Genomic DNA, 72089 nt, shown 5'->3' with positions numbered 1-72089 from the left:
GGCAGCCGGATTTTGTACTCCATGCTTCATATATGATAGGTACGGTCATGAGGGGGGATTCAACAATCCAATCAACAAACTGTGCAGCAAAGGTGTTCGTCAGAAGTGGGACAAGCACAGACGGGTAGCGTTCATAATGATGTTCCTGGGCCTTCTGGTATTTCCAAGGAAAGACGGAAACATTGATTTGAAGATATCCGGGGTCGTCAGCACTTTACTCACGCAAAGTGACAGTACTCTCGCACCTATGGTGGTATCTGACATCTTTCGAGCTCTTACAGCTTGTAAAGCTGGGGGAAATTTCTTCGAAGGTTGTAACTTGCTCCTACAAATATGGATGACCGAGCACCTCTGCCATCATTCCGAGATTTTGAGCCATGGTTCCCCGGAAAAGACTTGCATAGAAGAATCTTACACGAGAACCAAAGAGATCAGTTTGCCCAAAGGAGTCCTGGCATGGACCTCGTTCTTTCAAGCTCTTACTGCCAGCCAAATACAATGGACGCTAGGATGGTTGCCTGTTGATGAGATCCTATATATGTCGGCAGCTAAAACTTATTTCTTACTGATGGGGCTTAAGAGCATTCAACCTTACGCACCCTGCCGAGTTTTGAGACAGTTCGGAAGATGCCAGACAGTACCTCATGAGGAAGATCTTAGCACTCAAGCAATTGAGATAAGTCCTAACGGACAATTCCCAGAAGCAAAGATTCGCCAAATCTGGAGTGAGTGTCAATATTTGAAATCAGATACTTGCGTGCGGGATCGAGCCAAAGGAGAGACAGCGCCAGGTTACCTTGCATGGTATAGAAGGGAATTTGAGCATGAAAGGCCGGCTAAGAGACCCCACATCCGGAATTTCACCGAATCATCGCAAAGGCAGTGGGATTGGTTAGCAAAGGAAAGAGGCTATTGCGCCGAAATCAGCAGGTTAAAGCAACAAGTAGAAGGCTTGAAATATGAGCACAACGTGCAAGCTGCTACCAATCTGGGAGAGCGGAACAGGTTAATTCAGGAAAACGAAATGCTCAGAGCCCAGATCAAACAGATAAGGGTGGATGCAGATAAACAGCCAAGGCGTCGATCAGACGAGCAGCTGATAAAAAGGTTAAAAAGTGAAATCAGGGAATGGCAAGATGGTTTGGAGAAATCTGAAAACGTCATAGCGGAGCTCAGGGCACAGTGGGATACAAGAACAGATAAGCATCGCCGATATTTGAATCAATTGGAAGGCGACCACGAGAAAACTGTTGCTAAAATAAAGAGAGAGATGGCTGCACTTGAGATCAAAGCAGCTAATCAGGCCAAGGATTTCCAAATTGAGAGCAGATACTGGTACGACTCAATAGCCCAGATGAAGTTGGAAGTACGGCGACTGAAGCATCAGCATATACAGGATACTCAAGTATTCAAGATATGTAGCGATCAGATAAAACGCCTACTCGTAGAGAAGAAGCAAACCAGAGATAGGATCAAGGCCATTGCCCATGCCATCACCAGACGATGTCTACGATGTGAGAACATGTCCAGCGTTACCGTCCTCTCGGCAGTAATGGGTTATGTCAAGCAGACTATGCATGAGCTGGAGCAACTTGAGAGGGATATCACGCCTAGGACCGCGGCGAGGCCGAACGATGCCCCGCGGACACCAATTTTCAAAACCATAATGCACTCATAAGTCAAGCCTGTATCTTAGCATCTTCTGCCTGTTTTTCCATCAGGGTGATTTTTAGTCTATTTTGAGTCTAGGTTTATTTTCAAAGTTTGCTCTTTCTTTTGCAAAATGTAGTTTGTAATAGAACATTTCAACAATAAAGAGGTTGCTTCTTTTACGCTCATTTGTGTTTTTCGAACTACGTAATGATCTGATTCACGTAGGCATCGTGATACGTAGGCAATCCTCATCGGATCCGGTCGCATTTTTTTTACTGCAAAATAAAAAATAAAAAAAAAGAAAAAAAAAAAGAAAAAGAAAAATATAATAAAAAAGGGGAAAAACTAATAAGAAGAAAATGCCGGAATGACGCATGCTCTCGTAGCAAACATGTAGTAATCCACTTAACTGTATAGGTGCATCATGCCCAACGTGAGATTGACTATATGTTATTTGCTGCAAATTAACAGTGCGTTTGTCGTTGAGTATTCCCAGGGTTTTGAAAAGACGGTTGGTTTGGTGAAAGTCTGGCCTCGCACTCATACTTCACGAGGTCAAGGAGAAGTGTTCAACTACCTGTTGTTAGGACCAGAAGCAGTACTCACACTTACTTCACCAGGTCAAAAGGAAGTGTGGAAATGTCTTCAGAAATTCCATTGCAAACAATCCCTGTTTCCGAGGAGAGCTCGATCTCAGCCGTCCTCACACCTGAATCCGCAACTGCGGAGGAAAATAGAATCCTACGGCTCCGCATGTTGGAAATGCTGGACGATTGGAATAATGGGAAAGAGCCGCCAAGTGTCGTCCCCGGATTCCCTGAATTATTCTCCAGGTCAAGTGGGACTTCTAATGTCCCCATAAATTATCCTGCTACCCCATTCGGGTACCCAGCCACCTCAGCCTTCTCTGCTGGATCGCCTTCTGAGCCTCATCCCCGAATGTCAGCCACCGATGCAAGCGTGAACATCTTTACTGCATCGCCTTGCCCGATTACGGCACAACCTGCCACGTACAAGCCAAGCTTTGACTCATCCTCTTTTACATTCCAAGCACCATCATTCTCAATGGAACCAACTAGGTTCGCTACCAGCACTAATCCTCTACCGCCTCAGTGCGAGCTTGCACCCGGGCAGGATCAGAACCCCAGAATTGCAGAACAAAATGAGATTGCCAAGAGAATGAGAAGCCTTGAACAAAGTTTGAAGAATATGCAAGGATTGAGCGGGCAGAAGAGCGTCTCTTACGCCGACCTATGCATGTTCCCTCACGTGCACCTGCCAGCGGGTTTCAAGACCCCAAAGTTCGAGAAATACGATGGGCATGGTAACCCCATTGCACATCTTAAGAAATACTGCAACCAATTGCGGGGAGCCGGCGGAAAAGAAGAACTGCTAATGGCATATTTTGGGGAAAGTCTAGTAGGGATAGGCTCGGAATGGTATATGGACCAGGAAATGTCCCGATGGCATATATGGGATGATCTCGCCAGAGATTTTGTGAAACAATTCCAATATAACATCGACATTGCGCCAGACCGAAATTCTCTGTCGAATTTGAAGAAGAAACCTTCAGAAAGCTTCAGAGAATATGCTATTAAGTGGCGTGAACAGGCGTCAAGAGTAAAGCCTCCCATGGATGAAGTGGAAATGGTCACTACTTTTCTCCAGGCTTAAGAGTCTAACTATTTCCAAAACATGATGTCAGCCATGGGTAAGCCATTCGCGGAAGCGATCAAGATTGGAGAGATGGTAGAAAGTGGTCTGAAAACAGGTAGGATTCTGAGTCAAGCAGCCATAAGGGTAACCTCCCAGGCCGTCCAAAGCGGGTCCGGAGGAATGACCAGAGGGAAGAAGAAAGAAGAGACGACTATGGCAGCCTCGGAAGCAAGGGAGTATCGTCATCCCAGGCCCCATTTTCCGGAAAGAACCCCACAACACTACTACCCCCACTCCAATTTGGCATATGCTCATCAACCTTATATGGTCATGAATGCCCAACCTTATGCCCATCCACCACAACAAGCCAACCGAGGCCCAGCTCCACCTCCCAGAAATCAGCCTCCTTACCGCAACCACTATAACCCACAACCCCCGCAGAATAACTTTCGCCCTCAAGAGCCACCTCGACGGTGAACTTTCACGCCCATCGGTGAACAATACTCTACTTTGTTCCCGAATCTAGTCCAATTGGGTTTCTTGCAACCAATCCCTCAAACAAGGCAAAACCCGACGTCACCTTCTTACAAAGCTGGAGTCAGATGCGCCTATCATTCAGGGGCCGAGGGACATGATACAAATGACTGCTGGTCGTTGAAAAGAGTGGTCGAGAATTTGATAGAGCAAGGGAAAATAGTGCTAAGGGACGAAGAGATCCCAAATGTGACTAACAATCCATTGCCTGCTCACAATAATGGGCCGCTGATCGGAATGATTTGCGAAGACAAAGAATTCGACCCTGCTCTGAAAGCCATAATTGCCATTGTCGACATGGGGAAGAGGCCCGAAACAGACCAGAAACCAGGAAAGGGGGAGGAGGCCAAGGCTATAAAGAAAGAGCTTGAAAAGAAGGTGGAGAAGAAAGTGGTACCAGCAAAGGGTGGAGTTCTTTACATACCACGAGGTCAAGCCAAGAAGACGCAGAACTTCGGGATCAAAAAGACAAAACCTATGTATGTGCCAAAAGGGGCCTATGTGGTCCGGGGGACGATTCAACCACCTCGGCTGAATGAGCCAGTGGTTATCGGACGCGTGCCACAAAAGCCAATGACCAACCCGTCCACAGTGCCGTGGAATTATCAAAAGACTTTGGTAATGTACAAAGGTAAAGAGGTCATGGGAGAACTTCCAGAAAATACTTTCATTGGAAGGTATTCAAATACCCAAGAACTGAACAACGCCACACAAAGGCGCTTCCCGCCAAAGAAGCCCGTAAGTGTTGAAGAAGCGGAAGTGTTCTTCCAACAAATGAAAATGCCGGATTACGAAGTGATAGATCAACTGCGCAAGTACCCCGAGCAAGTGTCCATGCTGTCATTGTTAATGAGGTCGACCGAGCATCAAAAGATCTTACTGAAGACTCTGAATGAAGCATATGTGCCAGTTGAAACCTCGGTAGAACAATTAGAGCGGATGACAGAAAGATTCTTCGCCGTCAACCAAATCTCTTTCAGCAAGAACGATCTACCCCCGGAAGGAGCGGCACACAACAAGGCTTTGCATCTAACAGTTAAATGCGAAGACTATTATGTCAAGCGGGTAATGTTGGATGGGGGCTCAGGCGTTGACATTTGCCCGCTCTCCACGCTACAAAGAATGGAAATTGGGACCGGAAGAATCCGACCCAACAATGTCTGCGTAAGGGCTTTCGACGGCATCAAGAGAGATACCATGGGAGAAATAGACCTGTTGTTGGTCATAGGACCAGTCGAATTTCAAGTAACCTTCCAGGTGCTCGACATGGATACATCCTACAATTTTCTCCTTGGCAGACCTTGGATCCATGCGGCAGGAGCCGTGCCTTCCACTCTTCACCAGATGGTGAAGTTCGAGTACGAAGACAGAGAGATCGTGGTCCATGGGGAAGATGAGCATGCTATTTATCGGGACCCATCCACCCCATATCTGGAACCGAGAGAAGGGAGCGAACATACGGTCTATCAAGCTTTTGAGATTGTACTGGCAGAGCAGCACGAAGAGGGAATACCCTGCCCCCAGCCTTTCTTGTCTAACGCCTCGGTTATGGTGGCCAAAGAGATGATCCGGCACGGATTTAGGCCAGGGAAGGGGCTTGGACGAACCCTTCAGGGAATAACAGAACCCATTACCTTGCCAGTCACCAAGAAACCTTTTGGACTAGGTTTCAAACCTACTCCAGGCAGACGAAGAGTGGGCAAAGAAAAGGAAAAACGAGGGTTGGAAGTTACCTCGACCATTGCCGGATTTATATGCAACTTTCATCAGGCCAAGGTACGCTGAAGAAGAAGATGATGAGGTCTTCACAGCTGAGGAAATCGAGGAGATATGTGGGGCGATGAGGGAAATGCTCTATGAGGTCCACATGGTTTAACCAGGTGAAAGCACAAGCACTGCTGAGATGCTATACATGGGGCCGAACGCCAAACTTCAAAACTGGGAGGCTACGCCATTCCCGACTAGACGGAAGTCCGGGTAGACCTGTCGTGCCACCTTTCCTGTATCACAAGTTATCTCCAGGACATAACTTGAACGTTTTCTTCTTTTCAATTGTTGTTTTGAATTCCTAAGTTGTAAACATTGTTGTCTTCCAACTTTCCAAAGAAAAATAAAAAAAATCATCATTGCTTTCCCATTCTTTCTTTTGTTCTGATTTTTGTTATTTTTCCTTTTATCTTTCTTTTCAGTCATAATAATGCGGCTTTAAATATGACATGCTTGCGGACTTCACGCCCAGATCACAATGAGCTATTTAACTGCGAATTAATGAACCCAGAACCAGAATATGATGCGGAAGAAGCTTTTAGGGAGATAAACCGAGAGTTGGAATACTTCGAGAATAAACCTAAGCCAAATCTGAATGACACTGAACCGGTAAATTTAGGAACCCCGGAAGAAATCCGGGAGACCAAGATAAGCATTCACACGGACAAGAAAACGCGAGAGGCGATAATTCAACTTCTTTTTGAATTTAAAGACGTGTTTGCTTGGTCATATGATGACATGCCGGGACTAGGTGTTGATCTAGTGGTTCATAAATTGCCGATTCATCCTGATTGTCCTCCAGTTCAACAAAAGCAACGAAAGTTCAAAACTGAGGTTAGTGACAAGATTAAAGAGGAGATCACCAAACAACTGAAAACGGGAGTGATTCGGGTAGTCCAATATACAACATGGTTGGCGAATGTGGTTCTAGTACCAAAAAAGGACGGGAAAACTAGGGTATGTGTAGATTACCGAGATCTGAATAAAGCAAGTCCTAAAGACAATTTCCCACTACCCAACATCCACATCCTCGTTGATAATTGCGCCAAACACGAGATACAGTCTTTCGTGGATTGTTACGCTGGGTATCATCAGGTATTGATGGATGAAGAGGACGCCGAGAAAACTGCCTTCACCATGCCTTGGGGCACCTACTGTTATCGGGTCATGCCATTTGGTTTGAAGAATGCTGGGGCTACTTACATGAGGGCCATGACTGCCATTTTTCATGACATGATGCATCAGGAAATAGAGGTGTACGTGGACGATGTGATAGTCAAGTCCAGGACGCAGGATAATCACATCCAAGACTTGAGGAAATTCTTCGAGAGATTAAGGAAGTATGACTTGAAGCTGAACCCAGCCAAATGCGCTTTCGGAGTTCCGTCAGGCAAACTTTTGGGCTTCATCGTAAGCAGGAGAGGTATCGAGCTAGATCCAACTAAGATAAAATCCATCAGAGATCTGCCTCCCCCGAGAACAAAGAAAGACGTGATGAGTCTGTTGGGCAGGTTGAACTACATCAGTCGGTTTATTGCCCAGCTGACAAGCACGTGTGAGCCCATATTCAAGCTGTTAAGGAAAGATGCGGCGATTAAATGGACAACTGAGTGTCAAGAAGCCTTTGATAAAGTCAAAGAATACCTTTCGAATCCCCCAGTCTTGGTCCCTCCAGAACCGGGAAGGCCACTTTTCTTGTATCTGACAGTCTTGGAGAACTCTTTCGGTTGCGTCCTCGGGCAACACGACGTAACCGGAAAGAAGGAGCAAGCAATCTACTACTTGAGCAAGAAATTCACCGGCTACGAGGCCAAATACACTCTGCTGGAAAGGACATGCTGCGCTCTCACATGGGTTGCTCAAAAGCTGAGACATTATCTCCAAGCCCACACTACGTTCCTCATAAGCAGGTTGGATCCTTTGAAGTATATATTTCAGAAACCAATGCCTACTGGGAGACTGGCTAAATGGCAAATCTTGCTTACGGAATTCGACATAGTCTATGTCACTCGCACGACAATGAAAGCCCAGGCGTTAGCAGATCATTTGGCCGAAAATCCGGTCGATGAGGAATACCAGCCATTGGATACCTACTTTCCAGATGAAGAAGTAAACACCGTAGAAGTGGTCTCGGAGGAAGCTCATGTTTGGAAGATGTTCTTTGATGGAGCCGTGAACGCCAAGGGTGTAGGGATTGGGGCAATTTTGATCTCGCCTTCTGGTCAGCATTATCCCTCCACAGCTAGACTTCGTTTTTTTTGCACAAATAATACAGCTGAATATGAAGCCTGCATCATGGGCATGCACATGGCAATCGATCAGGATGTCAAAGACTTACTGATTATGGGAGATTCTGACCTGATTATCCGGCAAGCCCAAGGCGAATGGGAAACTCGGGATGTCAAACTTATCCCTTACCGACAGCATGTGGAGGACCTCAGCAAGCGCTTTACCTCAATAGAGTTCAGGTATATCCCGAGGTGTCACAATGAACTGGCAGATGCACTTGCTACTTTGGCTTCAATGCTACCCTACCCGGGCAACGCCCACGTCGATCCTTTGGAAATCCAAATCAAGGAAAGACACGGTTACTGCAATGTAATCGAGGCAGGATCAAATACGCAGCCGTGGTACCATGACATCAAGAGGTTCCTTAAAGACACAAGAATACCCCGAGCACGCTACTGGAGATCAAAAGAGGACCATTAGGCGACATGCAAGTGGTTTCTTTCTAAGCGGTGAATTGTTGTATAAGAGGACCCCGGACCTCAATCTTCTAAGATGTGTCGATATCGAGGAGGCAAGAAAGATCATGCACGAAGTACACGCAGGTGTGTGCGGACCTCACATGAACGGTTATGTCTTAGCAAAGAAAATCCTTCGAGCAGGTTATTACTGGATGACCATGGAAAAGGATTGCTTTAGCTTCGTTCGGAAGTGTCATCAGTGTCAGGTGCACGGTGATTTGATTCATGCACCTCCCACGGAGCTTGCATCCCATGTCTGCACCTTGGCCATTTGTCGCCTGGGGCATGGACGTCATTGGACCAATCGAACCGAAGGCTTCGAATGGACACAGGTTTATACTGGTTGCCATCGATTACTTCACAAAATGGGTAGAAGCTGTCACTCTCAAGTCGGTCACTAAAAAAGCTGTAGTGGATTTTGTACACTCAAATCTTATCTATCGTTTCGGTATTCCTGCGACTATCATTACAGATAACGCAACAAAATTGAACAGTCACTTGATGGGAGATGTATGCGAGCAATTCAAGATAACGCATAGGAATTCTACTCCTTATCGGCCGAAAGCCAATGGCACTGTGGAAGCGGCGAACAAAAACATCAAGAAGATTTTGAGGAAAACGATCCAAAGTTCCCGACAGTGGCATGAGCAGTTACCATTTGCATTGTTGGGGTATCGCACTACGGTACGCACATCAGTAGGAGCGACTCCTTATCTTTTGGTTTATGGGACCGAGGCTGTAATACCGGCAGAGGTAGAAATTCCTTCGCTTCGAATCATTGTCGAAGCAGAAATCGAAGACAGCGAGTGGGTCAAGACTCGGTTAGAGCAATTGACTTTGATTGATGAAAAGCGAATGGCCGCAGTTTGTCACGGACAGTTATACCAACGAAGGATGGCCCGTGCTTACAACAAGAAAGTCCGACCCAGGAATTTCGAAGTAGGTCAGCTGGTACTGAGGCGTATTCTGCCGCATCATGAGGAAGCAAAAGGTAAGTTTGCCCCAAATTGGAAAGGCCCATACATCATAAGGAAGATATTGCCGAGAGGAGCATTGTATTTAGGTGATATCGAAGGAAATGACCCCGACACAGCAGTAAATGCGGATGCAGTCAAGAGATACTACGTCTGAATTATACTCCAGTAATCTTGACGCATTCGAAATGACAAAGGTTTTATTCCCCACTACTCCCCAAACACTACCCAATTCTCTCTACAAACCTTTGAGCCGCTTAATCAAAAAAAAAAAAAAACATTGGTTGAGGCCTGAACTACGTTTGACTTGATTCCGAAAGGATACGTAGGCAGCCTCTCCATGAGGTTCAGTCACACCAACAATAAAATCCCATTCGCCCTGAAATGGAAACCGGGGCACGTCGAGCGGTTGAGAAGTTAGTATCATCTACCTCTCTTTACCAAGCACAAGCCTTCAAATCAATTACCAAAGATAGTGGGGAACCAATAAGCGTCACAAATGGAGACCGGCACACGCTGAATTGAGAGAGATAAAAAGAGAGAGTCTCGTCGGTGAAAACCTTCGGGCACCACGAGGCGACGGGAGCAGAGAAACGAAAATGAGAGAGCTTGTTTAGTAAAAACTCACAAAGAGTGCTATCAAGCGATGACAGGAAGAGAAATGAGAGAGGTCAGCCAGCGAAAACCCGCAAAGGGCGCTGTTGGCCGAAAAGAATGACTCCACTCCCAAAGAGGTCTCGGCAAAGTTTCACCGGTTTGGAATCACAGATTCGTTCTGGTTCAGGGAAACGCGAGTTCATGGAAGGTCAGGCGTCCAGGCCAAAGAGCATGTCATGTCATTTAAAGCCAGCGTTATCTTCCTCAGATAAGTCTTTTTCGTCCCGAAAGGGACATTCCCTTCCTGAAATTGTTTTCTCCTTTCTTTGTTTCTCTTCGAATCCTTTTTATGTTTTAACCCCAAGTTCAGGATACACCGGAAAGGGCAGGTGGCAGGTTTGTTTTCACGGAATTCCGTTTCATGAAGGAAAACACCCCGTTTCATCGGTACGTCTGTCCAAACTTGATAAATCATGATATTTGATGGCGTTCAAAGTAAAGAGGAAAAAAAGAAATCTCCCCCAGCAAGTCCACCTTCGGACGAATCCCCACAGAGTCTCCCCCTGTACAATCCTCCCACAGAGTCTCCCCAATATAAAAAAAAAAAAAAAAAAATCCCGTTGGAATTTCCCCAGCACATCCCCAGCGAGTCCCTTTGTAAAAATTCTCCAACAAGCTTACCCCAACAAATCCTAGAAAGACCCGTTTTGAAACAAATATCCAGCATGCTCCATTGTACAAAAATCCACACAAAGAATCCACTTTGTAAATATTCCCCCACAGAGCTTCCTTTTGTACAAATCCCCACAGAATACCTCCAATAAAATCCCCGTTGAGAGCCTCCAAGCAAAACGGGACACAAAAAAAGAGAGAGAAAAGAAAAAGAGCCTTACGAGGCAAATCATCACAGAATCTGGAAATACAAAGCCTGAGAAGTCAAAAGAGTTTCGCCATTTGAATCAAATCAATGGCAGGATTTCGCAACAGGAATGAGGAGGCAACAAAGCAATTGGGAACGACCAAGGTCACCGAACCGACCGTCATTTCCAAACTAACAATTGTTCTTTGTCTGAAAAGTTGAAACAGGTATAATCCAAGACAACCGTGCAAGAAGCAGGTGTCGCCCAAAAAAGAAGGTACATGGGTACAAGAAATATCTTGGCAATAAGGAACTCACTCGAAAGGTAAGTTTCCACGAAACTCTCTTTTGTTTTTTACTAAAACAAGAAACTTCAAAAAAAGAGGTCAGTTGTTGTTCTCGAATTTTGCCCCCAGCTAGTCAGCATTAGGGTTTTAAACCCTAAACTGAACTTTTTTCCATTCAGCCAGCATTAGGGTTTTAAACCCTAAACTGAGCTTTTCCATGCAATCAGCATTAGGGTTTTAAACCCTAAACTGAATTTTTCCTTTAGTCAGCATTAGGGTTTTAAACCCTAAACTGAACTTTTTTCCATTCAGCCAGCATTAGGGTTTTAAACCCTAAACTGAGCTTTTCCATGCAATCAGCATTAGGGTTTTGAACCCTAAACTGAATTTTTCCTTTAGTCAGCATTAGGGTTTTAAACCCTAAACTGAACTTTTTTCCATTCAGCCAGCATTAGGGTTTTAAACCCTAAACTGAGCTTTTTCATGCAATCAGCATTAGGGTTTTAAACCCTAAACTGAATTTTTCCTTTAGTCAGCATTAGGGTTTTAAACCCTAAACTGAACTTTTTCCATTCAGCCAGCATTAGGGTTTTAAACCCTAAACTGAGCTTTTCCATGCAATCAACATTAGGGTTTTAAACCCTAAACTGAATTTTTCCTTTAGTCAGCATTAGGGTTTTAAACCCTAAACTGAACTTTTTCCATTCAGCCAACATTAGGGTTTTAAACCCTAAACTGAGCTTTTCCATGCAATCAGCATTAGGGTTTTAAACCCTAAACTGAATTTTTTCTTTAGTCAGCATTAGGGTTTTAAACCCTAAACTGAACTTTTTCCATTCAGCCAGCATTAGGGTTTTAAACCCCAAACTAAGCTTTTCCATGCAATCAGCATTAGGGTTTTAAACCCTAAACTGAATCTTTCCTTTAGTCAGCATTAGGGTTTTAAACCCTAAACTGAACTTTTTTCCATTCAGCCAGCATTAGGGTTTTAAACCCTAAACTGAGCTTTTCCATGCAATCAGCATTAGGGTTTTGAACCCTAAACTGAATTTTTCCTTTAGTCAGCATTAGGGTTTTAAACCCTAAACTGAACTTTTTCCATTCAGCCAGCATTAGGGTTTTAAACCCTAAACTGAGCTTTTCCATGCAATCAGCATTAGGGTTTTAAACCCTAAACTGAATTTTTCCTTTAGTCAGCATTAGGGTTTTAAACCCTAAACTGAACTTTTTCCATTCAGCCAGCATTAGGGTTTTAAACCCTAAACTGAGCTTTTCCATGCAATCAGCATTAGGGTTTTAAACCCTAAACTGAATTTTTCCTTTAGTCAGCATTAGGGTTTTAAACCCTAAACTGAACTTTTTCCATTCAGCCAGCATTAGGGTTTTAAACCCTAAACTAAGCTTTTCCATGCAATCAACATTTGGGTTTTAAACCCTAATCTGAATTTTCCTTTAGTCAGCATTAGGGTTTTAAACTCTAAACTGAACTTTTTTCATTCAACCAGCATCAGGGTTTTAACCCTAAACTAAGCTTTTCCATGCAGTCAGCGTTAGGGTTTTAAACCCTAAACTGACCTTTTTCCTTTAATCAGCATTAGGATTTTAAACCCTAAACTGAACTTTTTCCATTCAGCCAGCATTAGGGTTTTAAACCCTAAACTGAGCTTTTCCATGCAGTCAGCATTAGGGTTTTAAACCCTAAACTGACCTTTTTCCTTTAATCAGCATTAGGGTTTTAAACCCTAAACTGACCTTTTTCCTTTAATTAGCATTAGGGCTTTAAACCCTAAACTGACCTTTTTCCTTTAATCAACATTAGGGTTTTAAAACCTAAACTGAACTTTTTTTGATTCAGCCAGCATTAGGGTTTTAAACCCTAAACTGAGCTTTTCCATGCAGTCAGCATTAGGGTTTTAAACCCTAAACTGACCTTTTTCCTTTAATCAACATTAGGGTTTTAAACCCTAAACTGACCTTTTTCCTTTAATCAGCATTAGGGCTTTAAACCCTAAACTGACCTTTTTCCTTTAATCAGCATTAGGGTTTTAAACCCTAAACTGAATTTTTCCTTTAGTCAACATTAGGGTTTTAAACCCTAAACTGAATTTTTCCTTTTAGTCAGCATTAGGGTTTTAAACCCTAAACTGAACTTTTTCTCTTAATCAGCATCAGGGTTTTTAAAACCCTAAACTAAACTTTCCCCCAGTTGGTCAGTATCAGAATTTCGACTCTAAAACCGAACTTCTCCCCAGCTAGTCGGTATTAGGGCTCCAACCCTGAACTGAGCATTTTTATCTTCCTTCATCAATTTTATGAACTTCCTGGCGAATAATTCACGAAATTTTCCTAGTGAAACTGGGGCAGAAAATTTCGTTCGTTTGTTTTTCTCCCGCAGGTCTAACCTCGAGCCACACGGATCGAAATGACCCACGAGATGAGTCTCAACTTAGAATCAAAGAAGAAAAAGACAAAAAGAAGATGTCCCGAGATATCAGAGTAAATGGAAGGCGGATCGACTCCAACATTTGATTAAGGTCCTGAACTCTGCCAGTCGCGTTTCACTCAGTATCCCAAAGATTGAACAAGTCGCCGCAACTCGCAAGCATCAAGATTCGGATCAAAGTCTCCAAGCACAATCAGCTAAGACCCAAGATCAAGTCGCAAAAGAATCATAGATAGGAATCTTGTAACTCGCAGTTGACATGCATATAAGTAGTCAGTTCAGTCCAATTTTCCTTTGGTTGTAATAAGGCGGTCAGTGACGCAGCAATGACAACAACAACGGCAGTAACAACAAGCATTGCAATCCCATGGTAGTCCCAGCTACTAAAGCTTCCCGAACTACATTGACCTGATTCCTGTTTAGCCCAGGATATGTAGGAAATCTTTGAAGCAAGATTCGGTCAGATCTTTCAAAAACATGCTTCACACGGAGTAGTCCATAGGCAAAAATCGCTCATACACGCTCACTTTATCTTTGCACGAAAACTCTTCGTGTTTCCGAACAAAGAGGGGCAGCTGTGAGCACGTGATTTTTGTTTCGCGCGACAATCGCTCCAAAAGAAATAAAAAAATAACAATTGGTCTTGCTGTACAATTTTTGGATTTTTACATGGCACTTTGTTAATTATTTATGATTTTTGCCCATTTTTATTTTTATTAAAAACAAAATACAAAAAATGTATGTGTCATGCATAATTTGAACCGTAACCCGGTTGTTAAATAGAAAATCATAAATAGGCATCTTTGTCCGTGATTTTGTTTTGTTTGATTTTACCTGTTTTAAAATATTTTTATGCGTGTGCAAATAATTGTATTAAGTGTTTATGAAATTTTATTTTTTATTTACTTAGGTTTTGTTTTAAAAATAAAAAAAATATAAAATAAAAAATAATAATAAAAAAGGGAGATGCAGAATTGGGTTTAAAAATCGGTTGGGCTTACTTTTATTGTTAATTCAAAGCCCAAAACAACCCAACCCAAAACCCCATGTAAACCCGGTCCAGACCAGCTGGCCTCAAGGGGCGTTCTAAACGACACCGTTCTGATCTGGTCTGATCTGGGCCGTTGATCTCAGATTGATCAACGGCCAAGATCTCTCACCCCGAACCCACTAACAGACCCGACCAGTCTCACCCGGACCGACTCCAACCCTTTACCCTTGAAACGACGCCGTTCCCTGTTAGTCGAAGGATCCTGGCCCTTCATCACATCTCATCCAACGGCCAGGATCCACCTACCCACTAACTATATAAACTCATAACCTTACCCTGCCCCCCTATCCGAACCCCAGCCTTTATCGTCTTCACAAGAACCCCAAACCCTAGAGCCGCCTCTGTACACCTTCACCATGAAAACCGGCGGCATGAACGCCGGTGGCCTTCACCTTAACACCATAGAACCCCCTCACCGCCCTGAACATTAATCTGTTGGCCGTTTAGTTCGAATCCCTTCCCACCTTCTCGAATTTTCATTTGAAGATTCGAGTCGGAACCCGATTTACACCAATCGACCTCAACTTCACACCAGACAGTCCCCAGACCCCCTCGTGACCAAACCATGCTTGGTTTGGTCCGAATCTAACCAGGGAAACACGAATCCCAGATCTAATTTTTTGAACCCTAGTTTTCTCCGTGCATGTTCCGTATTTGTTCAAGCCGAAGAGATTAAGGTCTAATGGACCTTAATCGAAGTGTTTCTCATTTGAGAAACACTTCGATTAAAGTCCGTTCAGCCTTAAGAAAGGTCTGTCCGAATCCAAATTAAGGCTTTTGATTTTTCGAGTTTTAAGGTGAATTTTGCTTTTCTTTTCTTATTTCTGTTAGTCCATGTTCGTTTTCAAGATCTGTTCATATTTTGTGTAATTCATTTCGAATTTTATCAACTGTGTCCTGTCCACTTTGCCGGAACCTCGGTGTTTTGAGTCCTTCTTCTGTTTTGTTCTGATAATGTGTATGTATGTATTTGTTGTGCAATTAACTGAATCTCAAATTTGAACCGATTAACTGACTCCTCAAGTACAATTCTGTTTGGTCAGTACAATTCAAATCATGTGTCGATACTGTTAAATGTCTGATTTTTGGCTACGATTGTATGTGTTATAACTAATATAGTCGAGTCGACATGTGTCGTCAATTAGTTTCAGATGTTGAACAATAACAAATTGATCTGCTTCTGTTAAGCATTGTATGAATCAGTTAGGAATTGAATTTAGCTACTTATAGTTGTTAATCTGAATCAGAAATATAAAAAAGATTGGTTTTGTTTAGTTGCAGTCAGAATTGGAGGGCATGTGCACTTGTGCACAACATGGGCATAAAGGCCTTTGTTACATTTAAAATAGTTTGACAGCATATGCTGTCAGATTATACCATGCTGCCCAATACCCTGCTTTAGTTTAAGAAGTATTAAACCTCTTTCAAAAGAGTAAGTCTGCCAGGGAATGTGATGGGGTTCTAATACTTAAAAGTTTGAGTGGAAACTGAAAAGGAGGGAGCACATGGGAGGGTGTTTTGAGATTGATGAACAGGCTGTTAAAGGGCTAAGTTTTAGGCTTATAAAAGGGGGGAAGAGGGAGACAAAAGGGGAGACAAGAGAGAACTGGGAGGGAATTAAGAAGAAGGAGAGCTGAAGTTCTGGGAGATAGATACACATACACAGACAGAGAAAAGGAGAATACACACAGAAAACTTAGTTTGGAGATTGAGAGCTGAAGTTCTGAAAAACAGAAAAACTGGAAAAGAACTCTGTTTGATAACACAGACAGACAAAACTAGAAATTGCATTCTTATTTGCTGTCTTGATTTCACTGGTCTTGATCTGTTTGTTCAACACTGATTTCTTCTAAATCCAACTGAGTCTGCTGGTTGTTTGTTGGTTTACTCTGGGACTTGGTCTAGCTGGGATCTTGATTATACCCCAATTGTTTCATTTGTTGTTGCTGCTGCTATTCTGTTTTTGCTGCTGCTGATTTCCCTATCTTCTTCCTCTTCTCCTTTGCATTTTCAGTATTTCCAGGTACATATTTCGAGTCTCACATTGGTGTAGCTGATTGTAACATTGAAAAGCATGAATTGAAAGATCTGAAGGAGTTATAATCATCCGCTGTTTATTGACTGCCTTTTTCATAAATGTTGCTAAGTCGTGTAAATTTTAGTTTGTAGTTCAATAGAGAAGTACATTAGTAAGTTTGTATCTGATTGAAGCTTATGCTGATTTTAAACCACAATATGCAATTGATTTAATGGTATATAGGATGTAACTACAATTCATGGAATATGCAACCATTAGTATAGTTGTTAATTCAAAATTCGTTCTTCAGCATGCTTCGAATATATAGGTTGGACGGTTCCTTTTAATCCCGCAAAAATACAATACAGTTTTGTTTAGATTCTTGGGTTGCAATTTTATTAGGCATGTTTAAGATAGTTTTTTTACACCATAGGTAGCATCCTTTGGTAAGGAATTCCATTAATCCTGTTTAAGCAATTTAATTTAAATTCGACTCAAGGATGTTTGTTCGGTTTAAGCGTTGTACTTCGTCAGCTCGTATGTGATTTCTTTGACAAATTAAAGCATTTTTCCATGAAGTATAATGTTTTCTCCACTTTGTAAATAATTGATCAGAAATTGATAAGAATCCGGATTGGGCCCAAACATATAATTAAATTAGCATGTACCTTTTTTCTTCTAGTCTTAGAGAAAAACGCATTAGAAATGTAGCCACTTTAAGATATCCTTTCTAAAATAGAGACGAGCCTCGCTAAATGAAAAATACAAATTGCGGGGCCCTCAATAACTAGCCATAACAAATACTTAGAATTCGGGACAGGCCAGTTAGTGAATTTCATGGCCTTCCCCAAGAATTATAACGCGCTAGACTCTTTAGGCGCGGCTTAATAATTTGACCTTCTTAAACACGGGTGCACATTGATGTGACCCAAATCCAAATCTCAACGGAGTCAAAATGTGTCGACGACCACGGGTGCATTGATTGTGACGTGGTTCGAGATGCATTTTCACGACGTTGCAATTCTATAAAAATAAATGATAATAATAAAAGCGGTTTAAACTTAATAAAAGCACGTAAGTCATAACATGTATTTAAATCAGATATTTAGCCATTATAACAATTTAAGCGACCGTGCTAGAACCACGGGATTCGAGGGTGCCTAACACCTTCCCTCGGGTCAACATAATTCCTTACTTAGAATTTCTGGTTCGCAGACTTCATTTGGAAAAGTCGAAAATTTCCTCGATTTGGGATTCAAGATAAACCGGTGACTTGGGACACCAAAAGCCAAACTTTTCCCAAGTGACGACTCTGAATTAAATAAATAATCCCATTTCGAATATTGTCAGTTAAATTGGAAAAACTCCCCTCGCGCATTTAACCCTTCGGGGGCGGGCGCGCAAGAAGGAGGTGTGACAGTAAGAATGTAGTGACTTGGTTCGATGCGCGAGGGTGATAAATCCTGTTGCCTACACAGTGCAAAAATTGGATCGTCCTCTCTTGCTAAATTCAAGTTTATCCCCAAATTCACAGATTGTGGAGCATTGGCACTCAACAGTGATTCCAAATAAATTCTCTCATCGTCTGACATAACTTGACTGATTGTAGCAATTTGCTTCTGTCCAGATATTGGTACTGTGACTTGTCGATGACCTATAAGACTATCAGCTGGAATAAGTTGTTGCTGTCCAGCATATGTCGAAGTCGATGCCAATTTGGACATTGTTGTTGCTTTTCGACCATAAGTATGTATAACAGGTGAATTGTTTGGATCAAGCTGTTGCTGCCCAGATTGATTTGCGTCTAGCACTACAATCGAGTTGGCTTCAGGTACATTTGTGCCATTTCACTGCTGCATCGCGTCGAGCCAAACTCTATCCTTGTGTTGCTGTCCATCTTTTGGCACCTGAATTACTGACTGTGGACTGTTTTCAATTAGCTGTTGTTGTCCCGGATTTGGTGCTGCTTCATGTCGATCACAAATAGCAGTAGGAGTGTTCACAATTTGCTGCTTCTGCCTTCCAGATTTCTTGTTTGCTGCCTTTGCCTTCGAGCTAGTAACCACTGTGCTCGTTTCAATCTGTAGACTGCCTGTAGTCTGCTTTTGCTGTTCAGTCATGAAGCTAGTAGGAAAATGTTGCTGCTGTCCTGCATTTGGATGCAGTAGTGCATCACATTGAGTGCGCGCACGCTGTTGTTGCATTCCAGGAGAATGATCATGAGCATAAGAAGCTTCTTGACTGCGTCGCTGCTGCTGCCCAGATTGTTGTTCAATGGAATCATCAAGCTCATCATGCACACCATTTTCCCAATGCTCCTCTTTTTCATACTCATCTCGATCTGCCCAGGCTTTGCTTCTTGGCATCATTCGATTTGAGCCATTTACTGGAGCATCTGAAACTTCTGATTTCTGCTTTTGTTGTACACTTTGTGGTGTTTTTGGATGGCTGGTTCTTGGTGTTGCCTCACGTTTAAAGCATGTAATATCTAATCCAACACCAGCAGTAGCATTTGCCTGCATAGCTGTTGCACCAACGTTAGCAGATCCATTTGCTGTTGTAGTTCTACTAGCCATTGCACTAGTAGCAATAGAAGTTGCCTTTTGGATATCCTGCTGCAGAGAACCACCATGAGCTGATGCCATACCTGTTGGAGTTAAAATTTACTCATGATCAAAAGCTGCTACTGATGGTGTTATAACACCAGTAGTTGCACATTTCAAGACAACAACATCACTTTGAATCCCAGATGACCCAGTGACTTGTGTAACCACATCAAGGTTGTTTGAGACAGCTCGATCATCGGATGTCTCTAAAGATACAGCAGAAGCTGTATTCATATTAGCGTTCAATGGAACAGTAGCATCCAAAGCTGCATAATACTCAACAGAAGTACTGGACACCATTGTCCATTTTGCAGCCTTGTTATCACTCTTTACACCCTCCTTCAAATCATCAGTAGCTCCAGGCTGTACACCTGCTGTTTTTGTATTTGCAGCAGTATGTTTATCAACCTTAGACACCACTCGATCAACCATTTCATTCAACAGAGGATCATCAGTTTTGTTTTCTATAATTGCACCAGCTTGATCTGCATAAAGAATCACATGTGCACTAGGTGTTCGATGCCCAACTTCATCAAATCTTTGCCTATCCCCTGGTCCTTTAGTAACCCCTGCTGCAGCACGATCAGGCACAGGATCACTGGACAATATAGCATTATCTGCAGTCACAGACTTATGTATTGCCAATGCTGTAGCAGCAGGGACAGCAGCTGCACCATTTACAGCATCAATATCAACATGTTTTTTCAACATTGCAGCAGTCCTGAATTGATCAAAACCTTCAGCACCTTTTACTACTGCTTTCCCCACAGGTGTAACAGGCACAACAGTATTACCTGTGCCAGAGTACCCTGCTCAAATCCCTGCTCCCTTTCAGCTTGTGCGTTTGGAAATTTAGCCTCTACATTGACAGTCTGCTTTGCATGATTAGTAGCATCTTTCAATGCCCCTGTTACAGCTTTCATTACATTAGCTTGGCCATTAATATCTTTTGATCCAACTTGTTTTTCAAAGTCAGTTAGCAGCAGTTGCTGCTCGACTACTTTCATCTTTGCTGCTTCATCGACCAATTGTTCTGCCCTTTTAGCATTGAGAAACTCCCTAGCATCACCTTCTAATTTCTCAATACTGCCCAGCCCTTCAATTTCAACCACTGACGCAACTTCTTCGTTAGTTTTCTCCATCCTCCAACGACACGATTTTACGTCATGTCCTTGATGATTACAGCAGGTGCAATATTTTGGGAGATTATCATACACAATCTCTTAATAATGTTCAACTAACTTCCCAAAATTTTTATCCACAATATTTATCCTAACTCGCTTAGGATGTTTAGCCAGTAAATCAAGTAACACCTTAACTTTAGCCGTACTTGGTCGAGTTCTATCTTGTGTCGCTTTGTCCACTGCTAAAGGTTTGCCAACTGCTGAAGCTATGGACATTAGAGACTTCTTGGCAAAGAAATTTGCAGGTAAATCAGGAAAGGAAATCCAAACAACTGACTTTGGAGTTTCTTCTCGCGGATTTAAACCAATTGTCCGTGGGAACGATCTAAAGAAAAACTCATCGCCCTTCGATTTAACATAACCTATGGATTTTGATAAAACTTGAACAAAATCTTCAAACAAATCAAACCTTACCAGTACATGTCGATATTCCAATTGTCCAACATTACAGTAGCCTTTGACATCAAATTGTTTGGGTATCAATTGTCGCAACTCCTGAAGATCAGGTTTTCCATACGAGAACTTGAGGATGACTGCTTGATGTAAACCTTCTTCGATGGTGAATGTATTTACCTCTTCAATGGTGAATTCCACAGTAGGTTCACCATGTTCAAACATGACTGGACATAGCTCGAGTTTTGACGAATTTGCGGCAGAATGCTTTCCTTGTAGCTGCGTTAAATATGACTGCTTTGTATTGCTTTTTGGACGTGTTTCTGTACTGATTTGGATGGACTCTCCTACATCTTGAAGCTGGGGAGAGACGACAACATCCATGGCTGCTCAAAATAGCTAATTTTCTGGCTTCATTTTAAGCTCCCCCTCCCCTCTATTTTTTGTTTTTTTCCTCCTCCCCGCACCTATTACTAACTTGTTTAATTCTTTTTTTCTTAGAAAAAAAATCATAAAAATGATAGATAACGATGTCAACATCACACACAACTTTCATGCCTAAGGAAATCAGCCTCAACACGAAGATTCGATCAACGATACCCGCAACAAGGGGATGAAGCCACGCCGGTCCATGGCGGGAAATATCCATAACACGTTCGAGAGACAACTTCTGATGATGCTAAAGATGAGCACGTTGCAGAAATAGTAATAATCATGAGGGAACAACAAAAGGCTATTATGGGCCATCTCTTATGACAAGATCAGGTCATGACGCAGTTGAAGCAAGCGTTGTCGGCTGCTTCCAACAATGTGAATGAAAGAGGACCAGTTCCTCCCGATGCTCCCGCAAACCAAACAACACAAAGTGTTGATAACAACACCCTGATGGGTGAGGCCGACTTCGATAGGGCCGAGGGGAACGACAACGGATCTGGAAACAATAACGAGAATGATCCCTTTAAAATCGAACTCATGCGATTTATGAGAGAAACAAATGCCAGAATGGACCAAATCCTGGGCGCACCGCTAGTGTTGGAAGGACCTAACTCAAAGAAATACACCTAGTTTCCGTCACCAAGTCCGACACCGGAGTTAATCCCGAAGTGGTTCAAAATGCCAGACGTGCCAAAATATGATGGGATCTCGGATCCTTAGGAGCACATCACTACCTATACAACGACGATAAAAGAAAATGACTTAGCTACGCATGAGATTGAGTCTACAACGACGGTAAAAGAAAATGGCTTAGCTACGCATGAGATTGAGTCAGTCTTGCTGAAGAAATTTGGGAAGACCGTCACGGAGGGGGCACTAACATGGTATTCACTTTTACCCGAGCAATCAATAGATTTCTTTGAGAAGCTCGCGGATTCTTTTATTAAGGCCCATGCCGGGGCAAGAAAGGTGCAAGCCCAAAAGTCCGACATGAATTGCTCAAGGAGAGTCCAAGTTGTTGCAGGAGTTCGTGACCACATTTCAGAAGGAAAGAATTCTGCTACTGGCCGTGCTAGATGAATGGGCAGTTGAGGCATTCACTAAGGGGCTGAACCCGAGGAGCTCTGAAGCTTCCTGAAAACTAAAAGAAAGTCTTCTTGAGTTCTAGGCAACAACATGGGCGGATGTCCACAACCACTATGAATCAAAGATAAGAATAGATGATGAATAGCTTGGTTTCCCGGCATCGATCAAGGGTCGGGACTGAGAGAAGAATAAGGAAAGTTTGAAGGATGATTTTGACACAGATCAACGGTCTACTAAGGGTTGATTTTTCCCCTAAGAAAGTGGCGAAGGACGCGAGAGAGGTTTTAGGTTTGCAGACAGGTTCTCTACCGATAGGAGAGCCAAACATGGCTGGAACAACATATTGCTGCAGAATAAAGAGATATTAGATTCTCGGGACTCCACCTACCTTAGATTGTCCGAGTATAATTTCAACGTCAGTATGGTGGAATCGGTATCAGCGATGAGGAAAATAAGGAAGCACGGTTCCTGAGGCTGATGAGATCCGACTCTAGTCAGAGTGATCCTAACATATTCTATGAATATCATGGGACAAATGTCCACCGGACTGGGAACTGCCGACATCTGCGCGAGGAGGCAGCGACATTGCTGAAAAAAGGCCATCTCAGAGAGTTTTTAAGTGATCGAACTAAAAATAACTACGGTGGCAACCAAGATAACCTGGAGCCCTCAAAGACGGAAGAAGATCCTCCTCGTCTAACGATCAACATGATTTTTGGAGAGAACGAGATCAATGGTGTAACCTTCTCAACTGCCAAAAAGACAAAGGTATTGGTAATCCACATCAAAAGACTCCAGGAAGCCGCCGAGGATGATATTACCTTTATGGAAGAGGACGTTGATGCACTCCTACTACTGCACAACGATGCCCTAGTAATCTCTCTTAATGTTTAGATTTTAAAGTTAAATGTATTTTGCTGGGCCAAGGGAGTTCAAACAATATTATCCAATGGAGAGTGCTGGAAAAAGCCAAGCTAACTGGAAGCATCATTCCAGCCACAAAGCTCTTCGTCGGGTTCAACTTAGCGAGCATGACAACCCGAGGGGAGATTCTGATGCCCACGAATCCCGAAGGGGTAATTAAGACAACCCTTTTTTGAAGTAGTAGATGCCAATATGTGCTACGAAATTATTCTTGGAAGACTATGATTGCACGAGATAAAAGTTGTGCCGTCAACATACCATCAACTTCTGAAATTCCAAACTCCAAAGGGAATTAAAAAAATAAGAGGAGATCAACAGGTGACAAGGGAGATGAACACGATCTCGGTTTCCAGTAGCAAAGGGAAGGAACATGATACATAGAAATTACAGGAACCGACGCCTGCTCCCGAGCCAAACAAAGTTGACAAAAGGGGGGAGTCGTCAGAATCCCATCAGGTGCCAAGGTATTTCCAAGTACCAGAAGAAACAGACGCAACCAAATACACAACGGAAGAACTTAATCAAGATACATTGTTTGAGATATTCTTTAAGAGAAAATTCCATTTGGGGACAAGACTAAATCCCGAGCTCAGGTCAGGATTTATAGAATTTCTTAAATTTAATATTGATTGTTTTGTGTGACCGCATACGGATATGACAACTATCCCGCTTGAAGTGTTCGTGCACAAATTAACCCTGGATCCCAACATCCCTTCGGTAATGCGGAAGAAATGCCCTATTACCGAGGTTAGAAACAAGTTTCTCAAAGAAAAGGTAACTCGTTTGCTTGATATCAGTTCAATCCAAGAGTTAAAGTATCCTTACTAGCTAGCTAATGTAGTAGTAGTTCCAGAAAAAATAATAAATTTTCCATGTGAATAGATTATAAGGATCTGAATAAGGTGTGCCCAAAAAACTCGTTCCCATTGCCAAACATTGATCAAATGATTGATGCGGCATCCGGGCACGAGTTGATGAGTTTTCTTGATGCTTATTCTGGGTACAACCCTATCAAAATGAACCCGGAGGATCAGGAAAAAACTTTGTTCATAACGAACTTTGGCACATATTACTATAATGTGATGTCGTTCGGGTTTAAGAACTCCGGAGCCACATATCAGAGGCTTGTGAACAAAATGTTTGAAAAACAAATAGGGAAAACAATGGAAATTTACATAGATGATATGTTGGTTAAGTCTTTGAATGCAGGTGATCATCTTAAACACCTCCAAGAAATCTTTGACATCCTAAATAAGCACAACATGAAGATTACTCACGAAAAGTATGCATTTGGAGTTTCAGTAAGTTCTTGGGGTTCCTGGTGTTATAAAGGGGGATCAAAATCAATCCTGATTAAATTAAAGCCATCAAGGACATTACCAACCAACAATAAAATGTGAAATAGGTCCAAAGGTTAACATGAAGACTTGCCGCTTTAAGCAGGTTCATTTCTTGGTTTTCAGAAAATCAAAAGAATCATCTCTTCGCCATACCACCCGAGCACAAATGGCCTAGTGGAATCGACAAACAAAGTGATTATTCATAATCTCAAAAAGAGACTGGAAGCATCCAAAGGCAAATGGCCCAAAGAGTTACCGAGAGTGCTTTGGGCATACCGAACGACGGCAAAGTCAAGCACGGGAGAGACACCTTTCTCTCTCATGTACGGAGCAGAAGCTCTAATCCTAGTGGAAGTGGGAGAACCTACCATGAGATATTTCCGGGCGGACGAAGAAGCAAACAACAAAGCATTATTGGTCAGACTGGACCTTCTCGACAAATGTAGTGACTTGGCACATATAAGGATGGTGGCCCAGAAACAAAGAATTATAAAGATATTACAATAGAAGAGCCAATCTCTGTTATTTCAAGAAGGAGACTTGATTTTAAGGAAAGTAACTCAAAACACTCGAGAGGTCAACGTAGGAAAGTTGGGTCTAAGGTGGGAAAGCCTCTACCAAGTTTTAACTATCGCCGGGAAAGGATCATACGAATTGGAAAATCAAGACTGAGTAAAATTGCCGAGCAATTGGAATATGGCACACCTCAAAAGGTACTATTGCTGATGGGGACCGCTTATATTGAAAGTATATGCTGCACACTTTTTCCTTTCGTCCAGTTTTGGTCCCAATCGGGTTTTTTCTTGCAAGGTTTTTAACGAGGTAGCAATAGAAAGAATTCTACGAAGAAAATGCCATCAGCAGAAATAAGATAAAAAACAACATGGCATCAAAACAACAAGCCGCTACGAGATAGTTAGATAGTCTTTGGCTCGATAGCAAAGTTTCTAACGAGAAACAAAGCTTGCTATCAGAACAAAAGCTACCCATCCGTTCATGAGTCCCTTTTTACTTCAAGCCATTGGGGGTGGTTAGGTAATCTTTATCTCGGTAGCAAAGTCAGTAACTGGAAATGAAGCTTGCTGCCAGTCCAAAGATTATCCAACCATTCACTAGTGTAGTCATCAAAGGAACACGACTTTCAGTGTTCAAATTTGCATTCTTTGCTTTTGAACACTGGGGCCAGGGGGGATAATATTAGAATACAACAACATAACTGCCACATAAACCAGGACTACGAAATCCAATAACAAAGATGTATCATCGGGACCGGGGACTGCGCGGCTAGCCCCGTAGAAACAAGTTGTACAAATTAGCCACAAGTAATGTCAATTTTTTTCCAGCATAACAAAGGCTTATGTACTTTTGAAAATGGCAGGAACAAACTAAAATTATTTTATTTTTATCTTGTTTCTTGTCCAAACAAGTTAATCAAGTACTTCAAATGCTAGTGCCGGAATGAACAGAAGAGGTCCTATTCAAGAGCACCGTAACCATAAGAGGGCCCTCTCTTATGAAACCCTCATAGTAAAGGGTTGGTTCCAGAAGAATATATGCCCGGAATCCGAATGCCATCAGAGAAAAATGCGTTCGAAGCCTTGCATAACTCGCCGTAAAAAAAGAAAATTTGCGCAATGGTTAAATAAAAAAGCACTTTTATATAACAAACGTGCCAAGCAACACAAGTACAAAAGTATGAAAAGGAAAAGCAAAAAACTAAACTACTGCATCCCAGAACTTGGGGGAAGAGAAGCATTTGCGCCCCCAAGAGAAGTAGGTGGATCTGCCGCCGGCTCGGGACCTTGGCCTTTATCATCATCCCTTTTAGGTTCCTCCTCAGTTCCTGAGAATGCAAAACTGGAACCAGAAGAGTCAGTTGCATCAGGTTGGACCCGGAGGCCCCTTTAGGTAGTTGACTCTAGCTCACGGGCCTTGGCGATCTCGGAATCAAAATCAATGACGCCCGCTTTGGCCTCTTCCAACATTTTTCTCCTCATGCTATACATCGAATATGTTATTTAAACAATGAGGGAGTCCACTCGGTTCTAAAGCTCTGACTTAAGCTGATTAACCTCGGCCAAAAGGCTATTCCGCTTGGATCTTACGACCTAAAGGCTGACATCAAGGTCGCAGATAGTGGAGTTATAAACTTTATTGTGCTCCATGACCCTCTTATACTTCTCTTCCATCTAGGCATGCTTCTCCTCAGTAGCAACGACCTCCCCAACTTTGGAGTTCAAGGCTGCCTCCAAATTATTTAGTCTTTCAGTAAAGGCAGCCTCGCACTTGGCAGCAGCAAGAACAACATTTTGGACCTCGGACTATTTTGCCTTGACTCTTGAAATTGTACCTTTAATAGGCGGCCTCTTGACTGAGGGTCATCACCTCTTGTTCACCCTGCTGCAACTGGGCCTCCAACTCAACGGCTTCGGCATCCTGTGCTTCCAGTGTCGGGAGGTGAGCAGCAATTTGCTCTTGCTCGACCAATAGTTGATCCCGCTCGGATGTGATTTTTTATTTATCAAGGATCAGCTTCTGAAGGCCCTTGAAAGCAAGGAAGTTAGCATGCAAAGCAAAGATTCAAATCATAAATCTTGTCATAGCGAAACTGGAAGAAATAGTCAAAGGAACAAATTTTGTACCGCTGCCGCGTTGTGTATGGCACTGTTTATCATACACTCCCCCAGAGAGAGTGTATTTTATTTTTATCCTTCTTTAAGCCAGAGGCTTTAGGTAATTAACAAGTTCCACCGGCTGGGATAGCAGATGGCACTTGGTGGAAACCGAGAGGGAGACACTCCTCCTCCTCCAGGAATCTCCAGAAGGGGGCGAATAGTTGTGCCCCAAATTCCCATGGTATGGGGACTGGGAAGAAAGGAACTCCTCTGCTTCAGTTTCTATGGTCGGTGGGGGTGATATAGCAGTTGCTGGTGATGGAGGTTTGGTTAGTGTAGAAGGAGATGAAGCTGACGACGTTGTATATTAAGAAGCAGTTGTGGCAAAAGCAGTGCTAGTTATTGGTTGCTCATCAACCAAAGACAGAAGAGGCCCGGTACCCAGCCTTACAGTACCAGGAGCAGCGATTAGGGTTCGGAAGTGAGAATTTGCATCTTCCACTATATCACACTCTCCTCATGGCGCTTGGACGTCGTCCTTAGTTAGTGTTATTAGCTCTTCAAATTGAGCATTCTATTGAGTAGATGAAGGTCGTTGTCTCCTCTGTAGGGAAGCCGCTTCATCACTGGCTTCCCCATCATTATCAATCACCACAGTGGTTATGGCTGGCTCAGGCGAGCGTTCTTCACCCTTTTGCCCCAGGACGTAGAGGAACGTCGCCTTTTGTGTTGCTTATTCTCCAGCCGAGGACTCCAAGAGGAAGCACCTGCACTGGAAGCAAGTGCGATGGTGCCCGTTTGGGTGAAAGCCTCTTGCAGCAACCTCGCCGCATCTGTGGGATCAACTAAAATGTCCTCCTCGGGGATGGTAATAGAGCCCTGTGGAAAACCTGAATTCAATGGAAAGTGAAGTTAGCCAATATTCTTATATGTGAGGTAAAAATAAGATTAGGTCGAGAATCAACATACCATTATTTTTGGCCTTCCACCCGTATTTGAGGGTCAGTTCTTTCCACCGACAGGTCTCATGCGTGGTAATATCCAGAATATTCAAGACCCACTAGTCCAAGCCTTCAACCTTTGGTGGTGTCCACTGAGTTGCTGAAATAGTGAAAAGAGAAAGATCAATAACAACATGGAACAACCTTTGATCAAGGAAAGGATAGATATTGAACTTACGTGTACGAATCCATGACTCAGGGAAAACTGGAGTTGTGATCGGGATGATGTCCCTGGTGGAAATTACAACGAACCTCTCCATCCACCGTGGTTGATGTCATCATCCATGCTGGTGAGCAAAGCATGGTGTCCGTGTTTGCTGTAGTTTATTAATCCCTCATGAAAGATTTTGGGGGAATAAATATTCATCATGCGGGCTAAGGAGAGATCTTCCCCCGTCTTCTAGTGTCGTAAACATGCTACCGTCTTCCACATAGATGGGCTTACCTGTGCCAAGCATATTTGATACAGGTAGCAAAACTCCAAAATTATGGTGTCAAGTCCCCCGCTCAATAAGAATGGGCCCAAAGTGAATAGATACATGTAACCGTATGCAAAACCCTTCTTAGGGAAAGTTACTCGCTCTGCCAGATCAGGAGAGATGATGTTCAAATCATGGCAGCCATAGTCTTCCTTCACAACAAGAATGCTAGAATAACAGATGGAAGAAGGGTATACACCCACAACCCATGTGTGGGAGTTAGTAGAAGGAAACTTCTCCCCAAAATCCTTGGTTGTACTAAGCCTTCTAGGGATAATGGTGCTCACCATAGGAGGAGCAGCATCATCGGTACTTACTTTGTTTTTCGAAGAGCTGGAGTTCTTGGAGGAGGATGGCATGGTTAGCAGAAGTAAGTAAGAATTCTTTGAAGAAGAAGATTAAATAGGAGTGAAAGCAAGGAAGAGTTGGATGCAAAGAAGTTGAGAGTGTTTTGAAAAACTGTGAAGTGTAAAAGAAGAAGGATGAGACGTGTAAGTAAAGGAATATGCGGCTAAAATCATGGCCATGATTACCTCGAGAACCGACAAAAGTATTTCTAAATCGTGGAGTGACGCATGTTCGGGGCATTAAATATGGAGAGACGTACATCTAATCAAGCATCAGAAACCTTTCAAAGGAGATCAGAAAATTTCCCGCCAAGAAAAGTATCTTCACCAACTTCCCGATGACACAAAGATGTGACACCAGAAAGCAGGGGGAGCTATCTGTATAGGGTAAAATCAGTTCACATTAATACTTGTATAACAGAGCGACATATGGAATCGGAGACAGAGTCTATTATAGAGAATTTTGGCATTCATAGCTTGCCGTTACATATTCTTCAATAGTCCTCATAATTGTATTTTAAGAGGGGCTTGATCCTATGACCTTGTTCCCTAGGTGCAACTCTAAATAGTGACTTCAACAACCATTGTAAGGGCATGAATTTTCTGACAAACTTATGCTATATATTATTCAAAAGCTCAATAACATATCATTTCTTACTTATTGATATTCATACTACTTCCTTCAGAAGCTCTGCTCCCAAAACAGGTAATTTTATTAATTTATTTATTATTTTGGGATAAAATCGATTTACTTATCTATAAACCACGGTACAGATTTAATTGTACCATTTTACAGGTAAATACCCTCTAGGTAAGCCAACTAATAGTCAACACAATTCAATAGAGAATAATAAGGGATCAATAAATAAAATAACTAAACTTTATACAATAACCCAAGGACTGATAGTACAAGTCATGAGCTTCTAAGACTTAGAATTTACAAAGCTGGTTTAAAATAAGTACATCATCTGTTCGAAATATGCATAAATAGAGTTTATAAATCTAAAGCTACCAAGGACAAGTGGCAGATATGTCTAGAAAGCAAGTACATCTTCAATGCCAGCTTCCACCATACACAGCAACATCACCTCCAAGATCTGCACGCATGGTGCAAAAGTTTAGAATGAGTACAACTGATCCCATGTACTCAATAAGTAACAAACCTAACCTTAAGTTGAAAGCAGTAATGAGCTCGGAAGATAGTCGAAGTCCAAAATCAAAAATCGATAATAACATGAGATATGATAACATAAAACAACTCAGAACAATATTATGCTCAGCTCCCCACAGTTGCGGGAAAATACACATGCTTTTCAAGTATGACAGTCGAAGTCCAAATCTTACCACCGAAATTAACTAAACATGAGTTTATCAAAAGAACTGCATTTTCCAATTCACAACATCAAATAAGAATTACCGTTTACCAATTAGCACGAGAAAAGTACATCTCTATGCCTACATGTCAAGTCATCAATTATCATATATCATCTAGCATTAAGAATATACATCTCTATGTCTATGTGTCAAATGTACATGTTAGATCATCAAATATCATATTATCGTCTAGCATGAGGAATATACATCTCTATGCCTATATGTCAAATATACATGTCAAATCATCAAATGTCATATTACCGTCTCGCATGAAGAAAATACATCTATATGCCTACATGTCAAATATTCATGTCAACTCAATATTATCATAATGAAACCATCAAGAATGGCCACACTTAGTACGCTCACGGTGCCTGGCACAAGGCCCTTACTAACACACACAGTAACACTTGGCGCTGTACGGGTGCCTGGCATAAATGCCCCTCATTGAAGCACTTATATATATAATATTGTGCCTGCGCCCACTGCTGGTATATCAGACTCCAGAGGGTGGATCCTGCCCAAGCGCTAATCATAATTACATAGACCAATCGTGGGGCCTAGTGCATGCATAGCCTTAAAATCAGTAACACTTAGCCCAATGGGGGAGCCTAACGTATGCGTCACCTCAATAACAATATAAATGTTCTAGCATGCAACCCAATCCAACATAACTCACAACACGTCTCTACGGCCCACATCAGTCATCAATCCGCTCAAGTCTCCATATGTCAACATATCACAGAAACATAATCCAATCATAGAACACGGAATACCACAATATGCCTCAAATACAGTTTAAACTCGTGTCACGTACAAAGACACCAATAACATGTGAGATAGCATATCAAGAATACACAGAGATAGAGATATAACATGCAGATATAACTAGTTGAAACAATATGACTATGGCTAAGGCAAATAGCTCAACATGATAAAATAACCCTATCGGGTCTCAAACAATAAATCCAATAGCCTAGACATCTCTATGCCTATATGTTAAATATACATGTCAAATCATCAAATATCATATTACCATCTAGAAAGAGGAAAATGCATCTCTATGATTACATGTCAAATATTCATGTCAACTTAATATCATCAAAGTGAAACCATCAAGAATAACCACACTTAGCATGCTCACGGTGCTTGGAACAAGGCCCTTACCATCACACACAGTAACACTTAGCACTGTACGGGTGCCTGGCATAAATGCCCCTCATCAAAGCATGTATATAACATTGTGCATGCGCCCACAAGTGGTATGTCAAACTCCGAAGGGGGGGGGGGATCTTTCCCAAGTGCTAATCACAATCACATAGCCCAATCGTGGGGCTTGATGCATGCGTAGCCTCAAAATTAGTAACACTTAGCCCAATGCGGGGCCTGATGTATGTATCACCTCAATAACAATATAACTGTTGCGGTGTGCAATCTAACATAACTCACAACACGGCTCTACGGCCCATATCACTCATCAATCCGCTCAAGTCTCCATATGTCAACATATCACAAAAACATAATCCATTCATATAACACGGAATACCACAATGTGCCTCAAATACAATTTAAACTCGTGTCATGTACAAAGGCACCAAAAACATGTGAGATAGCATATCAAGAACGAACAGTTACAAAGATATAACATGCAGATATAACTATCATGACTGAAACAGTATGATTATAGCTAAGGCGAATAGCTCAATATGGTAAAATAATCCTATCGAGTCTGAAACAACAAATCGAATAGCCTAGCATGAATAACAACTCACATAGTCATACCAATGGAGAAAACCTGATATCAAGAAGCATGATAGCAACACAAGGCACATAGTAGCCCACGAACTATCTGGATCATGAATACCTCGGTGCACACACACATGCCCACGACCTAGCACGTGCATCACCCCCAACCCTTCTCAAACATCATACTTCAGGAATAATTATCTGTAAATCCAAATTTAAATATGTTACTTACCTCGAACAAGCCAAATAAAATACCGAGCAAGCCAAACAATACTCTAGAAATGCCATCCCGTGAGAGTCATCCTCTGAACGACTCAAAACTAGCCAAAAACAACTAAAAACATCAAATAATGCCATAGAAATCAAACTCAAATGAGAAAGGTCGAATCTTTAATCAAAAACTAAAAATCAACAAAAAGGTCAACTTGAGCCCGCACCTCGAAACCCGACAAAACTCACCATTTATGATAACCCATTCAAATACGATCCTAACCATACTAATTTCAATCAAATCCGACTCCAAATCGATTCAATTATTTATTTTCAAAAAGTTTAGATAAAAACTCCCAATTTCTCTTTTAAAATCATCAATCAAATGTCAAAATTGAAGATAAAATAATGAAATATAATCAAAATTGAGCAAAAAATACTTACCACAATTCATATGGTGAAAATCCTCTCCAAAATCACCCAAATCCGAGCTCCCCAACTCAAAATATGACAAAATAACTCAATGTCCGAAAATAAAGTACTTATAGATCTGCTCTAGGTAAACCCTTCGCTATCGCGGAATAAGCCTCGCGTTCGTGAAGCAAAACTTAGCAGACAACATAATTAACCTTTGCATTCGCGGCACAGTCCTCGCGAATGCAATATACAACTGAATCAAACCTTCGTGAATGCGGTGTAGACCACACAAACGCGAAGACAATATCTCCAGCTCCTAGCTCTTATATGCGAACGCAAACCCACAGTGTGAACACGATGCTCAAGTCCGCACAACCTACGAGAACGAGATCATGTAGTCGCAAATGCGAAAGAGAAAATCACCTAGCTCCAGACTAAGCCTACGCAATCGTAGTTTATTCTTTGCGATCCCGAAGAACAACTGAAACACCAAAAATCAGCAGAAACAACAGTCCCAACATGACCCAAAATGGTCCGAAACTAGCCCGAGCCCCTCAGGATCCCGTCTGAACATGCCAACAAGTCCCAAAATATAACACGGACCTATTCGATGCCTCAAATTACACATAACAATATCAAAACCATGAATCGCATCTCAAATCAAGCTTAATGAACTCTTGAACTTTCAACTTCCAAAACTCATGCCGAACCATATCAATCAACTCGGAATGACTTTAAATTTTGTACACAAGTTTCAAATGACATAAAAAACCTATTACAAATCCCATAATAATAATCCGAATCCAATATCATAAAGTCAACTCTTGATCAAACTTATGAACCTTTAGATTGCCAACTTTTGCCAGTTATGGTCAAAACCTTCTAGAAGCCTTCAAATGCAAATCAGGGCATACACCCAAGTCCAAAATCACCATCAAGACCTAGAGGGACTATTAAAACTCCGATCCAAGGTCAAATACACAAAAGTCATATTTGTTCAACTCTTCGAACTTAAAGCTTCTAAAATGAGAATCATTCTTCCAAAGCAATCCCGAATCACCCAAAAACCAAAACCAACGATTCACACAAGTCATAATATATCATACAAAATTACTCATGCCTTCTAACCACCCAATACAATACAAATACTTAAAACGACCGGTCGAATCGTTACTGTTGATAAGGTAAGATTGAGATGCACATGGTCATCCAAGAATATCTTTTCATGTGACTTTTCGTTTCTTTCTTTTATTGTCCAAATAAAGATATTTGCTTTCTTCTGAATTTATATAGGGATAAAAGTCATAGCCATTGCCAATTTTAATTCTAGAAGAGAAAGGGAGAAGATAAATGAGAAAAAAAAAAAACTAAAACTATTGACTACTTTTAAGTTGTTTCTAACGAAATGAAACTAATCTGCTTTTTTGAGTTCACACGCCCCTACCCCTTAGTTTAATACAATTCTTCTACCAACTCCATATTCATTGAAGCCAAACAATCGATTTCAAGGGTCTAGTGTCATGTTGTCTACTCAATTTTACACCTATTTCTAGATCCTATCGTTCAATATCAAAGGGTGTGGGGAACGAAAGAAGTAATGCTAGGAAACAAAAGGGAGTAAATTAAAGAAAAAATAGTAATTTTAATCTGCCCTTTCTTCCTTTGGGGTCTATAACAAAGAATTTGGAAACCAACCGGTAACGAATAATTCTTTTCAGACAGAAAATAACGGGTTTAATTTTATGTGGTGATAGCATATAGTGTGTGTTTTACACTGTTAAGTTAAATTAACTTACAACAACAAATAACTATATACCAGTAAGTCAAATATGATAAATTGAATATTAAAATAAATAGCTTCTTATAAGTTATAACAGGTTAGAACAAATATATAATAATTCGGGTATCAGTCTTCGGCATAAATAAATAATAGAATCCGCCAGGTAGCCATGTCGTGTTGTACGAGTGAGATGTGGTTGTTAATGTGTGCCGACTCACAGTTGGGCTCGAAATTGTCTAATCTTGAAATTGCTTTCACACATTTGGCCTCGACTTATTAAATTTGTTCACACACCTTTCATTTGTGAGTTTTCTTTTTGTCCTAGTAGATCATATTCTCAAGAATCGTCATACGGATCCTCATCAAGTTCTCTGGTGATACAAGCAAGGAAAAGGGGTTTAATAAACTTTAAGATATTTCATAAAGGAGATTCTTCATTAGGTCCGTCTATACATCTGGATGATATTCCAGAAGATAATCCATTATACGGTCATCTACAGGCATATTTGGTCGCCAAAAAGCAAAGTAATACATTTGCTTCAATGGAGTGTTGCGAACACTAGAAAATACTCCCGAGCTTCTTTTTTTCTCCCTTCAGATAACTCGCTTTTATTGTTGGGAAAATTTCACATAACAATCAGGCTCTTTACTTTTCAATTTTATAGCTCATATTTCAATTTACAACCAACTAGCCCAAAAATAATAGGCTAAGATTCAACATTCAACTCCAATAGGTTCTCAAAATTACTATTTAATTTTTAAAAAAGATTGCTCAAGCTTTGAAATTAATTTTTAAATTGGTAACTGTGACTCAAATATTAGTTGAACAAGCCACATTCATTTGGGTGGTGAAAATTAGATTTTTAACAAGCTTAAATATGTGGGTTTAAATTCTGAATTTGATTTTGTGAGAATTTTGGAGTGGGTATTATTTAGACTTGTTAAAAATAGTATAAGAAGGTTGTAAATAAAATTTGAACTCATTTAATGGAGATCTGGACTGGTTATGAATAAGAATTGCAACTGAAAATCGTAAAAGAAGTTTGTCTACATACAATTGCATAAAGGTGTATAAAGTGTATAATAGTGTATAAGATGTGTTTATACACTCATATACACTATTATACAAGATTATACATAATTATACAAAAAACTGACTTCGTCTTCTTCCTTGCGTCTTTTATGAAATTTAACTCAAATCTTGCTCAAATCTACTCCAAATCACTTCAAATTTAAATTTTGAACTCCTTTCGATATTTTCAATCAATTGGAACAACACCCAATCCAAACAACAAACAAACTCAAAACATTCTATTTTCGAAAGCAAAGCTTTGAATGACCTTCAATAGTGGACTTCTACTCTTTAATTTTTTAACATTGCAACCAGGTGACATAGGGGAGAAGCAGTAATGGCGAACGACCCCTAACATATGTAAAAAATGTGAGAAGAAGAGAGAGTGAAAATAATAGTTGCGAGAACACAAATTTTACTCCATAGCTTTTAGAAGCAATAGTTGTAAGAATAGAGATTTTGAATTTGCAAGAGCTAGTGTTTTTAAAATATATACAATATGGGCTAGGTGTGATAAAACTTAAAAACATGAGTTATTTTTTGTTATGGTGTGAAGTCACGTGTATTTTCTTGTAATTCTTTCTTTATTTTGTTTGGTTTAAAAACAAAAATTCGGAAAAATAAATCAAAGGAGTAAAAATTTCTTATTAGAATAGTTCAACCTAATTTGCACACTCTTTTTGAAGAAGAAAAAAATCAAGAGAGAACACTTGCCATTTCTACACAAAAGCTTTCTTATTGAGCTCCATCTGTCCCCAAACTGGAGTCTAGATGTTGATTTGTTAGGTTTTTTGATTCAGTGAAGTGAATGGGAAATGGAGGAAAAAAAATATTTGAAAAGATTATTTTTACAAAGGACTTTGTCCCTCGTTGGAAAAGAGATAAAACATATAGCATGTTTGGCCAAGCTTCTAAAATCAGCTTATTTTGAAAAGTATTTTTCTCGAAAATACTTTTCAAAAAGTACTATTAGGAAGAAGCGATTTGTATTTCGCTATTTAATTTTAAAAGCATTTTTGAGCAGCAAATTAATATTTGACCAGCCTTATGAAAATCATTCTAAGTGTATTTTTCTTAAAAGCGCTTTTCAGAAAAGTACTTTTGGAAAGAACCTATTTTTTTGCTTCTCAATAGTAGATTGATTATGGAGCCACCCATCATCTCGGTGTTCTAAAAGAAGCATTAGTCTCATATGCTCCCACTGGACATGAAGAGATGCTCTCCATAGAAAACTCTACCATGGCGGCTAAGATTAAAGGATATTGAAAGCTATTCCTGAAGATTACTTCTGAGAAGATGGTGACTCTAAACAACGTTCTTCATGTTCTTGGAATATGAAAGAAGCTATTTTCTACTGCACTTCTCGTCAAGAACGGGTTTAAGTGCATTTTTATATTAGACAAGATTGCATAAGTAAGAATAATATTTTTAGGAAAATGTTACCTTACTGAGGACCTTTTCAAACATAGTGTAATGGTCATTGATAATAATAAACTTACATCTTCTTCTTACTTACTCGAGTCAAATAATTTATGACATATGTGTTTGGGACATATCAATAATAAAATCTTACATAAAATGATTAATTTAGAAGTATTGTCTATGTTTACAACAACAACAACATCATAACTAGTAAAATTTCACAAGTGGGGTCTAGAGATAGTAGTGTTTACGCATGCCTTATCTCTATCTTATAAAGGTAGATAGATTATTTTGATAGACCCTCGGTTCAAACAAAATGTAATCCCAACAGTCATAGAAAAAATGTGATAGTGGAGAAGAAGCCATGAAAAAGAAGCAACAATAACAAAAAAAAATAAAAATAACTGAAGTAAAAAAAAAATAGGTAGTAATAGAAAACTAAGAATAAGAAAATATGGGAGCAATACTAATACTACTATTATGTAGAAGAAAAATGTGGGGCTATCTACTACCCTACTACCATAATCTTCGACCTCCACATCTCCTATCAAAAGTCATGTTCTCAGTAAGTTGAAGATGTATCATGTCCTGCCAAATTACCTCTTCCCAATACTTATTCGGCCTACCTCTACCTCTCCTTACACCCACCACTGCCAACCCCTCACACCTCCTTATTGGGCATCTGTGCATCTCCTCCTCACATGCCTGAACCACCTCAATCTCGCTCCCCCCATCTTGTTCACCACAAAGTCCACTCTCACCTTGTACTGAATAACCTCATTCCTAATTATATATCTCTTAGTATGCTCACACATCCATCTCACCGTCCTTATTTCCGCTACTTTCATTTTCTGGGGAAGAGAGTTCTTGACTAACCAACACTCTTCCGCATTCAACATAGTCGATCGAACAATCACTCCATAGATTTACCTTTATGTCTTGGTGGCACATTCTTATCACGCAAGACTTAGGACGCGAGCCTTCATTTTATCGATTTTGGTCCAGTATGATGTATGAAATCTTCGTTAATTTCCCCATTACATTAGATTATAGACGCAAGATATTTGAAACTTCCTCTTGTGGCAATGAATTTTGTATCAAGCCTTAATTCCACATCAGCCTCATGAGTTACATCATTAAATTACACTCTAACTATTTTGTCTTAGTCATGTTCAAGTAAAAAACCTTGGACTCTATGGTCTATCACTAAACCTCCAGTCTATCATTAACATCGCCTCGTGTCTTGTCAATTATACTGCATTTTCTGCAAATAATATGCCCTATAACACCTCCCGATGAATGTGTTGCATCAATTCATCCATCACTAAGGAAAATAAAAATAGACTAAGTGTTGATCCATAGTGCAACCTCATCATGACTAGAAGTATTATGAGTCTCCTCCCGCTATCCTTACTCGTGTCTTGGCTCCAGTACACATGACCTTAATGGCCATAGTATACGCGACAGGTACACCTTTAGTCTCCAAACACCTCCACAGAATCTCCCTTATTACTTTATCGTATGCATTTTTAGATCAATGAATACCATATGTAAGTCCATTTTCCTCTCCCAATACTGCTCCACCAATATTCTTACAAGGTGAATGACTTTTGTAGTCGAACATTCTAGCATAAGTTTGAATTGGTTCTTGAAAATAGACATACTCATCCTCAACCTCATCTCCACCACTCTCCCGTGAACTTTCATATTGTGGCATAGCAGCTTCATACCCCTATAATTGTTTTAATTATAGATATCATCCTTGTTCTTGTACAACGAAATCATTGTACTCTACCTCCATTCCCTGGGCAATTTTGTCGTGCTAAAAGTGACATCTAACAACCCAAACCTGCCATGTTCGCGCTCTTCCAAAATTTTATTGGGATCTTGTCTGGCCTAGCGGATCTTCCCCTGTTCATCCTATGCATAGCCCCCTCAAGATCCTCAACCTTTATACTCCTACAATACCAAAATCTCGACGACTCTTGGAGTGCTCCAAATCTCCCAGCACAATATTCTTTTCTCCCTCTTTATTCAAGAGTTTATAGAAGTATTCATGCCATCTATTGTATTACTCTTCCACCAATACTTTGCCTTTCTTTTACTTAATGCACTTCACTTGGTGCAAGTCTGGGGGACCTCCTTTTCCTTACCTAGGATAACTTTTATAGCTTCGTATCCTCGCCTTAGCCCTCAAGTTCTATATATAGGTGTTCAAATGTTGTCATTTTTGTTGCTTTAATCTCTAAATTTGCCTCTTTCTCCACTGTCTTATACCTCTACCTGTTTGCCTTCTTCTCTTCCTCACCCTTGATCTCCACTAACTTTGCATAAGCAACCTTATTGGCTTCCATTTTCCCTTTCACCTCTCTGTTCCACAACAATTCCTCGATGTCCCCCAATGTTACCCCTGGCGGCCCCCGACTCCTTCCTAGCTACTTCCCTAATGCAACTAGCTATCATATCCCACATACTGCTTGGATTCCCATTTTTCCCCAAGTTCGCATCGCCCTCAACCTCTCCCCTATTTCATGGGCCTTGGCAATAGTCAAGCCACCCCACTTAATCCTTGGTCTATCATAGAAGAGTTTTGAAAGCAAAGTTTTAAAAGAAACTTCGAGAAAAATTCTTAGAAGTTCAAAGCAAACATAGATCTGAAGGAAATCGAAAGAACCTTAGAGATTAGGGTTTCAGAAGAACCCCAAGTGACGAGAAAGGCCTTGAAAGGCATTGATCTAAGCAGGAGAGTCAAATGTCTGACTCGAATGGCCATGGCTGGCCGGAGAAAGATCAGAGACGACCGGAGAACAATCATCGAGCAAGGTCTGGACCATGCCCCTTCATGATCTGGTCATGAGACCACATAAACGAACACGTAGAAGCCATGGGAGGCTGATACAGATCTCCGATGACCTTGGAAGGCCATGGATTAGGGCGGATTAGGGTGGCCGAGGCTAGAGCTTGAGGGTATTGTAGAGAGGATTTGGGAGAGGAGGGGTTTCAGAGGCGGCGTGTTGTGAGGAATGAGTTAGGGTGAAAGGGTCATTTGGGTTAAAAAAGAAAGGGTAATTATTGGTCGCTGATCTTGAAGGATCAACGACCTGGATTAAAACGGGTAAGTGGGGCGGTTTAATGGGATAGGGTTTGGGTCGATTCAAATTGCAATTGGGTCGGGGTAATTGGGCTTCAAATTGGGTTCAAATCAGGCTATAATTGAAATAAAATGGGGCTAACATTTAAATAGCCAATTTTCCGTATTTGATTTATAAAAAATAATAAAATAATTTTTATAAATAAATTAAAGGTGCTAAAATGATTTATAGTACTTAATTATCAAATTAAAAATACTGGACTTAATTTTTATAGATATAAACACAATTAAATCTAAAAGAGGTTAATATTGCCATTATATGCAATTTAGCTTTAAAAATACTAAATCAATTTATAAAAATATGCAAAAAATATCTTAGCTATATTTTAGTATAAATATGAGAATTCAATAAATGAATCACCAAAATGATAACTTTAGGAATTATTATTGGGTTTTTATGAATAAAATAGGGGAATAAATTGGTTTAAAAATTAAGAAAAAATGATAAAATATTTGAACATACTTATACATATATATATGCTATTTTGAAAGTATTTTGCATATTAAAAATATATAGGGAAAAATTGGGTACCAACAAGGTTACCATCAGTTGAAGATTCGGGAGCCAGATATCCCGAAGACCGCCTTCCGAACTCGGTATGGTCATTACGAGTTCCTTGTTATGTCATTTGGGTTGACCAATTCCCCGGAAGCCTTCATGCATTTTATGCACAGTATGTTCCGACCATATCTTGACGCGTTCGTCATTGTCTTTATTGATGATATTCTGGTATACTCCCGGAGTCGGGAGGATCATGAGCAGTACCTGAGGACAGTGCTTCAAACTTTGAGGGAAAAGAAGTTATATGCAATGTTCTCGAAATGTGAGTTTTGGTTGGATTCCGTGGCATTCTTGGGTCACGTGGTATCGAGTGAGGCTATATAGGCGGATCCGAAGAAAGTGGAAGCAGTGTAGAGTTGGCCCAGACCATCCTTAGCTACAGAGATCCGTAGTTTTCTTGGCTTGGCAGGTTATTACCGTCGATTTGTTGAGGGGTTTTCATCGATTGCAGCACCTATGACCAGGCTGACCCAAAAGGGTGCTCCGTTCCAGTGGACGGAAGAGTGTGAGGCGAGCTTCCAGAAGCTCAAGACAGCTTTGACTACAACCCCAGTTTTGATATTGCCTACAGGTTTGGTCTTATACTGTCTATTTTGATGCCTCAAGGATTGGCCTTGAAGCGGTATTGATGCAGGATGGTAGGGTAATTATGTACGTGTACAGACAGTTGAAGGTACATGAGAAGAATTATCCTGTCCATGATCTCGAGTTGGCTGCTATTGTTCACGCCTTGATGATTTGGCGTCATTATTTGTATGGTGTTCCTTGTGAGATTTATACTGATCACCGAAGTTTGCAGATCTATTCAAGCAGAAGGATCTTAATTTGCGCTAGAGGAGGTGGTTAGAGCTGCTGAAGAACTATGATATGGCTGGAGAGCGGGTCTTTCTTCGGATGTCGCCTATGAAGGGCATTATGAGAATTGGGAAGAAAGGGAAATTGAGTATGAGTTTTATTGGTCCTTTTGAGATATTGTGACGTGTTGGGGAGGTTGCTTATGAGCTTGCCTTACCTCCTATCTTGGTAGGAGTTCATCCGGTATTTTATGTTTCAATGCTCCGGAAGTATCACGGTGATCCGTCGCACGTGTTGGATTTCAGTTCGGTCCGGTTAGACGAGGATCTATCTTATGTTAAGGAGCCAGTGTCGATATTGGACAGGCAGGTTCGAAAGCTGAGGTTAAAGAATATTGCATCTGTGAAGGTTCACTGGCGGGGTCAGCTAGTCGAGGAGGCGACTTGGGAGACCGAGCAGGATATGCACATCCGTTACTCTCATCTTTTCACTACTTCAGGTATGTCTCTATGCTCATTCGAGGACGAACGAATGTTTTAAGAGGGGGAGGATTTAACGACCCGGGCGATTGTTTTAAGAATTAATTCCCCGATCTCCTATTAACTGCTTTCCCCGAGTTTGTTTCTGCTATTTTGAGTTATCGGGAGGATTCATTTTATGTTTTGGAGTGTTTTGGGACACTTAGTCTCTCAATGAGAGCTTAAGCTTTAGAATTTGGACCGTAGTTGGAGCAGTGTGAAGATGGTCTCGGAATGGAATTCCGTCAGTTTTGTTAGCTACGTTGGGTGATTTTGGGCTTAGGGGCGTGTTCGAATTATGTTTTGGAGGTCCGTAGCTTATTTAGGCTTGAAATGTCGGAAGTTAAAATTTGGAATTCGATAATGAAATTTTGGTATCGGGGTCAGAATCCAATTCCGAGAGTTGGAGTAGCTCTGTAGTGTTGAATGTGACTTGTGTGCAAAATTTAGGGTCAATCGAATTTGGTTTAGTTGGTTTTATCATCGGGTATAGGATTCTTGATATTTCTAGTTCATAAGGTTTGGATTGGAGAGTGATTTATGGTTTTAGCGTTGTTTGATATAATTCGAGGGTTGGAATAAGTTCGTATGATGTTTTAGGATTGGTTGGTATGTTTGGTTGAGGTCCTGGGGGCTTCGGGTGAGTTTCGGGTGCTTAACGGAAGTTGAATTGGACTTAGGAAAAATCTGAAGTTGGTTGAACCTGTCATAACCACACCTGCGTGTATAGGACAGCAGGTCCGGCACCATAGAAGCGGTATGAGGATCGCAGGTGTGGACTAAGGCTTAAGTGGAGTTGGTCACAGATGCGGCCCAAGGACCGCAGAAGCGGACCGCGTCTGCGAGTTTGTAAGCGCAGGTGCGTAAGTTTGGGCTTTAATGAAAAGTCACAGGAGCGGTCTATTTGCCGCAGAAGCGGGATTGCAGGTGCAGTCCCATGGTCGCAGAAGCAGGATCGCTGGGCAAAAGAAAGGGGGAAACGAGGGTTTAAACTCAAAACTTGAAAAAAACGATTTAGAGCTCGGTTGAGGGCGATATTTCGAGGGTTTTTGAAGGAGAAACATTGGGTAACGTTTTATATCTTGATTTTGATCCTAGAAATATAATCTATTGTTTTTTCCCTCTTCTAATTAAGGAAATTGGGGGTGAAGGTTTGAAAATGGGAGAAAAATTCCCCAATTGAAAATCCGAGATTTGAGTGAGATTTTGACGTCGGATTTTGGTGATTTTTGTTCAAGTGTATTCGTGGGTGATCGGAGGTTCTAAATTTGTAAAGTTTATCTAATTTCGAGATATGGGCTCGGGGGACTTTTCGGGCAATTTTCTTAATTTCGCCTGTTAGCTTCGAATTAATTAGTTAAATTAGTTACTTGAAGTTATATTTACATTTTTGCAATTAATTTGAATAGATTTGGGCCATTTAGAGTCGGGTACTCGTGGAAAGAACGTGATTTCGAGTTGATTGAGTTGGTTCAAGGTAAGTGGCTTGCCTAACCTTGTGTGGGGGTACTCCCCTTAGGATTTGGTATTGTGTTATGTGAGTACCGTGTACGTGAGGTGACGAGTGTGTACATGTGTTAATTGTTGAAATCCCGTTTTCATTAAGTTAATACCTATGTTTTCTTGTAATTAAGCAATATTTGTACTTGAAGCCTCTTGCTTAGTTTAGGAAAAGCATGCTTATGTGAGTTAACTATCGTACCTGCTTTAATTGCCTACTTGTACTCCGTGCAGCATGTTAGAGTAGAATTTCCTGCTTAAATTCTAGAATAGAACTGTAAATTCTTCTGAGATTGTTCTGTGATTTACTTTGAGACTACGAGACGGTATCCCGGGAGATCCCCCCTCACGTTTACTTTGGGACTACGGATTGGTATTCCAGTAGATCCCCTACACATTTATATTTGGGACTACGGGACAGCACCTGGTAGATCCCCTGTACTGGATATTTACTTTGGGACTACAGATTGGTATTTCAGGAGTTTCCCCTGCATATTTATGATTCGGACTACGGGACGATATCTTGGGAGATCCTCTGGACATTTACGTTTGGGACTATGAGACGATATCCCAGGAGATCCACTGTTGCTATTTCTATGTACTGAGTTAGATTCTTTCTGTGATTTTATTCGTTATAGACTGTTAGCATTTTTATTATGTTGTTATATTCTATACTGTTTTACCTTGTTTTTCATCTATAATCAGTAGGGCCCTGACCTTCCTCGTCACTACTCGACCGAGGTTAGGCTTGACACTTACTAAGTACCGCTATGATGTACTCATGCCCTTTCTTGCACATATTGTTCGTGTGTAGATCCAGGTTCTTCGGCTCAGCCATACTTCTAGTGAGGCGAGGCGATCTTCAGAGACTTCGAGGTATATCTGCCGCGTCCACAGACCGAGGAGTCCCTCTCTATTTTCACTTCTAGCTTTAGCTCTACTGTGTTTACTTTTGTTTAGATATTCTTGAGTTAGAACACTTTGTAGTTATTCCATAGCTTGTGATTTCATGAGATTCCGGGTTTTGGGAGTTGATTCAGTTTGAGAGTTTATATTTGTATATGCCGAGCGGCATCTTAAACGTTTTATTTATGTTTATTCGGCAGTTTTTGCTTAGTTTTATTCTTTCATTTCTTTTTCTGCAAATCGTTAGGCTTACCTAGTAGTAGAGACTAGGTGCCATCACGACAGTTCACGGAGAGCAAACTTGGGTCGTGACAACCCCGATCCCATAAGAGTAATTGTACAATATCTCTCCGTGGTCATATGACCTGCTTCAATAATACTACCGAGATTGTATGGCTCGATCCATATATTCATCTCATAATAATGCCGAGGTTGTACTGCGCAATCAATAGAGATATTTCATAATATCGTTGTGGTGGTAAGGCCTGATCCATAAAAGTAGTGCTGAGGCGTTTAGCCCTATCTATAAGAGTAGTGAAACTTTTGACGGGTCATCAGCCCAACCGGTGAATATATGTGCAAGTTATGAAATCAAGAAACTTTCGAACAAATAAGTACAACGCAGGAGTAATCCGTAAGAGCAAGAATAATTTTCACGCCTAATCATGTAGCGTGCCAAGTTTCTAGAATAGTAAAGCTCGATACTCTATGCAAGTCTAGTCTTAGGCTAACACAAAAAATAAAGCATTTAATCGTATAAGAATAACTCAAAGTACAATTAAGGCATGATGTGAGTCTAAGTCTACCCAGACAAATAAAGAATCAAGTATACACACAGATGCTAGTCACCTCATACATGCGTAGCTCCCGCTACACATAGAACGTAGCAAGTATAGAACCTACGAGGTAAATTCCCTCTTACAAGGTTAGACGAGAGACTTACTGTTATACCCCATATTTTCGTACGCAAAAGTATGTCACAAGTCAATTGATGTAAGCTCGAAAATGAGATCTTCTTTAAAAGTATATAAAGTAATTTCATGATGTTACATCCCGTATTTCTGTTATAAAAATATACACAACTAGGTTGAGAACGAATGCTCTTAAACGTGAGAAAGGAGATTTTGGACAAATAAAAATGAGCTGCTTTCTTACCCGATGTGTCTGCTTCACTAACTTACTTTCTGTCCTACTTGCTTGAGCTACTTAACACGTGTCGTGATTATTAAACGAGGACGAGACACATATTTAAATAATTAGGGAATCATGGACACACCCAAATGAAACAAGTAGGTGTGTCGCCTACTTGCTAAAGTGAGAGGCCCAAATTAAAAGGTTGTTTATGGCCCAAATTAAAGGTTAAAGAGACGGCCATTGGGGTAGTTGTTTGGTCGATAATAAGCGATTATTAAAGGCAACATCTGATCGTTTTCACCCATCTTCATCCAAAATAAAGTTAAACAACATCCTCTCTTTCTCTCCTAAGACAAACAACCACCCATCTTTCTACTAGGGTTCTAGGTGGAAAGGGCTTCAAGTTTCATTCCTTCCCCATCATGTGCGATGATTTTCATGTGTTTTATCTTCTCTTCAAATATTTCAAACGTTTCTATACCAAACATCCCAAGGAAGCCCCTCTCCTCCAGGGTTAGATCACCTACTCTTGATTAAAAGTATTGTAGAAGTAGTGGAGATCAAATGTTTAATATTATTGCTAAGTTGTGAGCATTCTCAAGTTAAAGAAGACAATTTCTAGGGTTTATTCTTGCTACATAAGGTAAGGAATCTTCTCTTCTTAATGTGTTTGAGCTTATGGGAGTCTTAGCTATCTTGTTACAATAGAAATTTGTGAATAAATGGCATGTAATGAGTTCTAAATTACTACAATTTGCTGGACTATTATGAGGTTATTTTTATTGTTTATTGTGGATGAAAATTAGTAGTAACAACCTGAGTATGTTGTGATTGTCACTATTGAAGTGTATTTAAGTTCTAGCTAAGTTGTATGGATGGAAAAGTGCAAGTTAGAACTTGGTTGTTGGGTGAGATAGTATGGACTGTTTCAGTGATGTATAGTAATGAATATAAGGTTAGATATTGATGTATGTATGTTTGTTGACATTTTGGACATGTTTATCTTGTTCGTTGATTTGAGGAAATTGAAAAGAATAAGGGGAGGTGGTGTCCAAAATTTCATAGATGAGCTGATTGCTCATTTGTGTTGAGTTCAAGCTTTCGTAAGCTTATCAATGGTTACTTACTGTTTGTTGTAAATTAAAGTACTAACGGGCTGAACCATCGTCGTGTGGTTAAGTAAATGACAAAGGTTTGTTAAGGCTTGTCACACCTCCTTTTTACCTACACCCCCGTGAAGGGGTATAAGGGGAGTTTTTCCAATTAAAGTGACGATCGAGACGGGATTGTTTTATTTAAAATTCAGAGTCGCCACTTGGGATAATTTATGGTGTCCCAAGTCACAAGTTCAAATCCCGAATCGAGGAAAAGGTTGACTCTGTTTTACAGTCCGCGAACACAGAAATCCGGATAAGGAATTCTGTTAACCCGGGAGAAGGTGTTAGGCATTCCCGAGTTCCGTGGTTCTAGCACGGTCGCGCAATTGTTATTATTGGCCTACTTATCTAATTTTAAAAACATTTTTATACCTATGTGCTTTTTAACTCTTAAACCGCTTTTATTCATTTTAGGAAGATTTCAACGTTATACAAAACACGTCTTCGGATCACGCCACATGAAATGCACCCGCGATCCGCGACATATTTTATTTAACGTTGTTAGAATTTTGGATTTGGGTCACATAAATGCACACCTAAGTTTAATAAATAAAAGAAAATAAATTTAAAGCACGCGCCTAAAGCAAGTAGCGCATTTGAATTATTTTTCTAATATTTAAGATTGTTGCAATGCCAAATTTATGAACAAGATATTATTGGGGCAAATAGGCTAGCTAACATGATCTATTACTTGGTCTAAATTCCTTATGGTTCAAGACCCACCTTATTGCCCATTTTTATTCCTTACCGAGAAAGAAACAGCTCCAAGTTTTTATTTACCCAATTAAAAGTAATTATTCAAGAACCAAGACTACGTACATCACAATCGAAATAGAAACTAATTAAAACAATTTAATTAAAAACTAAGACATGCCACTCAAACAACGTAGAAACAAAAATCACCCAACAAGTGCACAGACCTATCATAGCACAATAAAATGAGAACAAAAATTAAGGAATGGACCTTTTATTGATGAACCAAGCTGAAAATAGCAAATCAATCGAGCTAAATAAGAAACAATCCTTGGACCGAACCACCGAGATTACAAACCGGAACCTCGAATCAACACCGAAAAGCTCGAAACCCGAATCGATCTCAGTCAAACTCCATGGAATTCCAAATAACAAAAAATCAGAAACAGAAGCAACAAGTCCGGCGATAAGCAACACGCTCGACGATCACTGCTCACAATTGCTCGATCAGATGGTGTATCTTCACAACAATCTTCAACTTCACTTAGTATATTACTATATTGGAAATAAGATCCTTTATTTCCTCACACGAAAGATCAAGCTCCAAAATCAGATCCTTTGGTTAGCTCTCTGTTGGAATTGGAACGAAGACCAAAAGGTTCAAAGGGGGAGGGCATCTTTTTTTGGAGTTATATCGCGCCTGGGATTTGGCTTTAAGGAAGCGTATATTTTGTTGCCTTTTTCTTTGGCTGATTCCCTTTTTGGGAATTGGGGGGTGTTGTTATTTTATTATGCAGTTGCTACGTGAAGAAAAAGTTGCTGGGTAGTCATTCTTTGTCTATTCCTCATATGAAAAGCGGCCGATGTAAGGTTTTGGGTGTACCTTTATTTTAGGTGCTAGGTACTATTATATAGGGTAGGTATTAGGTTAGGGGTATTGGCCTAGAAATTATGGGCGGGGGAATTGGGCCACAGACTAAAAAATGGACTACAAGATTTATAAAGACGGGATAAACCAACCTAAAATTAATTCCTCCTTCTAAAATTATGGACAATTATAATACAAAAATATAAAATTAATTTTAATTAATTGAACTAAACTATAAAACATAAAACTATTTTGTTGTATTTTCAAGATTATATAAAAAATAAAGACAAGGTACTATTTTTGTATTTAAATTTACGAAAGATACGTAAACTAAAATATTTTTGTAATTTTTATTTTTTGTGACGAAATAAAGTAAAAGAGTCAAAATTATTTAAAATATCGAGGTTAGGCCTAAACTAAATATTTTACGCTAAAATAGGTGAAATTTCGGGGAGGGTCAAAAATCACATGTCTACAGCTGCCCCTCTTTGACCGGAAATACGAAGTATTTTCAAACAAAGAATGACTAGACAGATTTTTTGACCCGACCCTTATTTAGGGAGACCAAAACTAAGAGAAAGGAAGAGAATGTGACCGATCCTCGGTATCTGAGCTGCCTACATATCCTTGGTTATAAAGGAATCATGCCACGTGTAGTTCAGAGGTGAATGAGATGATGGAGTATGCCGAGGTGGAGAGCTGATTGAGGTGCCGTTTCGCCTAGGTTCCGGTCCGCAGTCCTGATGTTACATCAAAAATCAAAACATGAAAAAGACTAGCTAAGCCTACCAACTACGAGTTACAAGATTCCTATCTATAAGTCTTCTAAAGCTTGATCTTGAGTCTTGAGTGGTTCTTCATGCAGACTTTAGATTTGAACCTTGACGCTTGCTAGTTGCAGGTGCTAGTTTGTTCTTCTTCAGCTTTTCAGACCAAAACGGGACATGCAGAGCTTGTGACCTCAGCCCTATCTTGAGCAGCTCACATCTTTCATTAACTTCTGCATTTGGATTCACTTCTTGTCTTTCTTTTTGTTGTTTTTTTTCTTTTTATTCTGGATTGTGACTAACTTATGTTGATCATCTTGGACTACTGACTCGCATTCTTGACGCGAGCTTCTTTTGTTGCTGACCTGAATTGCATTCTGAATTGAATTCCCCTTTTTTTTCAGGTGGGCGCCTGATTGCTGAACTTGAACCATCTTCTCTTATTACTTGACACTGTTTTCCTTTGCACCTTGAACCATTTTCCCTTGAAACTTGAACTGTCTTCATTCGAAACTGCTTTCCCTTGAAACTTGAGTTGTCTTCCCTTGTTCTCCAGGTGGGCACCTGATTACAACAAAACAGACGAAACAAAAAAAAATTCTGCCCCAGTTTGCACTAGGAAGATTTGTGAGTTGTTAGCAAAATTGTAAACCACGTGTACTATTGATGCAATGATGAGAGTAAACTAAAGAATAGACTAGAAAAACTATAAACTAAGCTTGACTAAAGTAAAGACCGACCCTATTCTCCATGCGAGCCCCTCGGATTTCAGGAAAATTAAACATTTATAATCTTAAGAAAACTAAAAATTGACCCTTTTTTTTCAAATCCAGACTTCGTTTTTCAAATTACCCTAGGAGAAAATTCGTCAAACTAGGTTTTCTATCTTAGGAGAAAGATTCATCAAACTAAGACGTTTATCCTAGGAGAAAATTCATCAGACTATGTCCTTTTTTTCTCTTTTTTTTGGTATCTTAGGAGAAAGATTCATCAGACTAAGAATTTGATCCTAGTAGAAAATTCATCAGACTAGGTTTTCTATCTTAGGAGAAAAATTCATCAGCCTAAGACGTTTATCCTAGGAGAAAATTCATCAGACTAGGTCCCTTTTTTCTCTTTTTTTTGGTATCTTAGGAGAAAGATTCATCAGACTAAGAATTTGATACTAGGAGAAAATTCATCAGACTACGTTTTCTATCTTAGGAGAAAAATTCATCAGACTAAGATTTTGATCCTAGGAGAAAGTTCATCAGACTAGGTATTTTTATCTTAGGAGAAAAATTCATTAGACTAAGATTTTGATCCTAGGAGAAGATTCATCAGACTAGGTCTATTTTTGTTATCTTAGGAGAAAGATTCATCAGACTAATATTTCTATCCTAGTAGAAAATTCATCAGACTAGGTTTTCTATCATAAGAGAAAAATTCATCAGACTAAGATTTTGATCTTAGGGGAAAGTTCATCAGACTAGGTATTTTTATCTTAGGAGAAAAATTCATCAGACTAAGATTTTGATCCTAGGAGAAGATTCATCAGATTAGGTCTATTTTTGTTATCTTAGGAGAAAGATTCATCAGACTAAGATATTGGGAGAAAAATCCATCAGACTAGGACTTTTATCCTAGGAGGAAAAATGCGAAGATCAATGGCAAGATTTTATGCATAATTAGCAAGACAAATAAAGACAAAGAGTTGAGAAACTTCCCTTTGTCGGCTCTTCTCGTCTTTTCTTTTTCTTCTCTTTTTTTCTGTTGTTGTTTTTTTTTTCATTTTTTTTCTCTTTTTGAATCACTTTCCTTGCACCGCTTTATTCTTGTTTCATACAAATAAAAATTTGTCAGTTTTGAAAATAGTGGTCGGTTTGTGGCCTTGAGTCTTGGGCAGCTTGGCTTCTGCTCAATCAGCTTAAGTCGGTCTCAAAAGACCTTTGTTCTGCAACAACTCTGATTGTTTAACACCAGTACCATTTGTATTTGCAACTCAAATAGCCTTATCCCAATTGGAGATCTTTGCTTAGGTGACCTTTTCCGATATCTTAAATGACTTCCTACTTTTAAGCAATTTGTCTGTCAGAGAGAATCACCAGTTATCTTTGCTTGCGCCAAGTAGGCTGACAAGAGTCTTTAAGGAAAACCTTTGCATGAATCCTCAAGGCATGTTGACAGTAATAACTGAGTGTGCTGGCCAAATTCACTTTGTGCAACTGAAAAGCTGGTGGCAGTTTTGAAATCTTGTCTTGCTTGTTTTGACAAGGACTGACTCAGAGTGGAGGACACAATGGTGCAAAGAAACAAGTATTAACAAGAAATGCCCCTGTCGGAAGGACAGAAGGAAGAATTTTTTTTCTTTTTTTCAATAACTAGCCTTAATGATCATGACATGCATTTTGGACTTAACAGCCGATCTATCAAACTGACCAAATCTTTCCTTTTACCATTCTTATGATCTTTGAAGTTGGGCCTATCCGTGCCAATCCTTTGCATTAGCTTCACGACTCACTATCGACTAGTGGTACTCCGAGGGTTTTTCACCAACAAGCCTCTCTCATTTATTCATCTCTACTTACCGTCGTCTTACTGTGACCGTGAGGGTTTTCACTAATAAGAATCTCTCATTTTTCTTTTCTTTTTCTTTCTGTTGCTTTCTTATGTGGGCAACTTGATAGTGTTCTATGTCGCGTGACAACCGTTGCTCATTGCATGCTTTTCTTGGCGTTCTTGAAGGCATATCGGGAGGTCTTTATTTGGGAGTGTTTTGGATAGGGTTGGGCAGAAGGGTTGGCATGAAGGCTCAACGTAGACTCAAAATAAGGGGGTTGTAGACTTACAACACTTGGAATCAATTCTTTCAAAAGTAAAACAAAATCTTTGCCCAAGTTTCAGATACAGGGGATTGTTTTGGATTTTTTTTTTCTCTTTTCTGAATTCTTATTTGGTTGGACCGAACCGTGAGGCTGCCTACATATCCTTTTTAAAAGAATCAGGTCTAACGTAGTTCAAACATCTGACCTAATTATTTTTCATCTTTTCTTTCTTTTTTTTTCTCTTTTTTTTCTTTCTTTTTTTTTTTGCTTTTTTTTTTCTTTTTCTTTTCAAAACAAATTGCCCAAGCCTTTATTTTCTAGGGACATGGAACTTTGACTTTTTTTTTGAGCCTTCTAAGAGTTGCCCCAGTTTGTACTCTTGGGGCGTGAACTTCTTTTTTTCATCATTTTTTTGACTCTAAACTTGATTAAAAAAGAGGGTAGTCAAAAAAAAATAACACAGGCTCAAAAGGGGTAGCAAAGAATATAAAGTGTTTGGGTAGCAGAAAAAGGGTCTCCCAACCTCAAGAACGTCAAACATGGTATCTTTTCGCGATCACAACATTGACGAACATGTCTGTATTCTTGGTGTGTCGTGGTCATAAGACATTTTTTCATCCCTTAGTGACAAACTTTCCAACAAACATCAATTGATTAAACATCCTCAAGCTCGATCTTCACAATGATTTGAAGGTGAATTTTACTCGACCTTAGTTCCAAAGTATTCCAACTCTTTATTCATCCTCAAAAGTATTTTTTTAGTTATCGAATTCCAGATTAAATCAGTTTCTAAGATCTGGCCAAAATTTCCGCATGCATGTCATGTCATTAGAACTAGCGACAAAAGAACTAGGAACAGAATGACACAAAAGGACAAACTGTATTTTATTGAGTAAAGGATGAAAGGGTTTTACAACTAAACAAGCAACCCAAAATACGAGTTACAACCCTAAAATAACCCGAATAATGAAAATAGCAACAGAACAGACAGACAAGACTCACACAAACAGAATAGAGGGATAGAAGGATTTGATTCAATAAAACAAATAAAATCTGGATCACAACCCTGAAATAACCCAGATAATAGAAAAAACATCAAAACAAGCTACCAAGATTCCTTCCTAATGAGGAGGGAATGACTTTTCAATTGCTAGGCTTGATATTTAGCCACAAATTTGCTCAACAGACTCAACAGAGCCTTCTCCAATTTCAAAATCATTAACTTCAGTTAGCAAATTCCCGAGAGGATTCTCATACTCTCTGTCACCACGCATTATCCCCACAAAGTGTGCATCATCATGTGTAGGTAAAGGATTCTGCGCGATATTCTAGGTGTCACTATCTTGGATCACAATCAGGTTTTCCTGGATCATCCTTTCTATTTCTCTTTTCAAATCCCGACAGCTTTCAATATTGTGCCCCTGGGCATTGGAATGGTATTCACACCTTTTAGAAGGGTCAAAGCTTCTTGCACGTGGGTCCACATGATTTGGAGGAATAGGTGCAATCATGTCATAATGCTTTAACTTCTCAAATAAGCTTGCATAGGACTCTCCTATTGGTGTAAAATTATCTTTCAACCTTTGTTCCCCTTTATACCTCTGGCTTGGATGTGGGTTATAGGGCACCTGAAAATTTTGTGGAGGTTGTTGGAGATTTCGTGATGCCCGTGCTCGCCTTCTGGGGTGTTTTGGTGGCTGGACAACATACTGAGGTGGAGCGAAAGAGTATTGAGGGTTCTGAGGTGGATAATACTGCTCAGGGGAGTCATGGAAAACATGAGGAGGCTGCTCATACCTTCGAGATATTCTCCTGGGACTTCTTCTCGACCCTGATGTCATCATGATTTCTTCAACCTTCTCATTTGTGTCGCTAAAATTATCATATTCAACCCGGACAGCCTGAGTTGTGGCTTTAAAAACTGCTTGACTTATAATTTTGCCTGTCTTAAGACCATTCTCTACCATTTTTCCTATTTTGATTGCTTCCGAGAAGGATTTTCCAACTGCGGACATCATGTTTTAAAAGCAATCTGGCTCTTGCGCTTGAAGGAAGACAATGATTAGCTCGTGGTCATCCATGGGTGGCTTAACGCGAGCTGCCTGCTCTCTCCATTTAATGGCATATTCCCTGAAACTTTCACTTGGTTTCTTCTTCAGGTTTGAAAGGAAATTGCGGTCTGGGGAAATGTCAATGTTGTATTGGAACTGTTTGACAAAGGCTTGTGCCATGTCATCCCAGACATACCAGCGAGATGTGTCTTGATCCAAAAACCATTCGGATGCTACTTCCGTAAGGCTTTCCCCAAAATAAGCCATCAACAATTCTTCGTTTCTTCCCGCACCTCTCAGTTGATTGCAATACCTTTTCAGGTGGGCTATGGGATCTCCATGTCCATCATACTTTTCAAATTTGGGAGTCTTAAACCAGGCGACAAGTGAACATTGGGGAACATACATAGATCTTTGAAGGCAACACTCTTTTGACCTGTTTTCAACCGTTGTTCTAAGCTTTTCACTCTTTGGGTCATTTCTTCTTGTACCATCTTTCGGGCAGGCTTTCAATTTTTGCAGGAAGATCAAACGAGTACGAGTAGTACTTAGGAGAGTGGTACTGCTCTTGCTGTGTAGCAAATTGTGACTCATGAAGAGGATGTCCTTGACCACTGGCCCAACAATAGACTCTTGTTGAACCCTCTGACCCTGAGTCTCTTGAGCACTTGTAACATCTTTGATTTCAGTCATCATTTTTCCTTGGGTCTTGTGTTTCTAGCTTACCACAAACCGACCACCTCATCTTTCTTCACAATTCAAAACAAAACATGTTAGAATGGACTCAGTCGGTCCTTATTATTATCAATATTTTTTCATTTCTTTTTAATGGTGATCGAACCTGATGTGGGTTGCCTACGTATCAAGTGGGAACATGAATCAGATCTTGCATAGTTCGGGAAGATCAGGAATAAAGTAAATAAACCAACTTTTTTTTGTGGATTTTGAACTTTTCGAAAGAAAGACATATAAAGAAGAAAGAAAATATTTTTTGGATTTTGACTTTTCTTTAGCATTTTTGCAAAGAAAGACTTCTAAAGAAGAAATTTTTTTTTTCCTTTTTTTTTGAATTTCGACTTTTATTGTTTTTTTTTTGGAAATTTGATAGAAAAACTTCTAAAGAATAAAGAAAAATATTTTGCATTTATGGATTTTTATTCTGAAATTAGGAAAGAAGTATTTCTAAAGAAAAAGAAAGTATTTTTGAATATTGAATTTTCTTTTCAATTTTCGAAAGAAGAATGAAAATATTTTTGTATGTTTTGATTTTGAGAAGCAACTAAAAGAAAATATTTTTGTATTTTTAAAAGTTGGGGTCTCAAAGAAGAACTTTTCTAAAGAAGTAAAAGATTTTTTTTGGATTTTTGAAAATTTGGGGCCGGAACCAATGAGGTTTGCCTACGTATCTCACATCCGGTGAGAATCAGACTCGTGTAGTTCTGCCAGCTTTGACGGAACAGGAAAATATGACACTTGAAAATTTTGGCTCATTTTGAAATGATTTTTTTTCTTCAGAATTTCTAAATACCTACCTCTCACTTTTTGTTTCTTTGTTCTTCTTTCTCCTTTTTTTTTTTTTTTTTTCATTTTCTTTCCCTATTCTAGAAGTCAGTCAACATGCAAGGCGAAACAGACAGATACGTAAGTAGCACGTAAGATGCATCAAGATGGTCTTTTGATTTTTCGGTACACCTGTTCTAGACGGACCCAACCCCTGTGTTGAGTCCCCAAAGTCAACTGCACATGATGCAAACAAGCGTTCCTACTAGGGATCCAGCGTGAGGTTGAGTTATTCTAGGTTTAAAACCTGGGTGTATTTTTCTAGACCTGGCTTACCCGAGTGGACAACTCGAACCGATGGAGGGCATCGTACCGGTAACCAAAAGATCATCCGGCTTTGCAACTTGTTCGAACCTCGTTCTATTTGGGATATGACACTAACAGAAATAAGTCACACCAGCGTGCACTCCTCAGAAGAGAGAAGAGAAGGGTTTCGTAGCAGTTTATATATAGTTCAAATAATATCAAAGCGGTAAAAAGCAACATTTAGCACATTATGCCCAAACATGTAATAAAATCAGATAATAAATATAGCTAAATATAACAATTATTCTAAGCTCGAATTCTTGAATCCTGAACCAGAGATTCTGGGTTCTGGTCCCCAGCAGAATCGCCAGCGCTGTCACACCTCCTTTTTACCTACACCCCCGTGAAGGGGTATAAGGAGAGTTTTTCCAATTAAAGTGACGATCGAGACGGGATTGTTTTATTTAAAATTCAGAGTCGCCACTTGGGATAATTTATGGTGTCCCAAGTCACAAGTTCAAATCCCGAATCGAGGAAAAGGTTGACTCTGTTTTACAGTCCGCGAACACAGAAATCCGGATAAGGAATTCTGTTAACCCGGGAGAAGGTGTTAGGCATTCCCGAGTTCCGTGGTTCTAGCACGGTCGCGCAATTGTTATTATTGGCCTACTTATCTAATTTTAAAAACATTTTTATACCTATGTGCTTTTTAACTCTTAAACCGCTTTTATTCATTTTAGGAAGATTTCAACGTTATACAAAACACGTCTTCGGATCACGCCACATGAAATGCACCCGCGATCCGCGACATATTTTATTTAACGTTGTTAGAATTTTGGATTTGGGTCACATAAATGCACACCTAAGTTTAATAAATAAAAGAAAATAAATTTAAAGCACGCGCCTAAAGCAAGTAGCGCATTTGAATTATTTTTCTAATATTTAAGATTGTTGCAATGCCAAATTTATGAACAAGATATTATTGGGGCAAATAGGCTAGCTAACATGATCTATTACTTGGTCTAAATTCCTTATGGTTCAAGACCCACCTTATTGCCCATTTTTATTCCTTACCGAGAAAGAAACAGCTCCAAGTTTTTATTTACCCAATTAAAAGTAATTATTCAAGAACCAAGACTACGTACATCACAATCGAAATAGAAACTAATTAAAACAATTTAATTAAAAACTAAGACATGCCACTCAAACAACGTAGAAACAAAAATCACCCAACAAGTGCACAGACCTATCATAGCACAATAAAATGAGAACAAAAATTAAGGAATGGACCTTTTATTGATGAACCAAGCTGAAAATAGCAAATCAATCGAGCTAAATAAGAAACAATCCTTGGACCGAACCACCGAGATTACAAACCGGAACCTCGAATCAACACCGAAAAGCTCGAAACCCGAATCGATCTCAGTCAAACTCCATGGAATTCCAAATAACAAAAAATCAGAAACAGAAGCAACAAGTCCGGCGATAAGCAACACGCTCGACGATCACTGCTCACAATTGCTCGATCAGATGGTGTATCTTCACAACAATCTTCAACTTCACTTAGTATATTACTATATTGGAAATAAGATCCTTTATTTCCTCACACGAAAGATCAAGCTCCAAAATCAGATCCTTTGGTTAGCTCTCTGTTGGAATTGGAACGAAGACCAAAAGGTTCAAAGGGGGAGGGCATCTTTTTTTGGAGTTATATCGCGCCTGGGATTTGGCTTTAAGGAAGCGTATATTTTGTTGCCTTTTTCTTTGGCTGATTCCCTTTTTGGGAATTGGGGGGTGTTGTTGTTTTATTATGCAGTTGCTACGGGAAGAAGAAGCTGCTGGGAAGTCATTCTTTGTCTCTTTCTCATATGAAAAGCGGCCGATGTAAGGTTTTGGGTGTACCTTTATTTTAGGTGTTAGGTACTATTATACAGGAGTAGAGATTAGGTTAGGGGTATTGGCCTAGAAATTATGAACTGGGAAATTGGGTCAAAGACTAAAAAATGGACTACAAGATTTATAAAGACGGGATAAACCAACCTAAAACTAATTCCTCCTTCTAAAATTATGTACAATTATAATATAAAAATATAAAACTAATTTTATTTAATTGAACTAAACTATAAAATATAAAACTATTTTTTTGTATTTTCAAGATTATATAAAAAATAAAGACAAGGTACTATTTTTGTATATTTTTTTATTTAAATTTACGAAAGATACGTAAACTAAAATATTTTTGTAATTTTTATTTTTTGTAACGAAATAAAGTAAAAGAGTCAAAATTATTTAAAATATCGAGGTTAGGCCTAAACTAAATATTTTACACTAAAATAGGTGAAATTTTGGGTAGGGTCAAAAATCACATGTCTACAAGGCTATCCCTTCTTTCCTTTTGGCATGATCCATATGATACAAACGAAACGAGCAAACGCGCAACTTTCACAAATGACTTTATTCTTAGAAGTACTAGGGGTGCCTATGTTCTTGATTCCCGATGTATCCTATTATTATTTTGTCTATTCATGGGTCTTAAAAAATACGTAAGTTGATAAAGTTTATTTCATTATATTAATCGAAAGCTTATTGATCTTATTACATTCCAAGAGATCTTATTGACTTACTTCCTTATGCATTGCAACCATTTATACATGTACATTGACCCATGACCAGATGGCATTATATACGTGTATATTATATGTATATGGGGTATGGAGAATGGTTACGACATTATATATGCACCACCACCTGATCAGCTGGAATACATTGATGATTTTGCCCACTAAGGCCGAGATGATATGATGGGATGCCCTCAGAGAGTTGATGAATTTATGGACGCATATACCTATGCATGATATGATATTTATATGCTTATGGGCGATTTTGCTTGGGGATTTTCATACTAGACTAAGGTGTAAGTGATTACTACTAATTTTTGGTATTTATTCAAGAATCTACATAGATTGTTAATATCCAAAACATAGAATTTTTGAGGTAAATTTTGGGGTTCCTCTTACAACTTAACAGAGTGAAAATTGAGCTTTGGAGCTAATATTTGGACTTGGATTTGAAAACTAAATATATATTTGGACTCATGGGGCTATGGATAGTCAGGATCTACCCATTGACTCGGGTTTTGACCATGTAGGCCCCGGTTGACTTTTTTGGAATTGAGTAAAAATTGAAGCTTTATTGTTTGGAATTGATTCGTTTAGCTTTGTTTGATGTTTTTTGAGTTGTATTTGGTTAGAGACGGTTGGAGGTGATTACTAAAGGGAAGGCAATATTGAAACGTTGATTAGGCTTTTTATGATAAGTATCTTGCCTAATCTTGTTGTGAGGGAATATCCCTTAGGATTTGGCCTTAATTGTCGAATTGTAGTATGTGAAAATGACATGTATGCGAGGTGAAAAGCTTATATACGGTATGATTTATGACCTTTATGATATACGTTTAATCATTTGTAAGACTATATGAACTTATTCTTTGATGCTAGAGATCATGTTTAGGATTATTGTCACGACCCAATTCCCCGAACCTGGTCGTGATGGCGCCTCTCGTGAAGAAAAGACCAGCCAGACCAAAACGAACCACCTCTTTTAAACAGTTAAATACCATAAGTAGTTCTAAAACGTGATATAATAACCATAATTTGCGGAATTAACGATAACAACAGTAAAAACCATCCCGAGACAGCCCAAACTGGGGTGTCACAAGTCATGAGCAATTAATAGTTCCTGATACCAGTCTACTAGATACGAAATCCGTTACAGAAGTTCAAGAACATGAAAATAGTAAGATAAGGGAGGCAAGGGGGCTGCGGACTCCAACAACTACCTCATAGTCTCCGAAAACACTGCCTGGACTGGGAGGATCAGCACTCAGGAGCGGACTCTGCGACGCCTGAATCTGTACACACGGTGCAGGGAGTAATGTGAGTACTCCGACTCAGTGAGTAATAATCATAAATAATCGCTGAAAGTAAGAAAACACGTAAAGGCACAAAGCAATTCTATATCATGTAGTAAAATCACTTCACGCAGTAAATCCATGAAGAAATCAAATGAAGTTCCTATAAACTAAGTAAAACAGGTAATTTAGCAGGTGAATAACAAGTAGAAATCCGCCCCTCGGGCACAGTAACAATCATTAAGAACAGTATCAGCCCCTCGGGCTCACTCTCGGTACAATATCAGCCTCTTGGGCTCACTCTTAGTACAGTATCAGCCCCTCAAGTTCACTCTCAAATCATGATGGGTACCCGCGCTCACTGTAGGGGTACAGACTCCGGAGGGGCCCCTTATGGACCAAGCGCAATTTCAAGCCATCTCGTGGCAATAAAAAGTACCTCAGACCCTTTGCCTCATATCACTCAGCATATCCTCACATATGGCCCTTGGCCTCACTCAATACGAAAATCATCACATGCCTCTCGAGCATTAGTAAAACAGTAGTTCTCAGCCCAAAACATCATTTAGAAATATCATTTAAGTTCAAATATGAATAAAAGTTGCTCAGTTAAAACAGTAAATATCAACATGATTGAGTTCAAGTAATAAGTCATATAGTGAGATATTAGTGATAAAAATCCCCGGAGGGTTAAAATAGTTGGCACGAAGCCCAAATATGGCAATCAACCCAAATCATGACGATAACAAATAAGTTTCAGCCAAATACGCGGTAAAATCATCAATCGGGATGGACCAAATCACAATCCCCAGTAGTAAAAGACCGCACACTCATCGCCCAGCACGTGTCTCACCTCAATATAACACTACGATGTGCAATCCAGGATTTCAAACCCTCAAGACATCATTTACAACTATTACTCACCTCGAACCGGCTAATTCTCTAGCTCGTGACGCCTTTGCCCCTCGAATTGGCCTCCACGCGCATCGAATCTATCCAAAATCAGAACGAATACATCACAATATGCTAGGGGAACAAAGCCCAAGCGAAAACAATCGAATTACCACAAAATTCTAGAAATTGGTCAAACCCAACCCCCGGGCCCACATCTCGGAATTTGACAAAATTCACAAAACTGGAATCCTTATACTCTCACGAGTCTATCCATACGAAAATTATCCAATTCCGATACCATTTGATCCTTCAAATCATCATTTTATATTTTCGAAAAATTTCACAATTTTCTTCTCAAATTCCATCCCAAATCACGAAATAAATAATGAATTCAATGATAGATTCATGTACTTTAGCCAAATCTGAGTTAGAATCACTTACCCCCGATGAATTTCTTGAAAAACCTTCGAAAAATCGCCAAAATTCGAGCTTTCTAGGTCAAAATATCAAATAAAACCCAAAACCTCATATTTATAAAGTACCCCACAGATTTTCACCTCCGCGGGCCGCACAAAATCGACCTCGGTCCGCACAAAATCAGTGCGGTCTGCACAAAAACGACCGCGGCCGCACAAGCTTTCTTCTGCAATGACAGGCTTTAGTATTTTCGCCATAACCTTCGCTACAGAAGTCCAAATTGTGATATCCTTATGTTTATGGAAACTAGACATGAAGGGCTACAACTTTTATTTATATATCATCTCAAAATTCATTGTAGATCAGAAGATATGAGCTTCCGAAGTAGGACTAGCGGAATGTTCTTTACCGCGGCCGCACACCATTTTGTGCGGTCCGCACAACACCTACCACGGCCACACTTCATTTTGTGCGGTCCGCGTAGCACATACCGTGGCTGCACTTCTTTTTGTGCGGACTACGCGGGTGAGTTCCGAGGCCTGCAACCCTTCTGGACCTGCTACAGCTATGATTTTCGGCAAAACATCCCGGAACCTACCCGAAACTTGCCAGGAACTCCCGGAACTTCAAACCAATTATACCAACACATCCCATGACATCGTTCAAACTTGTTCAAAACTTCGGAACGCTCACAACAATATCAATCACCAATTTAACATAGGATTCAAGCCTAAGAACTCCAAGGACTCTTAAATTATGCTTTCGATCAAAAAGTCTATCAAATCTCGTCCGAATGCCCTAAAATTTTGCACACACATCCCAAATAACACAACGAAGCTACTGTAACTCTCGGAATTCCATTCCGAACCCTATATCAAAATCTCGCCTATCAACCGGAACCGCCAAAATATCAACTTCGCCAATTTAAGCCTAAATCTTCTCTACAACTCCAAAACCCATTCTGATCGCGCTCCTAAGTCACAAATCACCTCCCCGAAGCTAACCGAACCATCAGAACTCACTTTCGAGCTTTCTAACACATAAGTCAACATCCGGTTGACTTTTCCAACTTAAGCCTTCTTAAAAAAGATTAAGTGTCTCGTTTCTTACCAAATCCTCTCTGAACTCGAACTAATCAACCCGATCACATAAAACACGGATAACGAAGCGTAAAGAAGCTAAAATAGGGGAAAACGGAACGGTAACTCATGAGACGACTGGCCGGGTCGTCACTTCCTCCCCGACTTAAACAAATGTTCATCCTCGAACGAGTCAAGAAACATACCTGAAGCCTCAAACAGGTGAGGATATCTGCTCCGCATCTCCCGCTCGGTCTCACAGGTAGCGTCCTCCACGAGCCAACCTCTCCAGTGCACTTTCACTGAAGCTATATCCTTTGACCTCAACTTTCGAACCTGACGACCCAAAATTGCTACTGGCTCCACATCATATGTCAAATCATCATCCAACTGAACCGTGCTGAAGTTCAAAACATGAAATACCGGATGCACAATCGACAGGCTAGGTGGCAAAGCAAGCTCATAAGCCACCTCCCCAATCCTCTGAAGCACCTCAAAAGTCCCAATAAACCGCGGACTGAACTTTCCTTTCTTCCCAAATCTCATAACACCCTTCATTGACGAAAGCTTCAGCAAGACCTTCTCACCAACCATGTAAGACACATTTCGAACCTCCGGTCAGCATAACTCTTCTGTCGCGACTGCGCTGTAAAAAGCCTCTCCTAAATCACCTTCACCTTCTCTAAGGCATCCTGAACCAAATCTATCCCCAATAGCCTAGCCTCGCCGGGCTCGAACCAACCAACTGGAGATCTACACCGCCTCCCATACAAAGCCTCATATGGAGCCATCTGAATACTTGACTGGTAGCTGTTGTTGTAAACAAACTCTACAAGCGGTAGAAACTTATCCCATGAACCTCCAAAATCAATAACACAAGCATGCAACATGTCCTCCAATATCTGAATAGACACTCGGACTGCCCGTCCATCTGAGGGTGAAAAGCTGTGCTCACCTCCACCTGCGTACCCAACTCTCGCTGAACAGACTTCCAAAACTGGAAAGTAAACTGAGTACCCCGATCTGAAATGATAGAAATTGGAACACCATGCAGCCGAACAATCTCTCAGATATATAACTCTGCTAACCGCTCTGAAGAATAGGTAGTACAGATAGTAATGAAGTGCACGGACTTGGTCAGCCGATCCACAATCACCCAAATAGCATCGAACTTCTTCAAAGTCCGTGGAAGTCCAACAACAAAGTCCATAGTGATCCTCTCCCACTTCCACTCAGGAATAACCATCTGCTGAAGTAAGCCACCTGGTCTCTGATGCTCATATTTCACCTGCTGACAATTGAGACACCGAGCTACAAATCCCACAATATCTTTCTTCATTCTTCTCCACCAATAGTGCTGCCTCATATTTTGGTACATCTTCGTGGCACCCAGATGAATAGAATACCGCGAGCTATGGGCCTCCTCTAGAATCAACTCTCTCAGCCCATCCACATTTGGCACACAAATCTGGCCCTGCATCCTCAACACCCCATCATCACTGATGGTCACTTCTCTAGCATCATCATGCTGAACTTTGTCCTTAAGGACAAGCAAATGCGGGTAATCATACTAGCGCTCTTTGATGCGATCAAATAAGGAAGACCGAGAAACCACGCAAGCCAACACCCGACTGGGCTCCGAAATATCCAACCTTACAAACCGATTGGCCAAGGCCTGAACATCAATTGCAAGGGGTCTCTCCCCAACTGGAATACATGCCAAACTCCCCATACTCACTGCCTTTTGGCTCAAAGCATCGGCCACCACATTGGCATTTCCTGAATGGTACAATATAGTGATATCATAATCCTTAAGCAACCCCAACCATATCTGCTGCTTCAAATTAAGATCCTTTTGTTTGAACAAATGCTGAAGACTGTGATGATCAGTGAACACCTCACAAGATACACCATACAAGTAATGCCTCCAAATTTTCAATGCATGAATTATGGCAGCCAACTCTAAATCATGAACGGGGTAGTTCTTCTCATGGGGTTTCAACTTACGAGAAGCATACGCAATAACTCTACCCTCCCGCATCAATATACAACCAATCCCAACTCTCGAAGCATCACAATACACGGTATATGAACCTAAAGCTGATGGCAAGACCAATAATGGAGTTGTGGTCAAAGCCATTTTGAGCTTCTGAAAGCTCTCCTCACACTCGTCCGACCACACAAATGAAACACCTTTCTGAGTCAATTTGGTCAAGGGTGATGCGATAGATGAGAATCCCTGAACAAACCAGCAATAATAGCCTGCCAACCCAAGAAAGCTACGAATCTCTACGGCTGAGGACGGTCTAGGCCAACTCTGAACCGCCTCAATCTTCTTTGGATCAACTTGAATACCCTCACTAGACACCATGTTCCCTAAGAAAGCCACTGAACTGAGACAAAACTCACACTTGGAGAATTTTGCATAAAGTTTCTCCTCCCTCAATCTCTGTAATACAACTCGCAAATGCTCCGCGTGCTCCTCCTGACAACGCGAGTACACCAGTATATCATCAATGAATACTATAACGAACGAATCAAGATAAGGCCGGAACACGCTGTTCATCAAATGCATGAACGTTACTAGGGGATTGGTTAGCCCGAAAGACATCACAAGGAACTCATAATGACCATATCTGGTCCTGAAAGTAGTCTTAAGAATATCTGACTCCCTGATCTTCAACTAGTGATAGCCCGAACGAAGATCAATCTTGGAGAACACTCTCGCTTCCTGAAGTTGGTCAAATAAATCATCAATGCGAGGCATGGGATACTTGTTCTTAATTGTTACCTTGTTCAATTGCCTATAATCAATGCACATTTTCATTGTGCCATCCTTCTTATTCACAAACAAAACCGGCACACCCCAAGGTGACACAGTAGGCTGAATGAACCCCTTATCTAGGACTTCCTGAAGTTGTTCCTTCAATTCTTTAAACTCCGCTGGTGCCATACGATACGACGGAATAGAAATGGAGTGACTACCCGGCACCAGGTCAATACCAAAATCAATATCCCTGTCTAGTGGCATGCTCGATAGGTCTGAAGGAAAAACATCAGGAAAATTCCTCACAACTAGGACAGAATCAATACTAGGAATCTCAGCTCCAACATCCCTCACAAACACTAGATATGAAAGGCAACCTTTCCCAACCATACGCTAGGCCTTCAAGAAAGAGATCACTCTACTAGGAACATAATCAGTCATACCACGCCACTCGATCCGTGGTACACCCGGCATAGCCAAAGTAACGGTCTTAGCATGACAGTCTAGAATATCACGATACGGAGATAACCAATCCATGCCCAAAATGACATCGAAATCCACCATGCTCAATAGTAATAGATCCACTCGGGTCTCCAGACCCCCAATAGTCACCACACATAACCGGTAAACATGGTCTACAACAACAGTATCGCCCAATGGGGTAGATACATGAACAGGTAAAGCAAGAAACTCACAGGGCGTACCCAAATAACGAGCAAAATATGATGACACATAAGAAAAGGTGGAACCAAGATCAAATAATACAGAGACATCTCTATGGCAGACTGAAACAGACCTGTAATGACAGTGTCTGAAGCAATGGCGTCTGGCCTGCCTGGAAGTGCATAGAAACAGGCCTGACTGCCCCCTGATCGACCTCCCCCTCTGGGGCGACCCCTGGCTGCCTGACCTCCACCCCTAGCTGGCTGAGCGGGTGGTGAAGTAACTGGAGCAGAAGTCGAGGGTTGACCCCTCTGTTGAGACGAACTAGTAACACGATGAGGACACTGCCTCCACACATGCCCAAACTCTCCACACTCAAAACAACTCCCAGGTGCTAGAGAAGGGGACTGAAGGGAACCCCTTGCACCGGAGTGACTAGCTGACGCACTGGGCATAGAAGAACCCTGAGCTGACGAGGCACGAGATGAACTCTAAGCTGGGAGGACACTAAGTGATGACTAGCCCTGCTGAGTACCGTGATAACCATGACCCGAAGATGCCCCACGATAACCTGGGTGGGCTTACTGAGCAGGCCTGAAAGAACGACCTCTACCATGCTGGAAATGGCCCCTCGAAGGAGCACCACTGTAACTGCCAGATCCTCGAGGACTCTTGGCCTCCCTCTTCTCCCGATCCTAACGGCAAACCGTCTCAATATCGCGAGCGATATCAACCACCTCCTCGAACATAGCACCCAACACTCTCTCTAGTCATCAAAATACGGAGATGGTAGTTAAGTCCATCAACAAATCTCTTGATCCTCTCACGATCTGTCGGAATCATCTAGACGGCATGACGATCCAACTCAAAAAACCTCGACTCATACTGTGACACAGTCATATCCCCATGTCTCAACCACTCAAACTGTCTACGCAGCTCGTCTCTACGAGATTACGGCACATACTTCTCTAGGAAGAGAATGGAGAACTCATGCCAAGTAAGGGGAGCTGCTCCAACCGGCCTACGCCTTTCATACGCCTCCCACCAAGTGAAGGCAGGCCCAAAAAACTGAAAGGTAGTAAATGCCACACCACTAGACTCAAGAATCCCTGTTGTACGGAGCATCCGCTGGCACTTATCCAAGAAACCCTAGGCATCCTCGCCCTCTGCTCTACTAAATGTCAGAGGCTGGAGTTTACCAAACCTCTCAAGACGACGTTGCTCATCATCCGGCATAACTGGCACAACAAACTCCTGAGCTGGTGCAACCGGCTGGGCTGGAGGTGCCCCCAGCGTATGAATTCCTTGCACTACCTGCTCAAGTGTGCGAGCAGCGGGGGTTTAATTGCCTCCCCCGGCCTGTGAAGGAGCTGTTGCTGTAGTGGCTGAAACTACCTGAGCCAGGCTAGTGCAAACTGATAAGATCTGTGCCAAGGCCTCCTGAAGACCCGGAATCACGGTGGGCATAGCTGGTGCCTGAACTGGTGCTGCTGGAGCATCCATAGCTGGAGCCTGATCTGGAGCTAGGGCAGCTGGTGGATCTACAAGTGCTGCCATCACTGCTCTGCCTCTGCCGCGAGCACGACCACGTCCACGACCTCTGGTGGTCTCAGCTGGTGGAACTGGTGGTCGTCCACCTTGTTCGGTAGCTCGCGTCCTCACCATCTGTGAGAGAATGGAATAACATAAGTTTAGTACTTGGACCAACAAGTTCGCACGACAAGAATTTCAAGAATATGAAGTTTTTCCTAAAAGTTCTGCAGCCTCTCGAGGATAAATACAGACATTTCCGTACCGATCTGCGAGACTCTACTAAACCTGCTCATGACTTGTGAGACCTATGTAACCTAGGCTCTAATACCAACTTGTCATGACCCAATTCCCCGAACCTGATCGTGATGTTGCCTCTCGTGAAGAAAATGCCATCCAGACCAAAATAGACCATCTCTTTTAAACAGTTAAATACCATAAGTAGTTCTAAAATGTGATATAATAACCATAATTTGCAGAATTAATGATAACAACAGCAAAAACCATCCCGACACAGCCCAAACCGGGGTGTCACAAGTCATGAGCAACTAATAGTTCCGAATACCAGTCTACTAGATACAAAATCCGTTACAAAAGTTCAAGAACATGAAAATAGTAAGATAAGGGAGGCACGGGGGCTGCGGACGCTAATAACTACCTCGTAGTCTCCGAAAATACTGCCTGGACAGGGAGGATCAGCACTCAGGAGCGAACTCTACGATGCCTGAATCTGCACACGCGGTGCAAGGAGTAATGTGAGTACTACGACTTAATAAGTAATAATCATAAATAATGGCTGAAAGTAAGAAAACACGTAAAGGCACAAAACAATTCTATATCAAGCAGTAAAATCACTTAAGGCAGTAAATCCATGAAGAAATCAAATGAAGTTCCTTTAAACCAAGTAAAACAGGTAATTTAGTAGGTGAATAACAAGTAGAAATCTGCCCCTCGGGCACAGTAATAATCACTCAGAACAGTATCAGCCCCTCGGGCTCACTCTCGATACAATATTAGCCCCTCGGGCTCACTCTCAGTACAGTATCAGCCCCTCGGGCTCACTTTCAAATCATGATGGGTACCCGCGATCACTGTGGGGGTGCAGACTCCGGAGGGGCCCCTTATGGCCCAAGCACAATATCAAGCCATCTCGTGGCAATATAAAGTATCTCAGGCCCTCGGCCTCCTATCACTCAGCATATCCTCACATATGGCCGTCAGCCTCACTCAGTCCGAAAATTATCACAAGCCCCTCAGGTATTAGTAAATAGTAGTTCTCAGCCCAAAATATCATTTAGAAATATAGTTTAAGTTCAAATATGAATAAAAGTGGCAGAGTTTGTAAAACAGTAAATATCAACAGGACTGAGTTCAAGTAATAAGTCAAATAGTGAGGAATTAGTGATAAAAATCCCCGAAGGGTTCAAATAGTTGGAACGAAGCCCAAATATGGCAATCAGCCCAAATCATGACGATAACAAATAAGTTCCAGTCAAATACATGGTAAAATCATCAATCGGGATGGACCAAGTCACAATCCCCAGTAGTAAAAGACCACATGCTCATCGCCCAGCACGTGTCTCACCTCAATACAACACTACGATGTGCAATCCGGGGTTTCAAACCCTCAGGACATCATTTACAACTATTACTCACCTCGAACCGGCTAATTCTCTAGCTTGCGATGTCGTTGCCCCTCGAATTGGCCTCCACGCGTGTCGAATCTATCCAAAATTAGAACGAATACATCACAATATGCTAAGGGAACAAAGCCCAAGCGTAAACAATCGAATTACCACAAAATTTCAGAAATTGGTTAAACCCGACCCCTGGGCCTACATCTCAGAATTCGACAAAATTTACAAAACTGGAATCCTTATACTCTCACAAGTCTATCCATATGAAAATTATCCAATTCCGATACCATTTGGTCCTTCAAATCATCATTTTATATTTTTGAAAGATTTCACAATTTTCTTCCCAAATCCATCCCAAATCACGAATAAATAATGAATTCAATGATAGATTCATGTACTCTAGCGAAATCTGAGTTAGAATCACTTACCCCGATGAATTTCTTGAAAAACCTTCAAAAAATCGCCAAAACCCGAGCTCTCTAGGTCAAAATATCAAATAAAAGCCAAAACCTCTTATTTATAGATTACCCCATAGATTTCCACCTCCGCGAGCCGCACAAAATCCACTGTGATCCGCACAAAAACGACCGCGGCCGCACAAGCTTTCCTTTGCAGTGATCGGCTTTAGTATTTTGGCAATAACTTTTGCTACATATGTCCAAATTGTGTTATCTTTACCTTTCTAGAAAATCGACACAAAGGGCTACAACTTTTGTTTTTGAACCATCTCAAAGCTCCTTGTAGATCAAAAGATATGAGCTTCCGAAGTAGGACTAGCGGAATGTTCTTCACCGCGGCCGCACACCATTTTGTACGGTCCGCACAACACCTACCGCGGCCGCACATCATTTTGTGCGGTCCGCACAGCACATAACGCGGCCGCACTTCTTTTTGTGCAGACCGCGCGGGTGAGTTCCGAGGCCTGCAACCCTTCTGGACCTGCTACAGCTATGATTTTCGGCCTAAAACATCCCGGAACCTACCCAAAACTCCCGGAACTTCAAACCAACTATACCAACACATCCCATGACATCATTCAAACTTGTTCAAAACTTCGGAATGCTCACAAAAACATCAATAACCAATTTAACATAGGATTCAAGCCTAAGAACTCCAAGAAATCTTAAATTATGCTTTCGATCAAAAAGTCTATCAAATCTCGTCCGAATGACCTAAAATTTTGCACACACATCCCAAATGACACAACGAAGCTAGTGTCACTCTAGGAATTCCATTCCGACCCCTTTATCAAAATCTCGCCTATCAATCGGAACCGCCGAAATATCAACTTCACCAATTTAAGCCTAAATCTTCTCTACAACTCCAAAACCCATTCCGATCGCGCTCCTAAGTCACAAATCACCTCCTGAAGCTAACCGAACCATCGGAACTCACTTCTGAGCCTTCTATCACATAAGTCAATATCCGGCTGATTTTTCCAACTTAAGCCTTCTTAAAAGAGACTAAGTGTCTCATTTCTTACCAAATCCTCTACGAACTCGAACTAATCAATCCGATCACATAAAACACGGATAACGAAGCGTAAAGAAGCTAAAATAGGGGAAAGCGGAGCGGTAACTCATGAGACGACTGGCCGGGTCGACACAATTATTATATCCTTAATTGGCCAAGATAGGTTGTTGTGGAATTGTTATAATTGTTTTAGCCCTAGTCATACTTCACATTGTGGGCACACACCCGTACAATATTATTATTAGCATTATGTCTTTGTTCACCTTATTAATTACTATAAGCATATGTCTCTTTTATGATAAAATGATATCTCGGATTGTTATGAATATGGCACATATGGACATATTAAACGGATTGATTTGAAATTAGCATGAGGTTTCTTCCATGCGGTTATTGTGGTGTTGATGATGTTGTGGCACGATATCTTTTACTTGCAGCTATGTTGATAACCTTACTATTTTTGCATGAGTATTATAATGTGCTGCGTGTCGATTTGGATCCATACCCCTAGGGTCACTCTCTCATGTATTTCTCTTGGTGACATGCACACGGACTATAACAAATTGACTGATATTGATTAATTCTGATATAGGATCCGATGATGATGAGTTTTGAGCATAAGGGTGGAAACTTTGACCATGCAAGTGAATCCTTTATGTCTTGTAATGATATATGCTTATATGTTTAATTCTAACATGCTACTCCATGCCTCTGTTATTTGGTGATGACTTGTTAGTCGAGATTGAAATACTCATATTGAGTTGATATTTATTGATACAATATTTTATGATATTTCACCTGTTGTTATATTCTTGTTGCGAAATGTTAAAAATTGCACATATTTATTTCATTAATGAGTGCCACATGACCTGAACCTTGTTACTACTTTACCAAGATTAGTCTAGATACTTACTGAGTGCACATTGTCGCGTCCTTATACTACGTTTCTGCATATTTTGTGTAGATTAGGGCGTTGGTTATAGCTGATCACATGAGTGAGTATTGCAGCTGATAGAGAGGATTCAAGGTAGTGTTGCATGTTCACCTGCGGACCTTGGAGTCCCATTTTTCCTATCTTTCTTACTGTTATTCATACATTATTTTTAATATTGTGTTATTGAGATATTCTCTTGTATTCAATTTTAGAGCCCATGACTCCGTACTACCTAGTTTTGGGTATTTGATGTTTAAGTATCATTTGCTATCTATTGTTAAAGACTTAATCTGCTATTTATACTATTTCTATTATTTTTATATGTTGTTTCGTTTGATTGGATCTTTATTGCATGTTGGCATACCTAGTATTCGAGGCTAGGTGCCGATCGACCTTTGGTGGGATTTTGGGTCGTGATACTCTCCTCCTCCTCCTCCTCCTCCTCCTCCTCCTCCTGTCACGACTCAAAATCAATCTAGTCGTGATGTCGCCTAATCCAACTTACTAGGTATACCAAATGATAGTCAACACAAAAATGAGAATCATAAGAGTCAATGATTAAAATAATTGAACTTCAATACAAAATCCCAATGATTGGTAGTACAAGTCATGAGCCTCAAAGACTTAGATTTACAAAGCTGATATGAAGGTAAATACAACATCTGTCTGAAATGTACATAAATAGAATTTAAATATATAACTACCAAAGACAAGTGGTAGCTAAATCTGGAAGGCAGGTACATCTTCAATATCGGCTCCCTCCATACACAACATTATCAGCTCCAAGATCTGCACGCAAGGTGCAGAAGTGTAGTATGAGTACAACCGACCCCATGTACTCAATAAGTATCATAACTAACTTTGGTGATGTAATATAAGTAAGAATTTTAAATGATCCTCGCTATCACTTGTACAGTTCATAATTCCAACAAGTACATAATAAAAAAATATGATAAAATCATAAAAAATCACATATAAAACCACCTTGGTCTCTCAGTTTCCTCAACGTATTTTGCTTAGTCAACAATCCAGCATATACAGAAGATAAGCAAATAGG

At 40.6% G+C, this 72089-nt stretch overlaps 1 long non-coding RNA gene across 2 annotated transcripts; it reads right to left on the bottom strand.

Annotated features, from left to right (window-relative positions):
* Positions 1–29838: 29838 nt before the first annotated feature.
* LOC138872439 (uncharacterized) lies at positions 29839–48507 on the bottom strand. 2 transcript variants are annotated; one of them, XR_011400815.1, is made up of 3 exons: positions 47704–48507; positions 32142–32316; positions 29839–30092 (listed from the first exon to the last, which is right to left on the bottom strand). It is a non-coding gene; the product is annotated as an uncharacterized lncRNA (long non-coding RNA). The 2 variants fall into 2 exon arrangements; XR_011400816.1 differs by lacking the exon at positions 47704–48507 and adding an exon at positions 32770–33096.
* Between the last annotated feature and the right edge of the window lie 23582 nt (positions 48508–72089).

Source organism: Nicotiana sylvestris, chromosome 7 (assembly GCF_000393655.2).
Source record: "Nicotiana sylvestris chromosome 7, ASM39365v2, whole genome shotgun sequence".
NCBI classification, from domain to species: Eukaryota; Viridiplantae; Streptophyta; class Magnoliopsida; order Solanales; family Solanaceae; genus Nicotiana; species Nicotiana sylvestris.
This window is presented reverse-complemented; position numbering and strand designations above follow the sequence as displayed.